Genomic DNA, 72,089 nt, shown 5'->3' on the forward strand with positions numbered 1-72,089 from the left:
ATACATTGCAACTTGTTATGGGATATGTGTGTTTGCGTCCGTGAATTGTGATTGTCCTATATTTTGCTCAAAAGTTAAGTCTATCATATGTCTTTGTTGATAAAAGATAGAATGAACTTTTGACAACAAAAGTTAAGCATATTTTGTCATTATGCAAATATTGATGAAGATAGGATGATTTTTTGATCGCAAAGATTAAGTCTATTATATGTCTTTATGCAAATATTGATAAAAAAAAATAGAATAAATCTTTGAATATTCCGCAATATTGGTCTTTCCCTGATCCACTTCTATGTAAAAGTACTGTGTGGCTCCGTAAGTTCTCTTATGTTGAGCATTTCCGATTAAATTAATCATGGGTTCTCTTGTGGTTAATTTAATTGAGTATTTTGGATACAAATTCATGTTTCATGTGATTTGTTAATGTCCAAAGAAATCCTTCTTTTCTTGTGAAATTAAGGTCGCTCTTGTTGTTCTTTCGGTAGTGACATTTTATGGGGGAGAGTTCTTAATTGAACTTGTGATTAATTGCCAAATCTTTGTGGGGAGTGCGGCTGTGAAATATTGTAGGAGTTTTCTTGTATCTTTATAAACTCCTTCATGAATACACTAGTTTTGACTATGTGAAATCATCGAAACAAAGTTGACATGTTCTCTTTTGGTCATGAAGTATCTATGGAAATTTCATTAGGATCCCACTAGTTTTCCTACCTTTGCCAAATTTTATTAACAAAAATGGGGGAGAATTAATGTGTAGCTCACACTACAAATACATATGGTTTACGGATCATTATGTAAGGGGAAGTGATTTTCATGTGAGATGAAATATGGACTAAGGGGGGTGATACATATCACCATAGTATCGTTGTCAAAGTTGTGACAAAATTGGACTTTGATGCTATGTAATGATACTATGACACTGTATAACAATGATTGAGAGCAACTGTTTTCTCATTGTGATAGCTACGGATCTTCAACAACTATGATGCTGAGTTGAACACATTCGGAATCACTAGAGTACTTGGAAGTGACAAAGATTTCGATTAATGTTGAAGAACCAAGGAAATCAAGCATTTGGATAAAAAGCTACAAAGTTTATTTTTTTTTTGTAATCCATAAGTACTGATAGTTTTGTCACTAAAATTTATAAAACGGGGAGATTGTTAGAGCACTGCTCGGTCGAACTCACAAGCGTTGCTATCTCAAGCTTGTTTGTCAAGTTTAGTTTTCAAAACTATAAGTCTTGATTTCTAGTCTACTTATAGCTAAGTCTCGGATTAGGATAGTAAGTGTAGTTGAGTATTAGACTTCACGGCGTTCATCGATTGAAGATGAAGAACTACTAAGGGGAGCTTGTGGAACTTCATCAACAAAAATTATGTGTAGACTTGAACTCATCTATCACTCAAAATTCTATCTACTCTATCTCTTATTTGAGACAAAAGTCGCATAACTATATAGACTTTATTTATACACATTTGATATTTCAATCTGAGTTCAACTCGCTTACATATTTCTCGAAATATGTGTTGGTAAGCTTTCGCTTTAATCAAGTTCATCTTATATTCTTGGCGAAAGTCAAAAGATGATCATGTGAAAATCGCTTGGTAACATCTTACATGATTTGTGTGAGACAGACATATGATGTAGACTCGGAACGTTTTGTATTGATCATTCAATCACTTGAAAATTGTTTTGAAGCTAATAGTTTGTGTGAGACAGCTACTGTCGTCTTCTAAGAATGTTTCAATGATTGCAATGGGAGTTTAAAACGATTAACCATGATTGGATTTAAACACAGTATGCGTACTTGCATATGTGTAGTCCAAGACCGGCAATCTAGTATGCATACCCGTATGCATACTGGTTGGTCAGGTAAAGTCCTGGAGCTAGAGTATGCGTACCTATACGCGTACTGGCGAAGTCAGTTGAAGTCCGGGTACTATAGTATGCGTACATGTACACGTACAGAATCAACTGAAGTTTGGAAGTGTACAAAAGTATGCTTACCCGTTTTCATACTGGCGAACACAGTCCAAGTCCGGCTACTTAGGTATGTGTACCCTTTTGCATACTTGAGTGGGTTATATTCTAAAATCGGTTTGTTCATGAACTAATACATTTATATAATAAGGAATGCAATCTTTTGCAAACCGTGGCTGCCATCTTCATGAATTGATTCGAGTAAATCAAAATCGATATTGCTTCAATTGTGTCTTGTATACTTCTAGGAGAATATAAACAATTGAATAACTCTAGAACTAGTTTCATTTGAGTCATTTGAACTAGTTATGGTTAAGATGGATATGGTTGATATGAAAGTGTTCATGTGGCTAACTTCGGTTAACTATTGTTGAGCCAATAAAGGTGTACATGTTTAGGTACGGTTACTCATATCTAAATGAAGTCACTTTTTATTTGTGTGTAACAAGTTAAGTTCGATCTAACGGTTGAAAGATATTAGCGAGTCTAATCAGGTTTTCATCTAACGGTGAATATTGAATGCTTTGTTACCAAGGTAGCTTTAATTACAAACCCTAATATGAAGACTATATAAGGGAGAACTCTAGCAACTGGGAAACATAATCCCCACACGACTTGAAGACTTCATTGGGATTCTGAAGCCATACCCAACTATTTTCTCTGTAGTTGCGTGTTCTTATCTTGTTGTTTTCTATCGTGATTGAGTATTATCTTCTCTAAGATTTGTTCGAGATTTAATCTCCGATAGGCAAGATAACAAGTAGTCAGAAACATCTTCCTCTCATCGTTTGTGATTCCACAATACCTTGTTTCACTACTATACGATTAACATTATGGTGAGGTGATTGATATTTCTAGGCTGTTCTTCGGGAATATAAGTCTGATATGTTCATGTTCACCTTGATTTATCAAAAGATGGAACAAAATTCATAGGTATATCTATGGGAGACAGATTTATCTATTCAATAGACTTTTATGTGTGCGACAGATTGGTTTATCAAGTCTTCGACTTCGGGTCGTACCAACTCTTAATTGTGGGTGAGATCAGCTAAGGGAATCAAGTGCGTAGAGTCCTGATAGGATTCAGTGACGTAAGGAGTCCAACTATACCTTGATCAGTGTGATATTGGTTAGGTCTCAACTACCTTCCAGACCAAAGTTAACTTGGAGTAGCCTAGTGTCTGTAGCGGCTTTATACAGTGTGGTGTTCAAATCTGGACTAGGTCCTGGGTTTTTTATGCATTTGCAGTTCCTCGTTAACAAAACTTCTGGTGTTTGTGTTATTCCTTTTCCGCATTATATTTGTTTATATAATTGAAATATCACAGGTTGTGCATAAGTTCAATCAGTTGTGAATCCAACCACTGGTTGTTGATTAAATTGATTGACACTTGGATATTTGGTTTTTGATACCGTCTAAGTTATTTCTTATATTCAATCGGGGTCGCAAATTCCTATTTATTTGATTGCGGATTGAATTGAGAAATAGAGATATAACTCTTTGATATATTTTTCTTAAGATTGAGTCTGACTGTCTAGTAGATTCTCTTGAAAGTATATTGGAGTTAGTCCATACAGATTGCTAAGCGAAATATTGGGTGTGGTTGTTGGACCCCCGTTTTTTCAATTTCCTTTTCTTTGCTTTTGCATAAATAATACGGTATAATTGTTATATTTCCATTATTTTGTGTGGATTGTTATGTTTCAGTTATTTCAGGTTAAGAAAACTTATGTCAATTCTAATTTTTGTTTTTACTTAATGAAAAATGGATCAGTTGTTTTAGTCCTTTTGATTCCTGATAAGTAAAACTGAGTTAACTATGATCTTAGTTTAAACTTGTCAAATTTAGGATTTGGGTACTCAAGTATAGTCGATTCTTTGATGAGAAAAACTAGATAAGTAACCTAGTTCTTGTCTTGTCGAAAAGGAGGTATAGTTATTTTAAGAATAATTAGAACCTGATGAGAGAAATTAAGTTAACTCTGATCTCTTTTGAGTCTTACCGAATAAAGCGATTGTACATAAATAATCGGTTCGGTTTTGTAGCTAAATTTTATTAGTTAACTAATTGTACTAAGGGAAAATTGCATCGAGAAATTGTTTCGTTGATGACAAACTAAAACAAGATTACTTAGGTAGTTTCGGTTTTAGTATTGGTTATCTAAAATGGTATGTGAAACCTTCCTGCTTAACTCTTATAGGTTGTACAAGTTCTTATGAGTAAGATCCTTTCGGTTTGCTCTTACGTTTAATCGTTTATTTTTCATTTTTGTGACAAATAGAGGGAGAAATACATGGAGTAAACAAGTGATTTATACTCATTAGGAAAGGACATATGCGCTTAAAACATTATATCTAATGAAAGAGTAAAGCATAAACTAAGGGGGAGAAACATATCATCATGTTGTGTAATATTTCATACTAAAAAAGAGGAATAACAAATATGTTTGGATCGAATATATACCTAGCTTTCGTTTGGGGGGAGTAAAGCTTTTTTTATTCAAATGTCAACAATGACATTGATTTTTTGAATATGCGCATATATTGTGCTGTTGAAACTTTGAATCAAGCGTATGAAGAATGAGTTGTTTGTAATTCGTTTATCTCCATATGTATTAGTGTTTTGTCACTAAAATTAACAAACGGGGAGATTTTTTAAGCATTGCTCGGTTGAACCCACCAAGCGTTAGTAATGTCAAGGTTGGTTGTCATATTTTAGTATCAAAACTCAATTAGAGTGGCTTGATTAAAATTACTAGATTCAACTTCGTTTAGGTTAGACTAGAAAGTATAGGAATATTTATACATACAAGTGTTACTCTGAAGACCTGAAGAACGTGAAGATGTATCGACACAATCAAGACATCATCATTCCACTTGAGGTTAGTGATACTGACTTGACTTGTTCCCATTCCTATCGTTACTTTTATGTCGTTTAAGATTGATAACATAACATGCGGGGTTATATTTAATACTATAGTATTAGATTTGGTCATATTATTATGATTAAAGTGTCAAAGAAGAATACTTAATTACGAAGTATAACGTTTATTTTCTGAACTTCGTAAATGCGACACCGACATAATCTATGTAACTTGTTACTTGATCGTATATTGGATATAGGTGTGATTTCATCCTAGGAAACCATATTTCATTACACATGCTTAAAGGAAGTACATATACGAACTTGCTTCGTAATCGAAAAGAAACCATACGTGTTTTGGCCCGGTTCTCTATGAAGATCTATTGGATGACCAATTCGAACCTAATGTCGGAATTCGAGTAGAACCGATCTTAACTTATATTGAGAGTCAAGGTAAAACCGATCCCTACCTAGTTTGGGATACATGGTAGAACATATCCTAGCTTTTGTTGGGGTCTTAGTAGAACCGCTCCTTACCTATATTGGGAATCTTGGTAGAACCGATCCTAGCTATTGTTGGGAATCATAGTAGAACCGATCTCTACCTATATTGGAAGACTTGGTAGAACCGATCCCTACCTATGTTTGGAGTCATGGTAGAACCGGTCCCAAGAGCAAAACCTATTTTCAACATTCACATATTACTTTACAGTTTTGTATGAGTTTGGAATTAAGATTTGCTTAATAGGAAAGTTCTATATGTCGATTTAATATGAACATGTACATAATTCTTATCATTGATTGTTCAAAGATATTCCTTGATACTCAAGGTGATCCCAAACCGAGATATTGAGAATTTTTTAATTAAGATTTTCGAATTATATGGTTTTGATTTTCCAGTAATCAAAATATATCTCTTGAAAAGCTATATTAGCTAAGTGCTAAAAGAGATTTCAGAATTACATGTTGGATATTAGTTGGAAATATGAAAACCGAAATTAGGTAATTTATTGCATATCTTGAGAATCTTTTGGTTTTGGAATTTCTTTGTTGTCCAAACAACCTTGGTCTATAAATAGCTAAGTTTGATTTCTTGCAAACTATCCTAAGAGCCACGCAAACTTCATTCTTTTTGTTTCTGGTGGAGCCGACTATCCGGAGAGGAAAGTACCCTGATTAGGCGAAATCTCTTACGTCCGCTCGTTTAAAGACTTTTGTGGGATCAAGAAGCTCTACGAGTACCATTGGTGTGAAACTAGATAATCGCATTGTTATTTTAGTTTTCGATTATTGAGTTGATTGACTAACGGTTGTTGAAACTTTTATTGCACCTAGTTTGATTATTCTTGAGAGTCTTGTCTTCTGACATAAGGTAACTCAAACTAGATCAAAGTATTAACGGGATCTTCAGAACTGTTTTTAGATCTGAAGACAACTTGTGATCATCCATTATTAACAGACTCCGTTCTCTTTGTGATTGATCATAAGTGGAATCAAGTTTTATGTGCATGTACAATTGAAGATATGAAGACAAAAATATTTTCTGATTGGTTTCCGCATCTCATGATATTTTTGCACACATCTTAATCGGCTAGGATCTGACTAAGGTATAATTTATCTTTGGTAGATTTGATCAAACAGTCGTATAGATCGGAAACTATCATTAAGTGGTATTCTTCAGTATCCGAATATGATAGTTGTGAATCTAGATCTAATTATTTCATATCTTAATTGATCTTACCCGAAAAAGGAGTTTACTTGTTTAAACGGTAGAGCCTATGTCAAAACTCAACATATCTTTATTCTTAAAGATTGATAGAGGAGTTACCAAACAACTTTGTTTCTTTACTGTTTGGAATACGATCAAAAGGAGTTGAGTGCTTAAGACTTTACATCGATAAAGCAACTCAAGATAGTGATTTCTGTCTTGGGATTCAAGTGTGCTGGCCATACGGTTGTAGGCGCAGGGATACTAAGGGAACTATACAAAGTTGACTTTGTTCTTTATATAGCGGCTTAATTATGAGAGTACTCAAAACTGGACTAGGTCCCGTGGATTTTCTGCATTTGCGGTTTCCTTGTTAACAAAATCTTGCTATGTGATTTACTTTTACTCTCCGCAATTATAATTAAAAGTAAATACACTTGTACATTAATCCAAGACACTTGATTGTGATCATGTAATAATCGGTTTCATACCATAACTATTATCAAGTGAATACCTTGTTGTCGTTTTGTCTCGACTCTATCCATAGACGATCACACTTGGTATCAGAATTATAGGTTGAAATGAAAAGACTGTGGTATACTTGGGTACACTCGTTATTTCAATACCAAAAATTCATATCACCATGTTTCATCAACCGGGTTCGTGAACTGTTCCCAACTGAACTTGCGGTTTGCGAACTGGTTCGCCAACCTTCCCTTTATTTCTGTAATCAGATATCCATGGTTTGCAAACAGGTTTTCCAACTTATCCTGAGAAGAAATATCAGAAGTTCATGCATTTCTCTCTTATGATGTTTGAAACATTCCCAAATTATAAAATCACTTATATCGACGATTTTCAATTGATCCACAAGTTAATTCTCAAACAATAAATTATCTTGAACTAATATTGTCAAGTATTTTTGGATATCTATGTTAGAATCATATTTCGAGATTTTTAACAAGACAATCTTGACTCGAGATTTCTTCTTTGTAAATTTATTAGAAGTTATACGATATAGTTTCAACATATAGAATGGTAAGATAGTGAATAAAATAGAATGGTTTAGTCTTCACATACCTGATACAAGAGTTCTTCAAATGTCTTCGTCGATTTTCAGTCTTCGAGGTCTGATACTCAACTGCCAAATTATGACCTGGTCCGAGACTTAAGTTAGTAGACTAAAAATCAAGAAATAGTTTTGATCATCTAACATTGACAACAATATTGAGATAGCAAAACTTGTGGGTTCAACCAAGCATTTCTTTAACAATTACTCTTATTTTCTTTATTTGTTTCTATTAGGTGAATCATCTCAAAAAGAGTGCAAATAGCTACAAAAGAGCTAAGACGTGAAGCGGTCCAAGTATCTAAGTGTCTAAGGCCAAGAGAAGTAAAATAAGTGCGACAAAAAGGAGTAAAGAGTGTTAAACATCTCATAACAACCTAATGAAAAGGATATTGTTTATGGGTGAAAACTATTTCTGCCGGTTTTGGTAATGCGGATGAGAAATGAATCTAAACCCTAAACAAATGCACTGCACGGGAGTGCTTGTGATTCGAGAAATCAATCTGTACAACTCTGGCCTAAACCAAGAAATGGCCGTTCCAGACTTGCTTCGGTCACAAAGTAAAGGAGATGGGGTTGATCTTATGGAGGGAAGCGAAGAAGGTGTTGAGAATGTGGAGGTGTTGGTTGTTTATGACTTATATCAGAAAGCTTAACTGGCTTGCAGAATGTAAGCTATCAGTTCTGGTGTTTGGATACGATTGTATCAACACTTGGTTTCTGTCTTGTCTCGTGTTGTTTTGAAATAGGGAGGAGAACCTATTTATACAAGTCATTGAGCCTTACCCACGTCTCTCATGGGAAGTGGAGTGATGGAGTAGTGGAGTTGCGTGTGTTAGTGTCACACGATTAGTCTTGCCCACTTCTCCCATCATCATTAACCGTCCATGTATTCCTGACACATTCTTGTGATGGCGCGTTGTCTGCTGCACGCTGTAAACCGCCAGACCAATACCCCAGTATGTATCCCCCAGTTTGTGACATGATTAATTTCTCGAGTGTGTGGATCGTGGGACCCACAAAAGGTAGCATGTGATGCTAGATTAAATAACTAAGTTATTTAGGAAGTCGATATTTGTGAAATATCGTGTGTATTCTATCCAGGTAATGCATCGAATATAATCAGCATATGTGAAGCATCGCTGTTTTAAGGCTTAACGGAGTAAGTCACGATTAAGCGTCTTAAAATAGATGCATGTCTATCCATCTTCGAGTGATCGTTTGGAGGCTGTACAGGTAAGTACTGACTTGGCCGATCATTTTGTGCGGAAGAGTGGTGGACGGTGATTGTGGTGATGCCTCACTGGTCGCCTAATTCCTGTCTTAGGTTGTTCTTCCAAGCTGGTGAAGTTGGACGGACAAGATGGATTGCGACCCACATCTGCAACCGTTGGATTAGTATTTAGGAGGTGCTCAAACACCAACCTTTAGCTTGGTCGAATCCAAGCGTGGGATACATATTTGGCAGAGCCGATTGGGCATGAGTGTAGACGACATGCTGCGGTAGGCGCCTATACCTCACTGTCTCATGAAGGTGCAATCTAGGAATGGTTGAGATTGATTTGCGACAGAAATCTCATGCCGCAAAAGCCACGGATCATGCCTACTTCGGGCGCGTGTTTCAAGAAGACCAAGCCTGGTCGGTCTTGGCCGATCAGTCAGGCATGCAGAGGTGGGATGTTGTACACGTATGTACCTTATTGTCCCATAGAAACGTGATCTAAGCCACTCAATTTTTCCGGCGAAGTTGAGTGGTCGAGATTGGTTTGCAATTGGGAAGTGTGACCACACCTAGTTTGGGCGTGCAAATCGAGGAAACCAGTCATGGTATGCCTTGGCCGATCGGTTGTGGAAATAGATGGGCCCACAGTGATCGTGTAGATAACCACCGCACCTGCTTAGTCTATTCCTGGACCCTTCACTCGAGCAGGAGAAAATGGACGCTCGTGATCGATTTGCGACACAAGCCCTAATTAGGGTTTTTGGCCGACCGCGTGTTAGCTAGGTTGGCTAACCGAAAATGCGTGTTATATACCTCATATGGAGAGGCCGATTGTGTGGGACACTTATTAGGGCGGTGCTGAGTGCGGTGGTATGTGTCAGACCATCTCAGGGTTAATCTAAGTCATCCAACCATGCTGGTGCAGTTGGATGGTCGTGATCAATTTTAGGTGTTTAGTAGACTTTTCTGCGACCCTCAATTCTCCACGCTGACCCAACTTCGGACAATCGTATATTTCAATCTGGTCAGGTTAGGGAAGAGTTGGTCATGCAGGTAGGAAGAAGGTCCGCCGGGGTACAAGACAAGCTTTGCCTAACCGGTCATGGGATAATCTACACCGTCCAACCATGCTGGTGAAGTTGGACGGTCTTGATGAATTTGAGACTGTCGTAGGCGGTCTTGTGCGCACAAACTTTTCCAAGCTTCTCCACACCAGTCTGGATATCCATTCTCGACTGGCGTTTGGTGATTATTTTGTCAGGCGTGACTTTGCACCTTTGTGGCCGACTTGCGTGGTCGTGATTATTTCCAAGACTGTCGTAGACAGTGCAGATGCTCGATCGGGTTAGTATAACACTTCGAGAATTGCAGCCGGTACGGGTATTTCGTATGTGCTTCATTATTAACACTTGGAGATTCTTGTTGCTCTGCTGAGAGCAACACTCAGTCGTCATGCCGCACCAATAATGAAAGTGGAGCAGTACAGGAAATACAAGGTTGGTCATGTATTAATTGATAATGCTATAAGTTTACAGTGAGGAAGTATTCACCATTTTATTAGTGGCTTTATCCTTTGCAGGATGTTAGCGCATAATTTGGGTTCACAATTTTATCCTTGAATTAAAATCCACCATCAACATTAAGTCCCCTGCCTAGCACATAATGGTTACATTATTGTGGGGTAGCCATTAGATGGTGACATATACAAATAAAACTTATGAGACAAAGTTAGATGTTACCAGGAAAGACGATTCGTCCTATCCTTGGAGCATGTCACGTTCAAGAGGCGTCCAGGCGAGCGTTCCCCTAGCATGATGTCGGTCTTTCCTGCTTCGATCGACCTTGCTATGCCTGCTTCGGTCGAGAGCCTTCTTCGTGATTGCTCCGCTCGAGCGTGGGGCTGATGTGCCTGCTAAAAGGACTGTTGCGCCTGCTTCGCTCGATTGTGGGACTCATCATGCGCCTGCTTGCTCGAACGTGGGATTGTTATGCCTGCTTGCTCGAAAGTGGGACCCACCGCGTGCCTGCTTTGCTTGGGGCCGGCTGTGCGTGCTTCGACCAATCTGGGATGGTTGTGCCTGATCAAGCGGGACCAGCCGCATAGCGTCTTTGCTTTGGGTCGGTTGTGCCTGCTTCGACCAACTTGGGCTGGCTGTGGCTGATCAAGTGGGACCTGGCGCGTGCCGGCTTTGCTTGGGGACGGTTGTGCCTGCTTCGACCAAACACCAGACTTTCCCCTTGACCAACACCAGCCTTGCTGATTTGATGAACCCCGACCTTGCTGACGGACATCGCTGCTTCGATCGACACCGGCCTTGTTGTCTTTTTTCGTTCGGCCTTGTGACCTTGATCAACACCGGATTCGTGGACTTGACCAACACCGGCTTTGTTTGCTAACGTGGCTCAATACCAGCCTTGTTTGCTGACGTGGACCAGTACTAGCCTTGTGACCTTGATCATCCTTGACCAATATCGGCCTGACGTGACCCAATACCGTCCTACTTGCGTGACGTGATATCAGTCTTGCTTGCGTGACGGGATAATAACCTTGCGATCTCTACCAACACCGGCTTTGCGGACTTGACTAACACCGGCCTCGTTTGCTGACGTGGACCAATACCAGCCTTGTTTGCTTTTCCCATCCTGGTGTATTTTAACGTGAATGTATGTCCTGTCGTGCGTGAGTACACATCTCATGCGTTTTCATAAAAGTACTGACTCCCCCGCTTTTATTTTATTGTAGGATGAACAAAAGGGGTCATGCTAAGATGTCTTCTGGGGATAATGCTGATGCCAAGTCAGGGAGTGTTGACAGCTTCAAAGATATGCCGAACATAGATGATGAGTTGTTCACCGCGCCCTTTCAACTATCTGAAAATATCAGTTCCACAAGATAACCCTTCTCCTATCGACTTAAAGGTTTGTCATGCTCCGCAGGGCCCTTATGAAGGATGGATGAGACGTATGTTGAGCAATGAGTACATCAAAGATAACTTGACCAAAGCGCAGATGATTGATGTAGCTTGCATGTTGAAACGACTCGAGAGGATGTTAAAGTGGCTTCTGGTGCGAACGCTCATGGAGAGAGTGTTGAAGCAGGATTCTGAAGCGGACGTGGGTCCCGGAGAGAGCGTTGAGGCGGCTCTTGAATAGACCATTGAAGCATCTTCTGAAGCAAATGTGGAGGTGGCTCCTTTAGATAGCATTGAAGCAGGATTCTGAAGCGAACGTGGGTCCCGGAGAGAGCGTTGAGGCGGCTCTTAAATAGACCATTGAAGCAGCTTCCGCTGGAGGGAGCGTTGAAGTGGCTTCCTCTTCAGTTTGATTTACTTTTGTGAATTCCATGATTCTTGATTGACCATCTCTCTCGTGTTGAAGAAGTCCTTGACTGACGGTGAAGGAACTTCGTGCTAAGCCTCAGTACCCAAGCGTGGTTTACATGGTTCTATCTTGTATGCCCGATGGGTCTTTTGTACGTAATGGTCATTGGTATGGTGAAGCTATGGATGGTATTAATCGACAAGCAACAACAGTTCTTGGCAGCAACTGTGATCAGAAGAGACTGGCAGGGAGAGGCGTGGTGGCAACTTGTACGAACTTGGCACCCTCTTAAGTCCCAGGTGCAATCTCCTTTGGTAACATAACTACTTTTTCCACGGGAGAAAAATTCTGAAAGCGTCTCTCATTGATGTAGTTACCGTCGATCCAGATATGAAATATCTTGGACGTTGTTTCGTTATTGCGGCAGTCGTGCATGTGGTACTAGAGTTGAAGTTGGCAATTTTTGACGCGCAGGATGTTGTATCTCAGTGGCTTTCCTCTCGCTACTTCAGCGAAACTGGTTCTTTCTAGCAGGGCAAATGTTGTTGTAGATGAGTGTTCAACAGCTTCACGAAGTCCAGAGGATGACCAAAAGCGCAGATTCTCCAGCATAGCACGATAGACATGCACCATCGTTATCTTCTTGAGGCGGCTCTCTTGAGGTATCGGCTCCAGTGGAAGATTGCCGTCTTAGAGCGTTGATACGTTGCACCGGCATTCTTTAAACCAAATGGCAGTACAGTATAATAAAAATTTCCGAGAGGAGTTCTAAAAGCAATCTTACTTTCGTCATGCTCGTATATCCTTATCTGGTTGTAGCCGCTACATCCATCCATGGAAGAGAACATGCCGTGTCCGCTGGTTGCATCTGCTAACATGTCGATGTTAGGTAGAGGAGAATCGTTTTTGGGGCGGCATCTGTTCAAGTCTCTGAAATCCATGCAACACCTGATCTGTCCATTTTCCTCGTGTCTGAACTGCAACCGGCTTGGATCCGATATGACATGTAGATGATGGGTGACTAATCTAAATCTGGCATTTCTTCATACATCCAAGAAAATATGTCCTGGTATTCCTTGAGAATTTGCACAAGTATCGCGTGTTCCTCCGCAGACAAGGTCGAACTGATGGAGATAGGCCTAGGATATTCATCATCCCCGATGTTGACCACTTTGAGCTCATCAGTTGTGGAATTGGTATCGTCTTGCAGCTGTCGTGGAGCATCCGGTACTTCCTCTCGTGGCTCGTCGTTGTAGTAGGCTTCCGTACGACATTTCCTTGGCAAACCTTGGATGTCCTGAGAGTCTTGAGAGTAATCACATTCGAAGACGCTCCTGTGTCGATAAGGGGCCTCTTGAACTCTGAATCCTTGATGTGTGTGGTGACATGTAGAGCACGGTTGTGACCTTCCTCTGGTTGATTGCAGCAAAACGTCTTCGCCCGCTGATTCTTCGAGAGGTGTAAAAGTTCGGATAAACTTTCCTAGAGAAACTACTTCCTGATCCGGCCTCTGGTTCATAGTGAAACTATTGACTTGAGGAGGATCGTTGTGAGGATCAGTCCCCGGTGTAGGAGTCTCCATGACAGGACCGCTCATATCTGATGTTGCTTCTTTGATCAGGTTCATGTAGGCCCGCGCTGCTGAAGTACCTTCTCTGGGTGCGTTTAATGTGTTCCTTGTTGGCTCCAAAGGCTGTCGCGGTTCTTGTGGCAATCGATCAGTTAATGTTTTAAGAAAAGTGAGTACCTCTTTCTGAGTTGTAGCCATATCCGTTTGAGTCTTAGCAAGAACTTCCTGCCTCTCCATCAAGTCTGCGATGGTAATGGGAGATGGTCCTCCTCTCGTCCCTCTGGCTCCTCGTCCTGACGAAGGAGTGGAATCTGTTGCTATAGTGACCACCGGAGGCGTTACACTGGAGGAGATGTCGGGATTCGCGGCTGCTCTGGCTCTGGTGATGGGAGGCGTTACACTTACTGGAACATCTCTTGCTCCGCTGGCGTTGGTGGTAGAAGTGACGGCTCCAAGATATGTATTGACCACAGTAGCTCCACTGACAAGTACATCAATACCGAGAGTGTTATCCACACTAGCTCCATCAGAATTGATTGTTGATCCAGACCTGAGTTCTACCAGCTTGAAATGGATTGATGATTGAATTGGTCCTAAGATCTACCCTTTTAGAAATTGATAAAGTTGAATTGGATTTTGAAGAAATTGACTTTACGACCGAGAGAGTAACCTCTCACTGTGGTCGCCAATTGTTTATGGGTGAAAACTATTTCTGCCGGTTTTGGTAATGCGGATGAGAAATGAATCTAAACCCTAAACAAATGCATTGCACGGGAGTGCTTGTGATTCGAGAAATCAATCTGTACAACTCTCGCCTAAACCAAGAAATGGTCGTTCCAGACTTGCTTCGGTCACAAAGTGAAGGAGATAGGGTTGATCTTAGGGAGGGAAGCGAAGAAGGTTTTGAGAATGTGGAGGTGTTGGCTGTTTATGACTTATATCAGAAAGCTGAACTGGCTTGCAGAATGTAAGCTATCAATTCTGGTGTTTGGATACGATTGTATCAACACTTGGTTTCTGTCTTGTCTCATGTTGTTTTGAAATAAGAAGGATAACCTATTTATACAAGTCATTGAGCCTTACCCACGTCTCTCGTGGGAAGTGGAGAAAGTGGAGTGATGGAGTAGTGGAGTTGCGTGTGATAGTGTCACACGATTAGTTTTGCCCACTTCTCCCATCATCACTAACCGTCCATGTCTTCCTGACACATTCTTGTGATGGCGCGTTGTGCGCTGCACGCTGTAAACCGCCAGACCAATACCCCAGTATGTATCCCCCAGTTTGTGACATGATTAATGTCTCGAGTGTGTGGATCGTGGGACCCACAAAAGGTAGCATGTGATGCTAGATTAAATAACTAAGTTATTTAGGAAGTCGATATTTGTGAAATATCGTGTGTATTCTATGCAGGTAATGCATCGAATATAATCAGCATGTGTGAAGCATCGTTGTTTTAAGGCTTAACGGAGTAAGTCACGATTAAGCGTCTTAAAATAGATGCATGTCTAGACATCTTCGAGTGACCGTTTCGACGTTGTACAGGTAAGTCCTGATTTGGCGGATCACTTTGTGCGGAAGAGTGGTGGACGGTGATTGTGGTGATGCCTCACTGGTCGCCTAATTCATGTCTTAGGTTGTCCGTCCAACTTCACCAAGTTGGACGGACAAGATGGATTGCGACCGCTGGATTAGGGTTTAGGAGGTGCTCAAACACCAACCTTTAGCTTGGTCGAATCCAAGCGTGGGAGACATATTTGGCAGGGCCGATCGGGCATGTGTGTAGATGGCATGCTGGCGTAGGCGCCTATACCTCACTGTCTCATGAAGGTGCAATCTAGACCACTGAATTTTTCAGGCAAAGAGGAATGGCTGAGATTGATTTGCGACAGAAATCTCATGCTGCAAAGGCCGCGCATCATGCCTATTTCGTGCGCGTGTTTCGAGACGACCAAGCCTGGTCGGTCCTGGCCGATCAGTCAGGCGTGCAGACGGTGGGCTGGCATACACGTCTGTACCTTATTACCCATAGAAATGTGATCTAAGCCACTCAATTTGTCCGACGAAGTTGAGTGATCGAGATTGGTTTGCAATTGGGAAGTGTGACCACGCCTAGTTTGGGCGTGCGAATCGAGGCAATCAGTCATGGTATGCCTTGGTCGATCGGGTGTGGAGATAGATGGGCCCAGAGTGATCGTGTTGATACTCACCGGACCTGCTTAGTCTATTCCTGGACCCTTCATTCGAGCAGGAAAAAATGGACGCTTGTGATCGATTTGCGACACAAATCCTAGTTATGGTTTTAGCCGGCCGCGTGTAGCTGGTTTGGCTAACTGAAAATACGTGTTATATACCTCATATGGAGAGGCCGATTGTGTGGGGCACTTATTAGGCTGGTGTTGAGTTCGGTGGTATGTGTCCGACCATATCAGGGTTAATCTAAGTCATCCAACCATGCTGGTGAAGTTGGATGGTCGTGATCAATTTTAGGTTTTTAGTGGACTTTTCTGCGACCCTCAATTCTCCACGCTGACCCAACTTCGGACAATCGTATATTGCAATCTGGTCAGGTTAGGGAAGAGTCGGTCATGCAGGTAGGAAGAAGGTCCGCCGGTGTACAAGACAAGCTTTGCCTAACCGGTCATGGGATAACCTACGCCATCCAACCATGCTGGTGAAGTTGGACGGTCGTGATGAATTTGAGACTGTCGTAGGCGGTCTTGTGCGCACAAACTTTTCCAAGCTGCTCTACACCAGTCTGGATATCCATTCTGGGCTGGCGTTTGGTGATTATTTTGTCAGGCGTGACTTTGCACCTTTGTGGCCGACTTGCGTGGTCGTGATTATTTCCAAGACTGTCGTAGACAGTGCAGATGCTCGATCGGGTTAGTATAACACTTCGAGAATTGCAGCCGGTACGGGTATTTCGTATGTGCTTCATTATTAACGCTTGGAGATTCGTGTTTCTCTGCTGAGAGCAACACTCAGTCGTCATGCCGCACCAATAATGAGAGTGGAGCAGTACAGGAAATACAAGGCTGGTCATGCATTAATTGATAATGTTATAAGTTTACAGTGAGGAAGTATTCACCATTTATTAGTGGCTTTATCCTTTGCAGGATTTTAGCGCATAATTTGGGTTCACAATTTTAGCCCTGAACTAAAATCCACCATCAACATATATGAACCTCAAAAGCTAGTAGTTCCTTAACATATTTTGGAGAAAAAGAATAGACGAAGGCAACACATAAAGAATGAGATCATTCTGAGGTTGGATGAAGAAGTTATGGGGAAACCGGTATGGTGAAAATATAAGGAAGAAAACGACGACCTTAAATAAAATCATGACGACTCTTAGAGATTTTCGGGCAGAGAGGGGTCGATTTTGGTACTTAGAAAAATACCATGACGCGTCATGAGTGTTTCCGGACAGACAGTTTGACTAATTTTTGGCGTTTATAGTCGTTAGGGTCGTGGTAAAGGAATGCGACGACTGTAGCGGACGAAAAAGATACGTTTTAACGCGTTTTTTACTTCTAAAAGGAGGAGTCCCAATGGGATTTTAAGCCATGGATTTCGTAAAAACTATATAATAAGACTCCCAAGACATTAACAAGACACTTGTTACATTATTTTTGTAATCTTGGAGAGAAGAAACAACTTAAAGAAGTAAAATCTAGGATTTTGGAGCGGTTTTTATCAGTCGTAATGATTTCTTCACTAGTTTATTATATGTATATCATGGATGCTTCTACATGCATGAGTATGTAAAGCCATACTTGATTGAGGATGAATTTCAAGTTCTAGACTTGATTTAATTTAATATATGATTCTGATTTAATTTCTTCATATGATTATCGTTTGCTTCTACTATGATGAATGTTTATGATTGATTGTTCTAGGTTGTCCCATTATATCAGTTTCTTGATTGATTTATGTAATCAATCAACTAGTAAAGGGTTATGACATCCGTGTAATTGTTGAATAACCCCTACACAAGTAGAAAATGTGAGACCTTGCACAGGGATTATATGGATCAATCGCGTGTAGAAACAATATTAGAAGGTGGACCTTGCGCTAAGAGTCTGACTACTAGGATTCCAAGAACCAAAAAATTATATATCCAAAGGGAATATGACGTGCCTAAAATCATTCCAAACGCTGCTAATGTGGCTACTAAGGTATTCGACCAAGTTACACCTTGAGTGCGCTACTACTTGGTGGTTTGGACGAATAGAATTTGATATTCGAGCGCTTTGGTGTCCAGTAACCAAATGACTTTAGAGGATAACACTGCTCCAGCTGCTTTCCTACGGTTGATGATAATCTATGATTGATGACGAATTGTTAAATTTCGTAATTGCTTACAACTTAATCTTTTCAATTGCTTTATTTACTTTGTTTACAAATCTAAATAAAACTCCCTTTGTGGCCTTTTCAACAACTAAATCTCACAGCTCTTCGTGGGAATTTTTTTTGACTTTCATCATATTACTCCTCCTGTTTCAAAAAGACCGTCCTCTATTCCATTTACGTCTGTTTCAAAATTGTGTCCAGCTTTTGTTTATAGGCGTATTTTTTAAATAAACTCTCTATTATAGCCTTTAATTTTTTTTATATTCATAAATGCATATTAATGGGACCTAATCTACAATATTAAAGAAATTTGTACAATTAAGAAAACAAATATATCATTCATTCCTTTTAAAAGACAATATATTTGGCTCCAGAAATGAAATTCCCCTACAGAGTTTATACTCCATAAATTCGATATCTTTTAATTTTTCTTTTTTATTTCCTGTTTACAATCCTCTTAACAATTTTATGCAGTTTTTAATACTTGCATTTTTATTAACATAAAGTAGGTAAATAATTGAGGGTAGTCAAGTAAAGTATTATGGTCTCCTTAATATTTTGACAAAGTCAAAGCGGATTGTCTTTTTTAAACAGAGGGAGTACTTATTAATTGAGCAGAGTTAAGACCAGTAATTATTTGCACCCACGAAACGCATCACTGGGAGGAGGTTTAAATATGGTTGGTTGTTATCCTAGGTGAGATATTTGTAACCAAATGAAGTTAGAGTGCCGCCAGATGATCTTGTCTGAGGGACTGTGCAATGGTTGGTGGATATTTATGATTCATTGGGTTGCTTGGGGAAGGAGGTTATTTAGCTTATCTTTCCTCCAGCTATCAGAAATTGGGTTGATTAGGTCAACGATTGTTTGGATAGGATTGCATTATATTTTCAAATTGTGGTATCCGGTTGGGCTGGATAGGGGTTGATAAACCGTTTCCGATGCGATGTAAGGTGTGTTAATGGAGGGAAGATATGAGTGAAGCCACTTGCTTCCATTTAGGGCTAGAAGAGGAAGGTATGAGAGAGATGCCTCAGAAGATATGTTGTTGCTTGAAATATTTCTTGTTGTAGAGGCTACCCCAGATGGAGTCGGGGTGATCATGCATACATCAAATTCTTTTCATAAGCAACACTTAATTGTGTTTATTGCTTTTCCTTATGTCTAACCCTCAATCAGACTTTAGGTTAGTTTATTTATCCCATGCAAAAAGATACTGTTTTTAAACGGAAGAGTTATGTCCCAATTAGTTTTTGTTTGGTGATACGATCTATTTCTCTGCGTAAATGGATTGGGAATAGTAGTGTTTGCGTAAGATGATTGGAGGTAGATGAATGTCACCTCGTTCGCACTGCCAAACCATGTAATCCTTTCTCTTTGATAACATTCTTTGTTTTAGCAAGAAAAAAAATAACTTCCTGTTTCCTTTTCCTTTATGACATTAACATGAAGAGCCATTGGATAAAGCCCTTATATGTTGATTTGTAAGTTGTAATGCAATTTAGGTGAGAAAACAGGTCTTAGTTCAGTCGGTTCAAACTTAGGAAATTGCCTCCACTAGAAATGCTACAATAGCTAGGTGTTGAACTTCGGATTGAAGGACGAAACTTTTTGAGTCTAATATCATAAATTCTAGCGGTTAAGCAGTAACCATCCATAGCCGTCCTCCTCTACTAGTCGACATGAAAAAAGTAATACTCCTGTCCTTTGCATGCTAAGCAATAGATAGACAAATACGTACCCGATTACGTTTTGATTAACTGGCTAAGGTCTTGAGAAGTTGACACATATTTTTATTTTCCAGCTTGAATCAATATTATTATACTATAACTTCACCTACATTACATGTGCAGTACTTGCTGACTTTGAATGAAACAGACAACTTAACGTTATTACAGATGAGATACCAACTTAAAACATTCACGAGAGACTTCTGATTGCTTAGGAAACAAATCATTTTCGTACAATCGAATCATTTAAAGAAATGGGATGATGATCTTATCCCCCAAAGTCCAAATGGTTACGCAATTTAGTGCCATTCAAAAGTGAAAGCGAAAAAATGAAAAGAAAAAAATGAAAAGTTCAGTCTTTCAGTAAATTCTTTTCGACAGTAATGGAAAAATTCAAAGACTCCATTTTTGGCAATCTTCTTGTTTTGTCCAAAGGAATTTGCAAACTTGCAAAATCCGGTAAAAACTGTTGAATGTCCAGGCCCCAGTGTTGAAATGGTGCAGAGATGGCCTAGAAAAACTAGTCATTTCATAGTTAGCAGTAGCCAATAGGATTACACTCATTATTCCCACTTATAATTATCAGAGCACTTGAGCACCAAACTAAGTGCTCTTTCCTTTTTTTGGCTTTTGCTTTACAACATCTTAGGTAGGTAGTGATTCTCTTTATCAATAAGTTGCTTCAAAAACCAAAATCAAAACTAAGAAATTTATTAATTCTTACAGAGAACCAAACCACCGCCACCACCAGCACCACCACCATTAGCAACAATTTTAGCTGCATCACGAGGCATCAATTGGCCTTGAGCCATCAAAGATTTATAGAACTCAACAATAGCTTTCTCATCGTACTCTTTCCTAACAGGTTTCATAAAACCCGAATCACCATACCCACCATTACCCACATAAGAAAACCCAGAACTAAACACACTGGAATTTGCAAAACCCAACATCATATTCACATATGCATCTCTCAGTTTTTTCAGTATCTTCTTTGGTGAATTTCTCTTTAAGAATATTTTCAGCTTGGGTGTAATCTTAATGCCCCAAAATCTTCTTCTTCTCTTGTTCCCATTCTGAGGTTGTTGGTCTGATGTTGGTGTTGTTGTTGTTGATGATGATGATCCTAGAGTGACCAATTCAAGGCGTTTCTTTGATTTCAGACCTGATCCATCTAGTCTTTCATACCCTTTTCTTGATTTTCTCCAATACCCTTTAATCCCTTTGCTCATACCCATTGTAACTCCTTCCATGATGTTCTTCCTTGTTTGGGTTTTCTTTCTTAATAAAGAGAGAAATTAACAAAACTGATTTAGTATTTACTTTTCAGACAATGAAGAAATCTAGAAACTGAAATGAGGAGGAGTAATGGAGGTAAGGTCAATATAAAGGGGAGTGAGAGATGGGGGAGTGTGTTGTGGGATTAATGTAATGATGGCAGAGGCAGGCAGTACTGTAGTACATTGAGATAAGTGTTGACAAATTTAATATCACGTGTACATTGTTGGTAGATGACAACCCATCTCTAGAATGAAGGGATTTTGAGATTTGGACTTTCTCAGGGCGGATCAGACCTGATCTTCTTTGGGGTGGGTGTGGGGTGGCCTATTTTCTGTTCCAGGGACTGTTGCAAAGACTTCTGTTTATTGAGTTTGTTTCAGGGGAGTTTAGATGGAGCTGAATTATTAAGTGGAGTATGTGCATTTAATTAAGTGGCAAAAGCATATTGGTTCTTAAGTTAAGAATCGGAGATATGAGACTGAAACCCAAATAGACATGTCAATGTAGATATGGTTGATCATGGAGAGCATTATTAAAGAACGGTTTTTTTTTTTGGACCATGGTTATTTTGGAGGACCATGGTTTTATTTTGGGTAAACACATTAGAAGTAAATCTAAATCACCCTTTATCTAGATATTTATATTAATACTTAAATTACCCTCTTGATTAATTTTTTGGTAATGATTAGTTAGTGTTAGGTCGTGTTAATAATAGTTAGCATAGTGATTAGTAAAATAATTAAGCAGAATTATTGAGAGAGTAAAGTTGGAGAAGATGAAGAAGGAAAACATGAAAAAGAAAGGATTTTACCAACCACAATCGAAGGAAGAGTATTTGGGTACCCAGGTATGTTTCAAACTTAGATAATGTTGGTTGAATTGCTCCAAATTTTCAAAAAACTGTAAATTTTTAGGGTAGATTTGGGCTTGTTCGGTTACCTTATGTGAAGAACAGGTTACCGAACTCATCTGAAAGTGTAGTTCGGTTACCTTTTCCATATACGCAGGTTACCGAACTCGTTCTTTAATGGAGGTTTTTAGTTGTTCGGTTACCTTTTCCATACACGCAGGTTACCGAACTTTGTTTATAGGACTTACAGAGTAATGTTCGGTTGGTTCGCAAACTTTAACCCAACAACATATCTAACCGAACTCCACATGTATGCAATTAGTGAAGAGTTCGGTTTGTCAAGATTTTTTGCGAACAAACCGAACATAGTGGAACAAGTTCGGTTAAATTGAAACTCAACATAGTAGGCAAAATGACACAGTTCGGTTACATTGGAAAAAAAATTTCTTTTTGGAATATAAGTAGAGTTCGGTTACTAAATAGTTTTAGAAATTTTTGCGAACCAACCGAACAAGGTAGGTAAAGTTCAGTTATATCATAACTCAACATAGTAGGAAAAATAACACAGTTCGGTTACATTTTTTTTTTTTTTGTATTATGGGTAGAGTTCGGTTACTAACTAGTTTTATAATTTTTTGCGAACCAACCGAACTCGGAGTTCGGTTATGAAAAATTAAATTCGTGATAACCGAAGTGTTCTTCGTGTTCTTGGTTTCAGAATGTTCGGTTACAAAACTAGTTTTTTTAAGACTATTCCTAACCGAACATGCCACTTTAACATCCATTTAAACCATATTTTGATGATTTCTACTCAATTTTCCTATCCAAAAACGAATTAAAAAGATTGATGGGTTTTTCAATCGAACGAGAAACGTCAAGGAAAGAGAGAAGAAGAAGAGAATAAACTTTTTTTCAAAACTAAAAAATTTCGATTGCTCTTTTGATTTTGATTTGATTTTGATTTTGGTTAATAAATTCATTTAGATTAGATGTATATGATTAGATTTATATAGTTATTAAGTTAGTTTTAATTTAAATTAAAGTAAGGATAAATGAGTATTTACCTAATTTTGGGACACCCCTTATAAGTATAGGGAGGTTGGCCTAATAAGGCCATGGTCCCCCAAAAAAGTTATGGTCCTTGAAAAATCGTTCTTATTAAATACAACCATTTTGCTGGACCCGAAAGTTAGGTCCATGATACCCCTCGAAGTTTTGGGGTACAATGACACGGAGCGATATTGGACACTCAAAGTAAAACCAGCAGGAAAATCTTGCGAGATATAAGAGGAACTATTGAAATATTAGAATGGGTACAAAGAATACGGTTGGGATGGGACAAGGTACTTATTACAGATGGGGCAACAAACAACAAACTTTTTATACATAAAGAGCAGATAAAGACTTTGGTGCGTAGGACCGGCAAAACTATGGGTTTTCTATCTAGAATTCTTGAATGTACATTGAATCAAAAGAAAAAAGAACTAAAGACGGAAGGACTGAATGCCCAGGCAGAAATCGTTAGAACTTGAACCAGGAAATTCAAATCATACACTATCAATCAATAAGTGGGTGCTAGAAAACCAATCATTTTCGGAAGCTGCAGTATATGGCCATACCTATGATGCCCAGCTACTATTTGGAAATAAGAAATTGCAAATAGTACCTGCAAAAACAAAAAAAATGGTCAATTGATTCATTTTCCAGGAGACGAAGTGTATGAACGAAACTTAATATTTACATAAACTTGACTGCATTCAGAAATCTCACATTCGTCGTGCAGTAATCACAAATTCTTATAAAGAAAGACTAATTGAAAGAATAATTCAGGTATGTATCATCAAGGTTTGTACTCCTCCTACTGGCTCCATTAGTCAATTTTAGTCCTTGAGTATGGTAAGAAACAAAGAAGTCCTGCTATACGCACAAACTATTTTACAGGAAAAAGATTTTCTTGAAAGGCAAGACATTGGAAACGAAATGGTCCGTAGCTGGCTTTCTCTTCGACAAACGAGTTGAATCCATTGAACTCAAACCTGTCACTATGACTCTTTTGCCTCCAGTTGTAATAGTAGAAGGAACGAGCATCAGATGATCTTACGATGAATAGGTCTGTCCCTGGAATTGGTATCACACAATTGGGATCTTCTGGTTTCCAATCAAATTGTGGCATTAGGAAAGAATCTTCCATCCAGCAGTAGTCACTGCTGCTACACGAACCACTACTAGCACCCATCATATTCGCCTTTCCCTTGTCTCCATCATGCTTACGGTTCAGTTTACACATTTTCATAGAAGTGCTCTCATTTTTTATCCAACTGTTGAAATCGTATGACGTATTTTTCTAGCTAACAGAACTAGACGGCCATCTACTTCCATTAAACCATTACCAAAATTATAAGGAGGACGAATGTCATTGATGATAAGTCAGGGACGGAGATAACTCTAAACTTTTCAGTACCGACAATGAATTCAACAATCAACAGACCAACAGCATTGGGTTCAAACTCCTCATCCTCGGCCCCATGAAGCAGCCAATATCTTGAACCCTTGGCATAAACTGATCTGGCAGTCGACCCATTGTAACTTGAACCAGGAACTTCAAATCATATAGTACTATTAATCAGTAAGCGGGTGCTAGAAAACCCATAATTTTATGGAAGCTGCATCATATATGCTTCAAACCAGGACTTCAAATCATATAGTACTATTCTACAATAGGCTGACTAACGGGAGCTTAAAACTTAAAACACATACAGAGGCACAACTTGCTAGAACACCTCTCTATAGATGATTAACTTACCAACAAAGATATATTTACTTTAAGCATCACTTAGGCTTGGTTTTCTTCTTCACTTCAATGGCAGTTTTCATACTGTCGCTCTGCTCTGATTCGACCCCATCCTCTTGTGACTTGCGCTTTGCCTTCTTCCTCATATCAGTTGACATATCCTCCTCCGAACCATCCCCATTGATGGCTTTATTGGCTGCTAATTTGTCCTCCTCCATAGGCTTTACATCACCTTCAGACATCTTTTTCTCGTTGCTTTTCTTTGTTGAAGCTCAGTCTTCGATACCCATGTCAACTTCCGCTCTTTTTCCTGGCGCCTCTGATGTTTCCTTCGGATCACCCTCATCGTCAAATTCAAAAGCATGACCATATAAATTAGAATCTTTGGAAAGTCTATCATATTCATCCTGTGTCCTTTTTGATGATTTTATTATCTTCATCACTTTTTTGAATGATTTCATTATCTTCATCACTTTCCATTGACACCCAATCATCCAGATCTAAAATGAGACTCATGCTGCCAACGCCAAAGAGAAACGAAAACTAAAGCTGCAGTATATGCCCAGCTACTATTTGCAAATAAGAAACTGCAAACGTTATCTGCAAAAACAAAAAAAATGGTTAATTGATTCATTTTCCAGGACACAAAGTGTATGAATGAGACTTAAAATTTACATAAACTTGACTGCATTCAGAAATCATAAATTCTAATAAAGAAAGACTAATTGAAAGAATAATTTGGGCTATGTATCATCAAGGTTTGTACTCAACCTACTGACTCCCTTAGTCCATTTTAGTCCTTGGGTATGGTAAGAAACAAAAATAAAGTCCTGATATATGCCACAAACTATTTTACAGGAAAAAGATTTTCTTGAAAGGTAAGACATTGGAAACGAAATGGTCCATAGCTGGCTTTCTCTTTGATACCCACTGAACCCAAACTTGTCACTATAACTCTTTTGCCTCCAATTGTAATAATAGAAGGAGCGAGCATCAGAAGATCTAATGATGAAAAGGTCTGTCCCTAGAATTGGTACCACACAATTGGGATCTTCTGGTTTCCAATCAAATTGTGGCATTAGGAAAGAATCTTCCATCCAGCAGTAGTCACTGCTGCTACACGAACCACTACTAGCACCCATCATATTCGTCTTTCCCTTGTCTCCTTCATGGTTTTTGTTCAGTATACCCATCTTCATAGAAGTGCTCTTGTTCTTTATCCAACTATTGAAGTCCTATTCAGTGTGCCGTATCTTTCTAGCTAACAGTACTAGACGGCCATCTACTTCCATTAAACCATTACCAAAATCATAAGGGATGGAGATAACTCTAAACTTCTCAGTACCGACAATGAATTCAACAATCAACGGACCAACAGCATTGGGTTCAAACTCCTCATCCTCCGCCCCATGAAGCAGCCAATATATTGAACCGTTGGCATAAACTGATGTGGCAGTCGAAAGAGCAACGGGGGAGACTGGCGGGACAGCTTCGATGGTTCTCCATGAATTGTACCTTACGGTCAGAACCTCACAAAGCCAAACTTCTTTTGTATCATGTGGCCCGTTATATAACTGTCTAACCCAAATGGAAATCACTTTGTGCTCCTTGGTGGTAGGATCATATCCAAATTTCCAACTTAGATACATATTCCACAAGATCACCATGTTCATCTGTTACTTGTATTAGCTCACCCTCTTCTTCTTGTTGTTGTTTGATTGCTGATCTAATCCAAGATTTTGATTCCAAGGTGTTCTTGTCCTACCAATGTTAGTAGTTCCTCAAATAAACAATGTTCTCCATGCGTATACATTATCGAGGGCCTGATGAGTAGGGAGGCAGCACCAACACTAACTCTAATTGATTGTGCACGCATAAAGTGTAAATCAATGAAGCGCCAATTTTCTGAATCAAATTACATGTTTGCATACACTCTTGAACCTCATGAGTGATTTAACAGGGAGTCTACTCAATATCTTACAAACTAATAATTCATCATCAATATGAGAATTACTAATCCTGCTATGACTAATAAGAGAAGGACAATGAATAAGAGGAGGGAAACCCTTATTCATCATCATCAATTTAGATTGAGAAATAGACACATATATTCAACTCAAAGATATCTGTAACTGAATACTTCTAATAACTATTCTGGATGAAAATCAGGTGGATACTAACATAAATTAATGATCGAACTTACCTATTCGAGTTATGATCGGAAGGTTTGATCTTTAGAAACCCCAAAGTTGTTAATCCAAATCACCTGAATCCACACAAATGAAGAGGAGCAGAGATTTAACTTTGATTGTGATAATACCGAATTATCTCGTCGCTATATAATCAGTGATTCAGTGAGGACAAAAAATTTCAAATGTTGGCGAATGTTAGAGAGAGAAGAAGGAAACAGAGTTTCGCATCGTCGGGAAGGTATAAAAAGCCGATCAAAAAAAGCAGAGAGAATAATAACCTAGCTTAATTGGGGCCATAACTTCTAATTGGGGGTCATGCACTACGTGAAAAAGGTCACCCAATCCTAATTTGGGCCACCCCTTAAAAAAATATTTTCTAAATGACAAAACTGCCCTTATATGATTAGTATTAGGAATTAATTAGTTTGATTAGTGTGGTAAGTGTATTTAGATTAAAATCTGATTTTAGGAAAAAAATTGTGGAAAATGTGTTTTATGTGTTGAGAAGAAGAGGAGGAGCAGTTTTGAGAGGAAAACCTAGGATTTTTACAAATGAGTGATTCAAGTGGAGGGAATGAGATTGGTGAAGCTTCAAATAACAACAATGATTGTGTTGATAGTAAGATTGTCTCAACTAATGATATGGGTTGGATGTTTGATGAGGAGATATTGATAGAGGAAGGCATGAACAATGGTTGGAATGAAGATCCCATTGCTCAAGATGAAGGAACCAACACTCAAAATGAGGAACCCCAAGGCCAAAACAATCAGGTAAACTTCCTATACTCTTCAAATTGTCTGAATGGTGCTCCAAGTGGTCGATTGATGGCCACCATTGAAACATCCAGTGTTAGGGTCGTTATAGTCTGGTGTAGGATAAACTAACGACTCTCTGTAGTCGTCAGCCTTTTTGAGATTATTTTGACGACTTTCACCTGCAATTTTTACATGTTATGAAAAATCGTTAGCGTTGTTTGATGAACATTGACGACTCTTTCAGCTAGGTCACGCAGAGTCGTTAGTCTTTTTTCTTTTAATGTTGCCGACTCTAAAGCCAAAACTTCCTGTAAATAGAACAACAAGGGTCGTCATAAATTTAATTATATTTACTGACGACCCTATGAATTTTTTTTGTAGTCGTTAGGTTGGATAGTTATATATACTAACGACTCTTGGGCTGGAATATCATATTTTTTGATTTCATAGAATCATTTCATTGATTCGTAAAAGGCATACATCTTGCATAGCATTGCATTGAAGGAAATGAAATAAAATAGATAATAACAGTGCACTTAAACACTTAATCATATATGGCGTAGTTATACACAGTGCCTTCCAAGATAAAGTAGCAATCGTGGAGCTCAATCGTTGCGGAGAGGTTTCGAAGGAGGAGTTATCGTGATTTCAACCTTGTCTTTCGTTTTCTTGTCACTACATTCCAAACATGAAATTTTTTTTATAAGACATCAACTTTATCTCTATCAGTTAAAGAGTCGTCAAGGATATGCTCTAACAAACTAACGACTGTAATTTATAAGGTAACGACTCTTTGCAAAAATTGGACAGTGAGGATGATTTTGGTCCTTAAAGGATCGTTAAAGATTAAACTTGGGTCGTCAAACAAGTAACTGCCGACCCTATAAAAGAAACGACGACTCTAGGGATTATAGATTACTGACGATTCTAGTCTAGGGATTATATACTACTGACGACTCTATCGTTTTCTCCAACAGAAGGAAGTTCAAGTTCAACCAAGAGTCGTTACGCACTAATTTGGGATCGTCAAACTACAATCGTCATCTTCAACCTAATATTGCGACGACTCTATTCTAGGGCACAAAAGGTCGAAGTAGCAGAACAAGGGTCGTCATATTTACACTAACAGGTTAATGATTTTTCATAGAAAAACACATGCAATGTAAGAGTCGTTAGGGTATTATTTCTTCGATACTAACGACTCTCACTCTGTAACTTCTATTTTTCAGTTACCAATCTCGATTACACAATCAAAAAACAACCAAAACTTCGAATAGGAGGTGGGTTTAAGTTCACGTACCCTCTAATTGGAGCCATTCCCTTTTCGGTGGAGGTGGAGTCGTTAATGGTGGAGGTGGAGAAGAGAAAGGGAGGAGAGGAAGATGAAGATGAAAAGAGAAACTGTTTTTCTCTTTGATTAAATTAGGGTATATAGATTAGGGACCTTAATTAGGGTAGTTAATTAGTGAAGGGTAAAATAGTATATTCATATTGCGAATTTACACCCCTGAAAATTTTGGGGGGCAAACAAAATTCCATGGCCCCCAATTAGAAGTTATGTCCCCCAATTAAACTAGGAATAATAACGTCGCTTAATTGGTGTGTGTGGGGTGTGGCTGGACAAAAACGGGTCATCAAGCAGTACTTTTTCCCGGAGCTGCCTCTTCTCTCTCTTCCGGATCCTTATCTGACGAAAAGTCAAGAGAAAAAGTCAACTTCAATCAACTTAGTCAACCTTTAATTTCTGTTTTTTTTCGTCGTGTTTTTCTTTCATTGTACCCTGACTGATTTGTTCCCCTCTGCTTTTCCCGCTTTTGTTTTCCTTTTAGTAGATTCTTATTCATCCTTAACTCCTTATCCTTCTTCTAGTTAACCTTATTTTTCTTTGAAAAAAGATCCCTTCTTTGATGTAATCGAATCTCTCAATTAATAGGCTTTGAGTTCTGTTATCACACAAGCTTTCGTGTGATAAGATAAATGAACTCGCAGCTTATGGCCCTACGATCTGAATTCTCGAGATGTTAAGCATAAAATCAGGAATATAATATTTTTATATTCTCTTCTATATTTATTTTATCTAGACACCCATATAAACCTAGTCTATTTCTTATATAGCCCTTTTGTCCTTTGACCTAAATATTATATTACTTGATATTGTGAACCCTTAAAATCTGGTTTTCTCTTACTGCCTATTATACTAAAACAGAAGCTAAAGTAATATAAAAACCCTAGAACTTTAGGTGCGCGAGTCGTGTGACAACCAAAGTGATTCTTTTATGGAAGAAGTGTTTCCTTCTCATGTTAATGTTGATGACGTCTTGGACAAAAGGCATAATTCTTGTGACGTTTCGGAACATACAAGTAATTGCATTTTAGAACAGTGGTATTACAGTTTCAAAATCTTAGATAATGAAGGTATATGAAGATTCATCATTTGTGTTGTGTGTTTGTGGTATTATAAGTAATCAATTTTTATTCTATTTTTAAATTATGTAGGAGATGGATATACGAAATTAGTGAGGATGAAAATTTTGTAATGAAAGAAGAAAATCAATACAGTGATTTCGGCATGGAAGAACAACTTAGAACAAGAGAAAATATGAAGCAACATGTTAAGACTCCTGCAAGCTTAGATGACCATAGATTAAATGAATATCGTCCATATGTTGGAATGGAGTTCCAATCTCAAGATGATGCATATGATTTTTATAATTGTTATTCAGGAAAAGTGGGATTTAGTATTCGAAGGCATACTACAAGTTTATCGCGGACTAGTACGAACGAAAATAAGATAGTAATTGGACGTATATTTTGTTGTGCATGTCAAGGTCAGCGTGATGCTAGAGCTAAGCCTGTTGAACAACTAAAAAGAAAGCAAGCTGATACGAGAATAGGATGCAATGCGCATATGATTATAAGAAGAAAAAAACTGAAGATAAATGGGTTGTAACCCATGTTGTGGAAGATCACAACCATCACCTTGTATCTCCAGACAAAAGGCATCATCTGAAATCATTAAGAAAAATGAGTAAAGGTCACGAACAGATTATCGACAACCTTCGTCGAGCAAGGATAAAGACAAATCTTGCAATGAACTTCTTGGCAATATCATCCGGTGGAGTCCAAAATGTTGGGTTTACTACAAAAGACGCAAGAAATTATTTAATGGCATGCAAAAAGAACAATAGAGCTAAAAAATGAAGATGCACAAGCTGTACTCGACTATTTTCAGCGTCAACATGCAATTAATCCATCTTTCTTTTACTCTATTCAAGTTGATTCATAAGGAAAAATGGCCAAATTTTTTTGGGCGGACGCTAGATCACGGGTAGATTACTACCACTTTAGAGATATTGTCTGTTTTGATCCTACTTACTGCACTAATAGGTACGGTATGCCATTTGTTCCCATAGTAGGGGTGAATCAACATTATCAAACTACTTTGTTTGGTGGTACTCTGCTTCATTCCGAATCCGAAGAATCATTTGATTGGGTGATGAGAACGTGGATGAAATCAATGCATGGCAGGAAACCAAAGGTGATTCTTACATATCAAGAATCGGCTATAGGGGGCGCTATTCGAAATATCTTTCCAGGTACGCGTCATCGTTTTTGCTTGTGGCATATAAGTAGGCTCGCGAGTAAACATTTGTCTCATGCAATTAACAAGTACCCAGCATTTACTGCTGATTTTAATAAGTGTTTATATGGTAACGAAACAGTAGAAGAGTTTGAGTCTGGTTGGCGATTGATGCTTAATACATATAAGTTAACAGATAACAAGTGGCTATCAAACTTGTACAAGAAAAAGGGAAAATTGGCATCAGTGTATACTCGTGATGTATTTTGTGCGGATATGTACACAACCCAGCGCAGTGAAAGTATTAATGCATATTTTGACCATTTTATGAAACGGGACATGCCTCTTTGTGAGTTTATTATACAATATGAAATGGTTATCACTGCTAGACGTCAAGCTGAAATCGATGAGGATTACGAAACTAAGCACAGAAAACCGTTGTTGAGGCTCTTTGTGAATATTGAACAAGAGGCATCCTTAATTTACACAAAGGAAGTATTCTTCAAGTTCCAAGAACAATTAGCTCAAGGGTTGCACTACTGTCAAAACGAAATTTCTAAAAGTGGAACAAAGTCGACTTATCAGGTATGGCGATTTGGGCATGAGAAAAAGACTCGAACAATTATATATGAATCTAATGACAAAACTATACAGTGTAGTTGTTTTCTATATGAGTTCTCGGGCTACTTGTGTCGGCATATATTTAAGATTTTCTCGATTGTGGACATTCAAAGTATCCCGCCTCAATACATATTAAAAAGATGGACAGTAAATGCAAAGTCGGGATCCGTGATTTCTGATCAAGGAGAAGAATTTGTAGATAATCCGCGTGATACTGCTACATCCCATTACAGTAAGCTTTGCCAAGAAGCCATTAACATCGCAATTAAAGGTTCAGCATCCACTGAAATGTACAATGTCACCAAGGAAATTCTTGATAGAGCATCGAAAGAGGTCGACGAAGCTTTAAAAAATCTCCCAGATAAATCCATAGATGAAGCACAAAATGATTCAAGCCTGAAAGTTGGATGTGTCGAGAATACACCGATGCCCAGGAAAATCCCATACTTGATCCAACCATTGTTAGCACTAAAGGGCGAACCGGTAAGATGAAATCATTTCTCGACAAAAAAGACGAAAGAAGAAAAGCTAATGTTGGTGCAACTAAAAATTCTACCAGGTATATTATATTTGTTGTTTATTTATCTCCTACATTTTTATGGCATATACTTAATAATTGGACTTTTGTTTGTGCATGTAAAACTGTTAGTTCCAGCAAAAAATCAAAGTCTCAAACTGCAAAAACAGCAAAACCACCACATGGAAAAGGAAGTATGAATAGTTCTACTCTCGAGATCAATTAAAAAAAATTGTACTCTAAAATGTGTGACCAATTTTACTCATATTTTAACATAAATTTTTATTTCTTAATTAATTGTAGTATTCTTTTTTTTTTTTTGATAACTGCAGGACATGCTGTTCATCCTGTCAAAGTAAGCCGTACTAACCAGCAGATAGGTGCTCCACCAGTGAATGACCATATCGAGTATGTATTTTTATTTTATTTTGAAAATAAGTACGTGTCTATCATGTATATATATATATATGTATATTGATATTTCTCGACTACTTCTCTAGTAAATACATACTTTAGTAGTTATGCAATATTTTCAACAGTGATGATAGTGAAAATGAGGACAATACTACTGATTGTGAAGAGAGCTTGAGTGACCCACGTCAGGTGATTATACCCCTACATATCATTTATATAATTTTTTATTATATATAGTGCTTAATTAGGCATAATGTATGTATTGATTTCCGCATCCAGGATGATGAGCGACGACGACGACAACAAAAGAGCTACTTTGATCTAAACACTGATCCTTGTTGTTCTGAATAGGTATAAATCTTAATTTTAAATAGATCAAACTTCTCATATGATAGTATGTAAAATCACTTAAGCCGGTGGTCTATTTTTTGCATTTCTAAAATAATTGTTTTTATATTCACTTTAGCAGGCGGATAAATTTGGTGTCACAGAGAATGCTGTCGAAAAGATCTTTAAAAGATTAAGGAAACAACGTGGAGATTGGAAATATCAATTTTAGTTTTTTGAGTGAAGTGTTTTTTGAAATATGATATTGCCCAATCAAAATATTAAAGAGTTTCATGTGATACTGATTTTTTTTTTCAACTATGACTTGAGAACAGTTAAATAAATCAAATTGTATTCCTTGGATTTACTACAGATTTAGAGTGTCTCGTATTTTGCTTAACCACAATACCATTACTGCTATATACCCATACCTATGTATTGTCATATCATGCTTCAAAATAATAGAATTAAAAAATAAAAAAATAAAAATCATTTACGGATGTCAAATTTTGTCATATACGAATTTTTTTTTTTGGAAGCATCACATGACAAGGATTAGAGTTGATATGTCTGTCTCCTGATATAAAACGTTATTCAATAGCAGGGACTACAAAATAAATACTTATATACTACTAGGGATTTAATAAGAAATAGACTACATTTATATGGGTATGTCTATTAAAGCAAATATAGAATATAATAAAAAAGATATTATATTCCGGATCTTAAGATTGAGATCTCGAAAATTCACATCGAACGACCACAAGGTGCGAGTTCATTTTCCTTATCACGCGAAATCTTGCTATCTTGTATTACTCACCCTCTTTAGTTTCAATACTTTTCAATGCTTATCAAAGACATAATATCCTCTTACTTACACCTACCTGATGTTTGTACTTCAAATTCTTACCCACTCCTACTATAAATACTATTCTAGCCATTGTTTTTCTTTTATCCTTAAAAATCATCTTTCTGCAACATTATTTCAACTTTCTTCTGATGTCTGACAATATTCATAACATCTCTCAACATACGGAGGATATTTCTTTAGGAAATTATCCTTCTATAGATAGGGTTGTTACTCACTCCACCATTGCTTAATCTCAAGGCATCAAGGATTGGAAAATATGTTTAGCTGGTAAACTTTTTGCTCCTGGTATCATGTTGTGGTAGACTGCATAAAAAGATGCTAGGCTTATTTAGCCTCAATTGAAACGTGATAATAAATGGCAACTAATGGTTAGAGCTCTTGATCCTAATATCTTTTCAATTAGATTTTGTACAACCGAGGATAAAGATGAAATTTTATTTGGAGGTGCTTGGAATTCCGATGGTTACGTAATCGTTCTTAGAGATGGGCACCCTTCTTTTCCTTATCAGCATCTGAACTTTGACACTTCACCTTTCTAGCTGTAATACAAAATCTCCTACCTGAATTCACCTATCCAAAAAAATTAAAGCTTTTTGGTGATATTGTTGAAGAAATTATTATAGTGGAACGGGATGGAGTTCATCCTACTACTTCGAAAAAATTCAGAGTTATGATTATAATGCGAGTTTCTACTCCTATGTTGAAAGGTATTTATGCTGCTAATGCTGCAGCTGTGTCTCGCTGGGTGGGATTATTTTTTGTGAAGCAGTCATACAAACTCTGTCCAGAATGTCGAGTTCCAGATAATGATTATGACTTGTGCGGTGACGGAAAGACCAGACATATCATCATGGAAAGTACCATTAGAAATTTAGGTCCTACTGTTGAACAAGTCGTTCTTCCTGTTAGAAATCCAGAGGAGCTTGCTAATTTGTATATCCAGCATGGTCATCAGAGAAAATCCAATATTAGAGAACATGTTTCCTATGAGTCTGGCCCACATGATGGTATGTTTTTATCTTATTTTACGGCTACTGATTCTCAATCAAACTCTTGTATTGCGCCTGTTGACAGAGCTTTACCTCATCCTAATTCGACTATGGTTAATACAAGTGTTTCTTCTAGCAGTCGTACTTTTGTTCGTCGTAAAAGAGTCTGATCAAGCTTCTTCTAGTCAGCCTCGGATTGTTGTTACTCAGAATTCGACAGCTCTTCTTCTTGTTAATCATGATAACCAAGATATTGAAACTCGTGATGAGCCATTTGAGAGTAAAGTTGATCCAACTACTAGAGACATTGCTGCTACGAATCAGTTTCTGAATCGTAACATCAGTAATGCTGGACAACTTAATCAAGCTTCTTGTTTTTGTCTGTTTGCTTTTTATCCTCTTTTTTGTCTGTTTTTGTCCATTGTCTTTAATCATGAAAATTCTCTCTTAGAATTGTCAAGGTTTTGGAAATCCTTCTACTAGGGACTATTTGCAGTTCTGCATTAGCAAACGAAACCCAGATATTTTCTTTATTTCGGAAACCAAAAACCTGAATTATAGTAGCCATTTCTATATTTAACAATTCAGTTGGTCTGTCTGGTGGCATTTTAATTGCATGAAAACAAGGAATTGATCTTAACATTATGCATACTACTAGACACACTATCCATGCATTAGTGCATACGCATACTCATCATTCAGACATTCTATTAAGTTGTATATAGGGTTCTCATGATCTTATTGAAAGTAAAGAACTGAAATGATGAGGGCACCCAAATACACCACGTTTTTCGTTTCAACCTACGAGTATGATACCAAGTGTTTATGGATAAATTCGAGATAATACAACAACTAGGTATTCACTTGATAATAGTTACAGTTCAAAACCGACTGACTATTGGATCAATATCAAGTGATTAGGATTAATGTACAAGTGTATTTACTTTTGATTATAATATAACAATTATAATTGGGAAAATAAAAGTAAATGACACAACAAGATTTTGTTAACGAGGAAACAACAAATGCAGAAAAACTCCGGGACTTAGTCCAGTTTTGAATACTCTCATAATTAAGCCGCTACACAAAGTACAAAGCCAACTTTGTATAGTTGAGACCAAATAATCTATCCCTAGTTACTTAGTTTCCTCAGTATCCCTGTGTCTATGACCATTTGGTCACGCACATGAATCCCAAGAAAGAAATCATTATCTTGAGTTGCTTTACAGATGTAAAGTCTTAAGCACTCAACTCCTTTTGATCGTTTTCCAAACAGTAAAGGAACAAAGCTGTTTGGTAACTATTCCAATAATCTTTTAGAAAAAGATTTGTTGAGTTTGTGACAAAGACTCTTCTGTTTAAAATAGTAAACTCATTTATCGGTAAGATCAATCCATATCAGTAACTTAGATTCGGATTCACATCTATCAGATTCAGATATTGAAGAATACCACCAAACGATAGTTGATAGGTGTTGTAAAACACCTACTTTTATATCTAGTAGTTATGCTTTCTTTGCTAAGTTTTCTTGTAAATTATGTATCTTACATTTGCTTTTGAGTTTATTAGGTGTAATGGAGTCATTATGAGCAAAACAAGGAGGAAACGACGTAAAGGCCAAAAAGGTTGATTTTACAGGCGAGTCATACTTGGAGCAGACTAGGTTGCACAAGTAGGAGGTGAAGAATGAACTGTTAGTTTCTCATAACTGACAGGCCAAATTATTTGAGGTTGGCCCTTATCTATCTTACAAGGGTGGAAATATCCACTAGCCTACACAACCCCAAATCGAGAGTTCTCTTTCTCTTAGTCAATCATTGTTATTACACTGCCCTGAAGTTTAGAAGGAGAAAAAGCAGCGGTTGCTGCTGTTGTTACTCCAAAATAGATAGAAAGAAATCAAAGAGTAGAAACTCAGAGAATTCGAAGGGGTCTTGAGCTGAGCAGGTAATGAATATTAAAGTGCAGTCGATTCAGGAAATGGTGATGTTTAATGAAGAAGAAATCAAGGAAGAACTGCAGCCATTAAAAGAAGAAATTGGAGGTTGCTGATGTAAAATCAAGAGATTCATCTGCTGGTGAAAGCTTACACAGGTGACGATTCAAGATTTCAGTTTAGGGTTTGTGTTGGAATCTGTTTAGATGGAAGAAATGTTGAAGATGTCGACTGATTTCAAAGGGGTTTGATGGAGAATCTGTTGTTGTTGGAGTTTAAGGAAGAAATTCAAGCCTGTTCAGAGATGAGAGTGGGGATCGATTAGGGTTCGATGGAAGAATTCGTGGAGATTCGGATGAAGTAACTAGAGTAATGGGTTTGTGATGTTTTCTGGATTCTTATTTACAGTTAGGGTTTTGATTAAAGAGAAGAACCAGAAGAATTCAGATCGAGGATGAGTCCTGGTGTGATTTAGAAGAGGGGTCTGTGGTGTTGAGAAGGTTTAAAAACATGGGTTTGTCTTTGATTCCTAGATGGCAGCAGATAGACTAGAATTTGTGATGATTTGGTCAAGAATTATGTCAAAGATGTGTTGATGATGGAGTTGGATTTTAAGCAGAGAAATTGTTCGAGAATGCAGCTGAGGATGTGATGCTGCTGTTGTGGTGTTGGTTGAATTACAGGGAAGAAGGAGCTATATGTGAGTTGGAGATGAATCTGAGATGTGCCAGGAGTTGTGAAGCAATTGATCTGGTGGTCTGATTGCAGAAACCAAGAACTGAAGGTTTGTTGAGTGAATGACTGTGTGAAACTGAGCTGCGGGTGTTGGCTGTTATGGTGGTTATGAAGTATAATGTGCTGAGTATTACAGAGTGCAGTAGTGTTGTTGCAGTTTTGTCGGTACTCATGGATTTATGATGAGCTGAAATTCAAATGGCAGTTGTTGTTGTTGGATGAGTTTTGCAGCTGCAATTGCAACTGAGACAAGAAGAAAGTGCAGTGGTTGCAGGTGATGGCAGGTTGCAAGAAGGTGCAGGTTATGGAGGAATGGCTCAATTTTTGTGCTGTTATGAAGATTAGTGGGCTGAAATTACAGGGAATGACATTGAAGATGGCTGCAATTGAGTGATAAGCATGTGGAGCTGAAGTGGAAGTGGATTAGACTGTGTTTGATGCTGAGGTTGTATGTGAAGTTGCAGTCTAGAACTGAATTCAGAGAGTAGATGGAAAGTGCTGGTGGTTTGGCTGAAGGGTTGTATGAACTGAAGTCGAGCTGATGCTGCTAGTTGTGTATATGAATGTGTAGGATTATTGCATTGGCAGAATGAAGTTGTTGTTGTTGCAAGCAATTACAGGTGCAGCGGTAATATAATGGTGGTTGGCTTTGTGTCGAGGTATTGGAGTTGTTGTGCTGCAACAGAGTTGAAGCTGAAGCAAGACTAGACTGAGAAGATGCAGTTGCAGGTTAAGATGTCAGTGTGCTAGGTATGTGTGGATGAACTGACGTTACTACAATGGCAGTGGTATTTGAGACTTTTTGAGCTTGTAGTTGTTTTAGAGCTTGAGATGTTAAGCAGATACAAGGAACAGGAGTTGCGGCAGGTGCTGGCTAGGAATAATGAGCTTAATGGGTTCTGATGGATGCAACATCAGTTTTGGTGTTGAAAGAAAGCTGAGATTGATCAAGATATTTCAGGATGTCTGTTGGTGAGATAGTGCAGATGCAGCTATATGTTAGAGTTGTGATGCAGTTGCAGTTGCAGGATGAACAGTCATAGTGGATGGATTTGCACTGGTGAAGCACAATGATGGTGAACCACAACTTCAAGCCCGTGCAATGGTTCAGGCCAAGGCTAGTTAGACCCTGACTCATTCAACTCAGCTTCTAACTAATCCCCTGACTCATCTGAGTTGATTGACTCAGAGTTGACTCAGTTGACTTCCCGAGTTAGCCTGTTTGACCGGTGATCGGGTGGACTTTGCCGGTCACATGTGACACTTTTTCCGGTCACTTTTCCGAACAACTTCCGACACATGTACCAGTTTTCCGGTGACCTCTTTTGGGACATATTTTCACCTGGGTACTCCTCACATATGGGCTTGGTGGATATCTTGTTATTGGACTTTGGAGATTGGACTTAATCTTTTGAAGACTTGACCTAAGAAGAGCTACAAAAAGAAAAGTTTTCTACAACTTTGGGGATCACGTATTTTTCTACTTGGAGTTTTGGAGGAGAGCGGCGATTCTACTTGAGTTTGCTTTCGTATATTTTTCATTTCTTTATTTTATGAAAATGATTATGATGAACTCCATTATTATAAGTAACTAAACATTATTATTGGTTATGGGATAAAGTGGATTTCACAAATGATATTTGATTCAATGAATTAGTTTTGTCTCAACTTGATTGTTTATGATTCATGGTTTATATTGTTATATGATTTGATTGTTTGTTTGGTTGAGTCCGGAATCAATCCGATTTGCATTCATTTCTAAAGCTATATTAGGGTTTTCAATACGAAAAATTTGTTTATCCCTGATTCTAAGTAGCATAATTGTGGGTAGTGCTTGTAGTAATATATCGTACTAACCACAAATGAATCATAACCTTGGTTAAATCGAATTAGTGTTTTTACGCGTTTGATTGCCTTGATTAGTCTTATTCCATAAAACTTAAAGTTTTTAGGGAGTTAAACTTAATTGTGCTTTTACACTTTAGGTTGATTTCTAGGAAGAATTCACATATGCATCTTTTAATGTGGTTGTGATGAAATCAGGGAATTAGCGGGATAGACTTGCGATCAAGATATCCTAGGACTTTTAGTAAATGAGAGATTAAATTTTCAATTCTAGTCATTGATGAAAATACATGTTTGTGAATGATACTATCCCGTGACCAATATCTTCTCTTTATTGATTATTCAAATTATTTTATTTGCTTTGCTCTATTTTATTGCTTAGATAAAACAAAAATCCCCCCTTGGTTACTAAGAAACTGAAATTTTATAACAACAAAAGCCTCTCTGTGGGAACGAACTCCTTTTTACCACATACTTCATTTAAATTTAGTTGAGTAAGAAAGTGAAATTATTTTTGACGCATACGACAACGATCAAATTTTGGCGCCCCGGCAGCGGTTGTTATTTTGTTTTGGTTTCTTATTTTTATTTTGTTTTAATTTCGTTTTGAGAATTGTGTTTCAGGTACCTTACTAAAATACAAACCGGAAGAAGCAACGGGTGATGCAAATCGTACACTCAAGGAGCTAGCTTCTCAGAATTTGGACCAACAACAATGGTGTATTGAAGCAACTTCCACTTTTGATATCAAGCCAGGGTTGATCAGTCAAATACCAAAGTTCCATGTATGTGCATGGGAAGATCCGAACAAACATCTTATGGAGTTTCAATGGTTGATGACAAACATGATACCTAATGGGGCTAATGGAGAGGAAGGAATGTTGCGTGCTTTCCCTTTCTCTTTACTCGATGCAGCTAAAGATTGGTTATATTGCTTACCACATGGTAGTGTTACAACATGGAATGGATTGAAGAAACTCTTCCTAGAGAGATATTGCATCAAGGGCTACTCAAATTCGCAAGGAGATTTGTGGGATGAAACAAAGTGTGGGGGAATCGTTGTATGAATGTTGGGAACGATACAAGAGATTGGTAGCAAGCTGCCCTCATCACCAATTTAGTGGCGCAATGATTATCCAATATTTTTATGAAGGTCTCCAAGCAAGTGATAGGAATCATATTGACGCTGCAAGTGGTGGTGCACTTATGAACAAGACGGTGAGACAAGCTAGAGAGTTGATTGAGAGTGTGGCAACAAATTCTCAACAATTTTCAAGTCGTGGATCAGAACCACCAACCAAGGGAGTTAATCAAGTTGACGATATTATTGAATTACGTCAACAAATGAGAAACATGATGGCAATGATGCAACAAATTGTAGCAGTGGTTGTAAAACCATCACGCCCAGCTTCTGAGAACGTAGAACATGTCAATGCTATTTTCTCAACTCAGCCGTATGGTATTTACTCCAACACTTACGAGCAAGTTGCAAGTGCAAGTTCTATTTACAACCGTCCGAGTGAGTTCCAACAACAAGTGCACCAACCGCAACAAGCCCAAAATTCAGAATTGGCAAAGATGGCTACTTTGGTGGAGGCTCTAATGTCCGTGGTACAACAAAATCAACAACTAGCGAACTTGAATCAGCAGAAAACGGATAATACAATTAAGGAGTTGCAATCACAAGTTGGTCAACCACAACAACAACCTCAAAATCAAGTGTCCAATATGGAAGAGTTGCTGAAATCTTTTATGCAAAGAAAGAAGGGTGCGGTCAAGGACTTGCAAACACAAGTTGGTTCAATGGCCGAGGAGATTAATCAGTTGCATGCACAAAATGGTGAGAAACTTCCTTCCCAACCTCTTAAACCAGTAGAGGGTGCCAATGCTATTACGTTGAGAAGTGGTACACAACTTATACAACCTAAAATTATTGATTCGGGTAAAGAAGAAACCCCAAAGGAACCAGTTTCGGAGGAAAAGGATGTTGATTTCCCCCAAACTTCCGAGGTACATAAATCTAAGCTTAAAACTCTTATGTCTACTTATGTTCCCCCTTTACCTTTTCCTGGAAGGTTTGCTAAATCTAATAGGAAGGTGGAACAATAAAGGGATATTTGGGATGTTTTTAAGAAGGTCCAAGTGAATATACCACTCATTGAAGTAATTAGGCAATCTCCTCTCTATGCAAAGTGTGTAAAGGAATTGTGCACTGACAAACACAAGATAACGGGTAATGAGGTAATGAGTGTGGGGGAGAATGCTTCGGCGTATCTTCGAAAGAAACTCCCACCTAAATTGAAAGATCCCGGTAGTTTCACAATTGCATGCACAATTGGTAAAACGAGGTTTACAAAAGCTATGTTAGAATTAGGAGCTTCCATTAATGTTATGCCTACTTCTATTTATGATGCTTTAAACCTTGGTCCTCTTAAGAAAACCGGCATAGTTATTCAACTTGCCGATAGATCTAATGTTTACTCGAAAGGGATTGTTGAGGATGTTTTGATACAGGTAAAAGGACTAATATTTCCAGTGGAATTCTACGTTTTAGACATGAGTGATGTGAATACATCCTCGTCTACACCTTTATTGTTGGGTAGACCATTTTTTAGTACTGCTAGAACGAAGATCGATGTCCACAATGACACCTTGACTATGGAGTTTGATGAAGAAGTCATTCACTTCAACATCTTTGAGGCGAGGAAACACCCAAGTAACATTCAATCAGATTTCCATAACGTGTTGGAAGCCGGCTAAGGCGTAGCAAACAAGGAAATAGTCGGGCTGACGACTTTAAACCAAGCGCTAAATGGGAGGCAACCCATCAGATGAGTATTTCTTGTCTTATCTTTATTTTCTTGTCTTGTTTTAGCTTTTTCTTGTCTTGCATTTACTTTTTATGATTTCTTGTCATATTTCATGTAGTATTTCCCACCTTGACTTTCGTTGGACGATTCAATTTACATTGAGGACAATGTAAAGTTTAAGTGTGGGGGAGTGGTTAAGCATTTGCATTGTAAATTTATCATTTCTTTTCAACTTTTGTGTAAAATAGTAAATAAAAAATCCAACTTGTAGTTAGTTTAGAGTCACATAGTATACATGTCGCTAAGATTACATCGAGATTCTCATAAGAGTGACTGAACTTAGAGATGACAGAGAACATGATCGGGTTTCTTACTTGTATGAGAGTTAAAGTTGGATTTAACAATCCCAATGGCAAATGAGGTGCAGACTGAATTCGGTAATAAAGTTGTGGTCCCTTATAGTGGAGACTACCCATGTTACATCATGAGAGGCATCGACCTTCAATTCTTTGTACCTGTCTAAATTTGTGCTTTTAGAGTGTGTGTCACCGTACGTAAACTCCGGGTAGAATGGTGAGCTACCCAACCTCCTACCAATAGAAGCACTACTTTGGTCTCTTGAGTGCTATTTTATCAATCATGATGGTGACATCGAATTGCTAACTTACATACCACTTGTAATCTTGTTCGCAGTTAGCACCATCCACTTTATCTCTCTCTACACAACCAGGTCCATAGAAACACCATCATCATCAACAAGAGAAGCATCACAAATTCAAAGGAAAACTGAAAAGTTCAAGGTATACAAACAACGATACAGAAATGAGCAGATTTCAAATTCAAGTAAAGCAACAAGACAAGGAGCATAATTTTTACAAGTAGAAGACTATTGTGCAAGAGTGAAGATTATCAAGATGAGAATTCAAGAAGTTTATGATATCGAGACATACAAGTTGTGAAGAATTGAGCGGTAAAGTACTTACACCACGGCCTTTGTACTTGCATTTTTATTTTATTATTTTTATTTTGTTAGTTTATATTTTATTTTCTCTTGTCTCAAATAAAAAATAAAAAAAAAATAAGAGAAAAGTTCATTAGGTTCATCATTAGTTTTAATATTTTGTTTGTTTTCATTTTATATTTACTTTATTTATTTTGCATCTTAAAAAAGAAGAAAAGAAAAAAATATTCATTGCATCATATTTTGGTTTGTTTAGTTCGTTTTTGGTTTTATACTCATTCAATAAAGCCAATGGAAGAAGAAATATTTATAATGGAGTTTCAAGCAACAAGAAATTAGAGGAAAGAATCACATTGTCAAGATTCTACGAAGTTCAAGATTTTATCATCAAGAGTTGAAGACCGAAGATGAAGACAATGATTGAAGACCGAAGACGTTTCTATGGATGCTGTGAGAGTGGTGCTAGCTGCACGTCGAACGGATAACGAGGTAAGTAAGCATATTCCCACCTTCGTTAAGTGGTTGATTTCCTTTCTTAGAGATCGTCAGAAAAAAAGGTTTTCAAAATGAATAAAAGATGTGGGTTTTCAAAACAATTCGGAGGGTTTTTGCCTTCCTACCATTCAAGGTGTCGCAGGATTCTCTCTTTATTCCTACCTGGACACATGTGTGACCCATAAAAAAGTTGTTTATTATTGAGAGCAGTATCATAAAATCCTTTCTTGTGAGGCAGAGTCGAGACTTTCGATCATTCCGAACCCGAATTTCTTTCGATAAGGGATGGTTATTTCTCTCTCAACTCGTAAGGATGAGATTGTGTTCATATATCTGTCTAACTTCTTATGACTAGTGTGAAGAATCTTTTTGTCTTCTTAGTGCGTTGGATGCTATCATTACGGAGAACTAGTAAGTTGGAAAAGTAGGTTTTGTGGTTGCATCTATCCTTTAGAATAAGTTTTGTTTGATTTGCTCGAGGACTAGCAAAGTCTAAGTGTGGGGGAATTTGATAGGTGTTGTAAAACACCTACTTTTATATCTAGTATTTATGCTTTCTTTGCTAAGTTTTCTTGTAAATTATGTATCTTATGCTTGCTTTTGAGTTTATTAGGTGTAATGGAGTCATTGTGAGCAAAAGAAGGAGGAAACGCCCATTTGGAAGGTAAAGGCCAAAATGGTTGATTCACAGGCGAGTCATACTTGGAGCAGACTAGGTTGCACAAGGAGGAGGTGAAGAATGAACTGTTAGTTTCTCATAACTGACAGGCCAAATTATTTGAGGTTGGCCCTTATCTATCTTACAAGGGTGGAAATATCCACTAGCCTACACAACCCCAAATCGAGAGTTCTCTTTCTCTTAGTCAATCATTGTTATTACACTGCCCTGAAGTTTAGAAGGAGAAAAAGCAGCGGTTGCTGCTGTTGTTACTCCAAAATAGATAGAAAGAAATCAAAGAGTAGAAACTCAGAGAATTCGAAGGGGTCTTGAGCTGAGCAGGTAATGAATATTAAAGTGCAGTCGATTCAGGAAATGGTGATGTTTAATGAAGAAGAAATCAAGGAAGAACTGCAGCCATTAAAAGAAGAAATTGGAGGTTGCTGATGTAAAATCAAGAGATTCATCTGCTGGTGAAAGCTTACACAGGTGACGATTCAAGATTTCAGTTTAGGGTTTGTGTTGGAATCTGTTTAGATGGAAGAAATGTTGAAGATGTCGACTGATTTCAAAGGGGTTTGATGGAGAATCTGTTGTTGTTGGAGTTTAAGGAAGAAATTCAAGCCTGTTCAGAGATGAGAGTGGGGATCGATTAGGGTTCGATGGAAGAATTCGTGGAGATTCGGATGAAGTAACTAGAGTAATGGGTTTGTGATGTTTTCTGGATTCTTATTTACAGTTAGGGTTTTGATTAAAGAGAAGAACCAGAAGAATTCAGATCGAGGATGAGTCCTGGTGTGATTTAGAAGAGGGGTCTGTGGTGTTGAGAAGGTTTAAAAACATGGGTTTGTCTTTGATTCCTAGATGGCAGCAGATAGACTAGAATTTGTGATGATTTGGTCAAGAATTATGTCAAAGATGTGTTGATGATGGAGTTGGATTTTAAGCAGAGAAATTGTTCGAGAATGCAGCTGAGGATGTGATGCTGCTGTTGTGGTGTTGGTTGAATTACAGGGAAGAAGGAGCTATATGTGAGTTGGAGATGAATCTGAGATGTGCCAGGAGTTGTGAAGCAATTGATCTGGTGGTCTGATTGCAGAAACCAAGAACTGAAGGTTTGTTGAGTGAATGACTGTGTGAAACTGAGCTGCGGGTGTTGGCTGTTATGGTGGTTATGAAGTATAATGTGCTGAGTATCACAGAGTGCAGTAGTGTTGTTGCAGTTTTGTCGGTACTTATGGATTTATGATGAGCTGCAATTCAAATGGCAGTTGTTGCTGTTGGATGAGTTTTGCAGCTGCAATTGCAACTGAGACAAGAAGAAAGTGCAGTGGTTGCAGGTGATGGCAGGTTGCAAGAAGGTGCAGGTTATGGAGGAAAGGCTCAATTTATGTGCTGTTATGAAGATTAGTGGGCTGAAATAACAGGGAATGACATTGAAGATGGCTGCAATTGAGTGATAAGCATGTGGAGCTGAAATGGAAGTGGATTAGACTGTGTTTGATGCTGAGGTTGTATGTGAAGTTGCAGTCTAGAACTAAATTCAGAGAGTAGATGGAAAGTGCTGGTGGTTTGGCTGAAGGGTTGTATGAACTGAAGTCGAGCTGATGCTGCTAGTTGTGTAGATGAATGTGTAGGATTCTTGCATTGGCAGAATGAAGTTGTTGTTGTCGAAAGCAATTGCAGGTGCAGCGGTAATATAATGGTGGTTGGCTTTGTGTCGAGGTATTGGAGTTGTTGTGCTGCAACAGAGTTGAAGCTGAAGCAAGACTAGACTGAGAAGATGCAGTTGCAGGTGAGATGTCAGTGTGCTGGGTATGTGTGGATGAACTGACGTTACTACAATGGCAGTGGCATTGAGACTTGTTGAGCTTGTAGCTGTTTTAGAGCCTGAAATGTTGAGCAGATACAAGGAACAGGAGTTGCGGCAGGTGCTGGCTAGGAATAATGAGCTTAATGGGTTCTGATGGCTGCAACAGCAGTGTTGGTGCTGAAAGAAAGCTGAGATTGGGCAAGATATTGCAGGATGTCTATTGGTGAGCTAGTGCAGATGCAGCTATATGTTAGAGTTGTGATGCAGTTGCAGTTGCAGTTGCAGGATGAACAGTCATAGTGGATGGACTGGTGAAGCACAATGATGGTGCAGCACAACTTCAAGCCTGTGCAATGGTTCAGGCCAAGGCTAGTTAGACCCTGACTCATTCAACTCAGCTTCTGACTAATCCCCTGACTAAGCTGAGTTGACTGACTCAGAGTTGACTCAGTTGACTTTCCGAGTTACCCTGTTTGACCGGTAACCGGGTGGACTTTGCCGGTCACATGTGACACTTTTCCGGTAACATTTCCGGACAACTTCCGGCACATGTACCAGTTTTACTGCGACCTCTTTTGGGACATATTTTCACTTGGAGACTCTTCACATATGGGCTTGGTGGATATCTTGTTATTGGACTTTGGAGATTGGACTTAATCTTCCGAAGACTTGACCTAAGAAGAGCTATAAAAAGAAAAATTTTCTACAACTTTGGGGATCACGTATTTTTCTACTTGGAGTTTTGGAGGAGAGCGGCGATTCTACTAGGGTTTGCTTTCGTATATTTTTCATTTCTTTATTTTATGAAAATGTTATGATGAACTCCATTACTATGAGTAACTAAACATTATTATTGGTTATGGGATAAAGTGGATTTCACAAATGATATTTGATTCAATGAATTAGTTTTGTCTCAACTTTATTGTTTATGATTCATGGTTTATATTGTTATATGATTTGATTGTTTGTTTGGTTGAGTCTGGAATCAATCCGATTTGCATTCATTTCTAAAGTTATATTAGGGTTTTCAATACGAAAAAGTTGTTTATTCCTGATTCTAAGTAGCATATTTGTGGGTAGTGCTTGTAGTGATATATCGTACTAGTCACAAATGAATCATAACCTTGGTTAAATCGAATTAGTGCTTTTACACGTTTGATTGCCTTGATTAGTCTTATTCCATAAAACTTAAAGTTTTTAGGGAGTTAAACTTAATTGTGCTTTTACACTTTAGGTTGCTTTGTAGTTCACATATGCATCTTTTAATGTGGTTGTGATGAAATCAGGGAATTAGCGGGATAGACTTGCGATCAAGATATCCTAGGACTTTTGGTAAATGAGAGATTAAATTTCCAATTCTAGTCATTGATGAAAATACATGTTTGTGAATGATACTATCTCGTGACCAATATCTTCTCTTTATTGATTATTCAAATTATTTTATTTGCTTTGCTCTATTTTATTGCTTAGATAAAACAAAAATCCCCCCTTGGTTACTAAGAAACTGAAATTTTATAACAACAAAAGCCTCTCTGTGGGAACGAACTCCTTCTTACCACATACTTCATTTAAATTTAGTTGAGTAAGAACGTGAAATTATTTTTGACGCATACGACATCGATCAATAGTTGCTGATCTAAATGACTGTATGATCAGATAAATCTAATCTAAGTCGGATCTCAGCCGATCAAGATATGTAAACAAATCGCGAGATACGAAAACTAATAAGAAAAATCTTCTTGTTCTTCAAATCTTCAATTGCCTTCTTATGTACCTGCACAACACAAACTTGAATCCACTTATGATCGATCACGCACAGAACTGAGTTTGTTGAGAATGGATGATCATAAGTTTTCTTTAGATCTAACAACAATTCTAAAGATCCTACCAATACTTTGATTTAGTGTACGTAACCATTATGTCAGAAGAGAAGGCTCTCAAGAATAATTAAACTAAATGCAATCAAAGTTTCAACAACAGTTAGTCAATTAAATCAATAATCGAAAACTAAAATAAGAACTAGTTTCCCACCAACGGCACTCATAGAGCTTCTTGATCCCACGGAAGTCTTTAAAAGAGTGGTCGTAAAAGATTTCGCCTAATTATGGTACTTTCCTCTTCGGATAGACGGCTCCACCAGAAACAACACGAATGAAGTTTGCCTGGCTCTCAGGATAGTTTTCTCAAAATGCAAACTCAACTCTTTATAGACCAAGGTTGTTTGGACATGTAACATCCCCACTTCGAATTCTAGGTCGGCCGCCCTAAAACTCAAAGTGTGGCATACTTATGGACCGCTTTACACACTTAAACCGTCAAGCCAACAAATGAGGATCGGGCTATTGTATGGAACACATTAATAACAATCCAATTGTAAATGAAATTTCATTACCAAAACTGATAAAAATTGTAAAACTTAATAAATCTTTAGAACAAAACTAATCTTCAACACGCAGGTCAGTCTCCAAAATAAACACTAAGAATATATTTAAAAGAAATAAGAACCTGGTCTTAAATAAATTATTTAGCTAATTAAACACCTTAAAATAATGATGAAGTAGCTTTCCGGAAAGAAAACGCAATCTACAAGTTAGGTTGCTCCACGGTCACGGTCTCCTGAAAAATGTAAGTTGGATCAGACCCCAACTAAAAATAGGTTTTCACACCATTATAGTCATTATAAGCGATTTAACAACGCCTAAATAGTTCGTCGGAATTATCTCGAAGTAAAAATAATTTTATGAAATCAAAGTATTTATACTATAACATAAAGAGTAAAGTGAACTAACGGGAAATAAGTCTGACAGGGATAACAACCAATTTAGTGATAAAAAATACTTACAAAACTTACCCATCCCCTGACCCTATGATACTTACCGACTACTCCCTCTCTAATTACTTAGTCTCCGCTCGTCGACCAAAAAATAAATAAGGGGAATCATCCCTTGTTTAGTCCACCCAGTTTTCCTACTGTGCGTCGTAGAACAAGGTGTTGTCGAACCCATTTAAAGATAATAGATCCATATCTTTTAGGAGACTCTTCGGTCATCACCGTAATAATGTATGGATATCGATCTAACTATAAAAACTATAAGAGTTATAAAACCACAAAGTTCATTTCAAGGATGACTCTAATACTAATATCAACTTTTGAAAATCGTAATTAGAAACAAGCAACACATAATTTAGTACAAAACGAAATTAACAATCCACGGTCTCTTAAATTGTGCTTACGTGATGAAACAAGACCCTACATCCCTCCCAAGGATTTATGTTACCGGGGCTCTGATACCACTTTGTAACATCTCCACTTCGAATTCTAGGTCAACCGCCCTAAAACTCAAAGTGTGGCATACTCATGGACCACTTTACACACTTAAACCGTCAAGCCAACAAATGGATATCGGGGTATTGTATGGAGCACATTAATAACAATTCAATTGTAAATGAAATTTCATTACCAAAACTGATAAAAATTGTAAAACTTAATAAATCTTTAAAACAAAACTAATCCTCGACACGCAGGTCGGTCTCCAAAATAAACACTAAAAATATATTTAAAAGAAATAAGAGTCTGGTCTTAAATAAATAAATAAATCATTTAGCTAATTAAACACCTTAAAATAATGATGAAGTAGTTTTTCGGAAAGAAAACGCAATCTACAAGTTAGGTTGCTCCACGGTCACAGTCTCCTGAAAAATGTAAGTTGGGTCAGACCCCAACTAAAAATAGGTTTTCACACCCTTATAGCCATTATAGACGATTTAACAACGCCTAAATAGTTCGTAGGCATTATCTAGAAGTAAAAATAATTTTATGAAATCAAAGTATTTATACTATAACATAAAGAATAAAATGAACTAACGGGAAATAAGTCTGGAAGGGATAACAACCAATTTAGTGATAAAAAATACTTATAAAACTTACCCATCCCCTGACCCTATGATATTTACTAACTGCTCCCTCTCTAATTACTTAGTCTCCGCTCGCCGACAAAAAAATAAATAAGGGCAATCACCCCTTGCTTAGTCCACTTAGTTTTCCTACCGTGCGTCGGAGAACAAGGTGTTGTCGAACCCATTTAAAGAATATAGATCCATATGTTTTAGGAGACTCTTCGGTTATCACCGTAATAATGTATGGGTATCGATCCAACTACGGGCGATATAAACAAAAAGAACCACACCAATATAATCAATCCCACTAAATGATGATAACACGACTGGCCACACTATAACTAGTACTCACCAACTAGCACAACTGACATCCTTTTGGATATCGAAAACACTGTGACAACTAAACATTTCACGACCATGAAATGAGTATAGAACTTTTCATACACAACACCTAGGTACGAGAATCAAATCTACTGACACATCAAACAAACAACGCACGAGTAGTTATTTCGAGACCATATCCTGTAGTGAAGTTCCATAATGATTCTAAACTTCTAATAATACTTTAGATACATCCATGGATAACAGACAGATCAATTAACTAGGTCTCCACATTTTGGATAGTGCACGTCAGTAATCTAGCGGATTAAATCTTTTGGTTTGGTCAAATTAACCAATTGCAAGAGTGGGATCGCAATACCTCTTGTACATAAATATTAATAAGGATCTCAAAATCTCATTCCAAACAGTCAACGAAGCTTATCACTGGGATACAACTTATCACGGGAATTATAGGCATTACCATGGTTATGTAAAGGATAGTCCTAGAAGGTGGGGTAATCACCTAAAACATGGGTACTAATACACGGATTATCTACTGGTTAGATCAAAACTCCATGCATAACTATCTGCATCACGTTGTAGTCGCACAGTCCTTACTCAAACTCTTATACAATCTTTCTCATAAAAAGACTACTATGGTTCTTTTTTTCTATTTTTCTTTTTTAATTTATTTTTTTGGTTTACACCGATTCCATAGAACTTCTCTAAACACATTAAACCGAACACAAAAAGCATAAGAGATAGAAAACCTACCTGATATCACAGCAAGAAAAACTCCCCAAATCGTACTAATCTTTCGCCTCAAATAATCTTCTTCCGATTTTCTTTCGCAACATCTAGGTTTCAGAGAGAAGGAGGTCTTAATGCGGCCGTCTTGAGAGAAGAGAAAAGATATTAAAACCCTAGTCTACGACATATACTAAATATCCATTTCCTTTTAGTCAAAACTTGCCAAAAAAATTAGTGAGATTTCCAAAACGGTCGAGATTCTCTTTACAAAAAAATCTCACGATATTACTGCTGGTGAGATAATTATGGAAACCCAAAACCAAGGGTATTACTAAATAACATGCATTTTTAGGATAAGGGGATTTTACAGGACAACAAGGAAAACCTAAAATATTCTCAAGATATGCAGTAAGTACCTAATTTCAGTTTTCCTATTTCCAACTGATATCCAGCCTGTAATTCCAAAGTTCCTCATTAGAAAATATTTAATATTAGTTTAGCACTTAACTAATATAACTTTCCAAGAGATATGTTTCGATTTGCTAGAAAATCAAAAGCATATAATCGAAAATCTCAACTAAAAGATTCTCAATATTTCGAATTGGGATCACATTGAGCATCAAGGAATATCTTTGAAGCAAAATCGCTTTGATTCACTCGAATAAATTCATGAACATTATAGCCACGGTTTGCAAAGAATGCATTCCCTAAAATGTATTAGTTCATGAGCCAACCAATTTTAGAACTTTAACCACTCAAGTATGCAAACGGGTACGCATACTTAAGTAGTCGGTCTGAGTTTGGGTTCGCCAGTATGCAAACGGGTACGCATACTTAGTACACTTCCAAATCCCGGCATAAATTCCCAGACCCATACCTAACGCAAGTACGCGTACCCGTATGTGTACTTGGTACACGGAATTTCACAACTTCAAGTACGCATACGGGTATGCATACTTTAGTTCCGGTCATGGATCACATACATGCAAGAATGCACAATATGTTTATAATCCAATGATGGTTAAGTATTCTAAACTCTTATTTCAATCATTGAAGCTTTCTTAGAGGATAACAATAGCCGTTTTCACACACTATTAACATCAAAGCAATTTTCAAGTTATTGAAATAATTATAACGAAACATTCCAAGTCTACAACAAATGATTGTATCACACAAACCATGTAAGATGTTACTCGGCGATTTTCACATGATCAAGATGAACTTGATTGAAGTGAAAGCTTATCAACACATATTCCGAGAAATATGTAAGCGAGTTAAACTTAGCTCGAAATCTCAAATGTGTATAATAGAAAACTATATCGTAACACGACTTATGTCTTAATATAGGAGATAGAGTAGAAATAGACTTTCGAAGTCATAGATGAGTTTCATTCTCCACATACCTTTTATTGATGAAGTTCCACAAGCTCGTCTTAGTAGTTCTTCGTCTTCAATTGATGAACATCGTGAAGTCTATGCTCAACTACACAATCTATCCTAGTCCGAGACATCTATAAGTAGACTAGAAATCAAGACTTGTAGTTTTGATCACTAAGATTGACAAACAAGCTTGAGATAGCAACGCTTGCGAGTTCAACCGAGCAGTGCTCTAACATTTATGATTGATTGATTTAGATGGCTAACTAAACTGATCCCTTGATTGATCTATTGTTAGTAACGGGTTAGGATATCCATAATTGCTGAATAACTCTTACACTAGTAGAAAATGTGAGACCTTGCAGAGGGATTATGTGTAGCAGTCGTGTGTAGAAACAATACTATAAAGTGGAACTTGCGCTAACAGTCACACTGCTGGGTTTAACCTAAATTCATGCATTTGACCAGATTACACTTAGAGTGCGCTACTATAGGTGGTTTAGATGAATGGAATCTGGTATTTGAGCGCTTCAGTATCCAGTGACATAAAGAATTTTTGGGATAACATTGCGCTAGCTTCTATTCTACGGTTGGTGATAATCTATGATTTATGACGAATAAATGAATCTATTACTTCGTTGATTGTATAGTAACGAAGAAGGATTCCTCGATCATATCTCTCATCCTTGATTACATCTTTATTAGTTGTTTTGTTACTTACTTTGATTTATAATCTATAAACAAAACCCTCAATTTGTGACATTTGACAAATGAAAACTCTGTGCTTCTCGTGGGACCGGTTCATGCTTCAATTATATTAACTAGTTAATTGTGTGGAAATAAGTGACTTAATTTTTTGCACTAACGACACATATAAACAAACTTCTTATTAAGTCTAGTGATGTTTCAAATTCCAAAGAATATGATTTTCTAAGAACTCTAAACTAATCTCAAAAGAAAAACACAAGTATTAATGAAAATCTCAAGGTTTGCAATTTCATTACTGAGTTTGTATAATTGGTAATACTAATGATTTTAAATTAAAAAAAACTATTGATTAAGTTTTGTGAATTTATAATCTTGTAAAACACAAAATATAAGGCAAATAAAGTTTTTGAGTTTGCGAACCTATTGTAGAGAACTTCTCTGAGAACTTTTATGTTTTGGGTTTGAGAACCTATTAAGGTGAGTTCGCGGACATATGAATAAAAACTTCTCCTGGGCTATATTTTCATTTGAGTTTGCGAACCTAACCTAGTACAAGAGACTTTTAAAGACTCTAGATCATTTGACTTCGCAAACCTAACAAAGATTTATGCTCATGTAGTCTTTTTGTATTTGAGTTCATGAACCTATTTCCTCGAGTTCGTGAACCTACAAAAGCAAAGTTCCGTGAGACAAATCATTAGTGGAATCAAGTGCAGGGCATTGTTATCGAAGATTACGAAGATTGGCGAATTTGAAGACTTGAAGTTATATTGTATTTATGATATTGATGTGATTATATGCTTGACTTGATTGACTTGGACAAACAAGTAGCTTATCTCCGATAAACATAAACCTTGTGACATCAACAAGTTGCATGTTTTACAAACTTAACTTGTAGAATCAATATTGGTTATTTTGATAATGTGATCTTGATCAAGGAGTATCGTATTTGGTAAATCATTTGATTACATCTCTAAAGAGAAGATCCTTGACTCTGAATTAATCACGCAATATCTTTGATATTTCTGATTGGAATTAAGTGGTTAGCAAGCATGTGGATCGTTGTTGTTTTAAGATGTCCTAAAGGAATTAGGTTGCAGAAGTCTTTAGAGAGGTAACAACTTTTTATAGTGGATTCTATTAGGTGATTCATATGCGTATGAAAGATTGGTTGTAGGCGCATGGATACTAAGGATATTGAGTATCTGGGGGTATATTCGATTTCAATTACACGAGGTTGCAAGTAGGCATTTGTGTAACGTCTTAATTATGAGTATATTCAAAACTAAACTAGGTCTTCAGATTTTTTTGCCAAACAGTTTTCCTTGTTAATTTTTTTTTGTGTGTCGTGCCATTACTTTACTTTCCTCATTATAGTTGTTATATTATAATTAAAGTAATTGCACTAGTACGTTAACAACATCTTCGACCAATCTTTTAGTATGTTCCATGTTCAGAATCTAGATTCTATCAAAGATCACCTTGTTGAAGTAATCTTTAGTCGTTGTAACATACATTGCTACCAGTCTACATCCCCAATCACTGAGCCACATCTTTTTGTTGATTATTGGTTATATATCATACATATACTATCTAAATCTTAAAATCATCTATTCTATCTTATCTATGTATACACACTATAATAAAAAGAAGCCCCTTTTGAGGATGGTGACCTCTCCTTGTCACCAAAATTCTCTCAATACTGAAATATCACGTCGAAACTCGATAAGATATATTTATTATCTTAATGTAATCAATAAGTGCATGATATACATGAGTTATGAAAATATGTTTCATGTATTAACAGCACAATTAACGTAATATAAAACGTTTTTTCTCGTTAAGGATTATTGTAGACAAATCAAATAATATCATACTAAGTTAATAATAATAAAAATTTAGATTATTTAACTAACTAGAAAAGAAAGTTAAAGAAAAACTTCATTAGATGGGTTTTGCAAAGACGATTTGATGAGAATCATTAACGCACACGAGAAAGTTTGCCATCATTAAGACAACCTGATTTATAAACTGGAGAGAAAAGATGGAAGGAACATTGGTATCTCAGTGTGTGGAGATGCATGTCATGCACTGAAAATGGTGAGTCAATTAAAAGATTATGTAAGTTAAACTTGAAAGTATATATTGTATGAATCTGATTCTCACATTTTTTATAATGCTTTGCAGATAAAAGTCGTCGATGATTTGCGCATAGAAGGCTATGCTAGGGAGTTAATTCAAACTTAAAGGAGGAGACTGGTTAATCGAAGAATTCACTTCTTCCTAGGTAGATATGATGAGGATAGGGTGCTTTCTTATACTCCTGTCGCGGTACTCATGGAGATATTGGTTTGGTAGCAGGCCTATAATAATTGGCAATCTATAAGGATTAAAGAAAAATTTATCTACAAGTGAAAAAATAAGTAACTTTTCTGTGTGGGTTGTTGTTTCCTGTTAGTTTATACTTTGTACTTAATATTATAATTATTTTCAAATATACTTGAAAATGGTTGAAAGTCTAAGTTTGTAGTATTTTTTATTAATATTTTTTTCTTATGTGTTACTCTTTCACACTTTTTATCCCTTCAGGTTCAATACTGATATGTCAGTCGCCCCACCAGTGGATCTAGCTGGAATGCAGTATCTGATGTAACCGTACATTTCCCCCGCACATGGATGGGTTTACGGGGTATATATATTTTTCGCGTTTTCATGTGCATTTATTCTATATTTTTCCCATTCATTTACCTTTTTATGATTTCTTAAAATAAATTGCAGTAATGCTAATCAGATCTCGTAAGAAAATAGTCACATGGAATATAGATTTCAAAAGTTTACGGAGGAAGTTCAGAAGGATGGAAGTTTACTGAGTTCCTTGGGTGAGAGTCATCAGTATGTATCAGGTACGCATATTTTCTTCTTCTTTTTTTCCTTTCAAATTATTTCAATACAAGTATATTGATGTAGGGTGAGAGGGGATGCAAGATAAAATATGGTAATTAGAGATTTTGGCATATTTGGTTGGGTGTAATTTAAAATAAACTTCTCTACAAGAATTCTTTTGGATAATTAAAGGTTGTTTTTGATTTTTGTCTCCTTGTAAATTTATGTTTTTATAATGGTTTTAAGAAAAAACTTCCTCCAACCCACAAAAATAAGGAGAAAAGAGACGGTAATTTTTAAGTTTTATTTTATGTACCTAAAAAAGGTAACTTTGGAAAGGACGGAGTGAGGGACTCTAAACAAACTCAACTAAATTAGTTTCAAATCTTTATTTACCATAAATCATCTTGCAGCACGGGGAACTCCGCCAGTGTTTATAACATTGTCGGTCCCAAGCCTGGATAAAGGAGGAGGGCCCTAAGCACATAGAAAAAAAGGTTAACGACAGTGGTCACCTTTTATTTACATTTAGAGGAAGGTTGTATCATTTTATGTGCATTGATTAATGGGTTTTATTTATAAGATAGTATAAGAAAAAAACTCTTGCAGTTGAACTTGAACATGACTACTTAGAAAAAAAGGTAGAGAATTCATACCTGGAAGTTTCTTTTGCTAAGATAATGAATGTGTATACTTTCACATATATTTTTCTTCCGAGGCAGTGATGCCAGGTCGCCTGATTATTTTTTTATGTGGATCTTGGTTTGGTTTTTTTTATTTTGTTGGCGCCATCCGTCAATACCCACGTGTCGGAGTTCGCTCCTATAATGGCTGGTTCGAGATAAGATAAGATAAAATGGAATCGAACTATCGATTCGAAGATCCTCTTGTTACCAGGAGTTCTTTGTTTTTTGTTCTTGGAACGCGTAGTTGTGTTTTTATTGCATCTAGTATTTTGGTGCATCTTTCTATAACCATAAGTTAAGCAAATTGAATGAAGCACCTAGAGTCAGTTGCAGAAAAGGTTTTGTGAATTAAGTTGTGGTAAGAGGTGTTTGAATTTTTTGATTTTTCAATAGTTCTCTATTTATACTAGAGGAGTTGTTCACTTGGTTCAGAAGAACTAATTTCTGTTTGTTATCATGCACGACGCGGTTCCTAACTGTGAAGTTTACCGAGTAGTCATGTTGATAGTGTTCCTCATATGTTGAGCATGTTATTTTTGATTAAAAAATGGAATTATTCGTTTTTGATAAGTCTATTGCTTGTTAGTTGTTTTCCTTCCCAATAAATCCAAAAAAGAGAAATCTTTGTCCTTTGTTGCAGAATTTAGGGTCCATGGGGAGATAACAGTTATTCTTTATAGTGGTAGATAGCTGACTCCACTTAAAGGAACAAACTAGCCTAATCATTCTCATCTCTGATTGTTAACCTAAAGGGACACTTGTTGGACAACATGCATGGTACCTACTTTCAGTGTTTCTCAGTCATCTTTTATCCGAGGATCTTTCACTTATGTTTAATAAATCTATCTAACTTGGCTGGCTTGGAGATCTCTCATTCAGAATTCTTGGAAATAAGGTTAGTTTTTTACAGTTCACCGATGATATCTCAGACTTTTTTAATGCATAATTTTCTCAAATTTGAAATACATTTTGATGTGATTTGAGTTCGCGCCAGGTCTTCGTACTAAATTCACTAAGAGTTTGATGCTTGGGATTGGTAAAATTCATGGTCTAGACAACCTCGCCCCTAATAACAGATGTGTTTGAGATTTTCCAAGCAAGTATCCATGTCTTCCTTTATAGGATAAGATCATCCATATTGTAACATGGGATAAGAATCTCAATATTACAAGTGTTGGTTGTGTAGTGGAAGAAAGGATTTTATCTACAGGTGCAAATGTTACATTTATTCAAATTGCACTTACGATAACTATATAATTGTCTTTTGCCTTTACATGGGTTGTTAAATCATTCATTAGGTAAGTGGAAACTTTCTTTGGGGTAACTGGAATTTGGGAAGACTGATGGTTAGATGCGAGGTCTCTTTACTTTAAGTCTTGTAATCTCTAGAGAGTTGATGTTAGAGCATTGCTCGGTCGAACTCGCATGGATTGCTATCTAAAGCATGTTTGTCAATGTTAGTGATCAAAACTATAAGTCTTGATTTCTAGTCTACTATAGCTAAATCTCGGACTAGGATAGAAAGCGTAGTTGAGCTCAAGGACTTCATAGCGATTCATCATACAAGTAGAAGAACTACTCAAGGAACCTGTGGAACTTCTCTACAAAAAGGTATGTGAATACTTGAACTTATCTGTCACTCAAAAGTCTATCTACTCTATCTCCTACTTCTTGAGACAAAAAGTCGTATGTTATATAAAGACTTAGATTATACACATTTGGTATTTCGAGCCGAGTATACTTCGCCTATCTATATCTCGAAATATGTGTTGGTAAGATTTTCACTTCGACCAAGTCTATCTTTACCTAGTGACGAAAGTCATGATATGTTTCAATCACTTTGAAAATTGCTTTGACGAGAAATGGTGTAACAACTATATAACGTCCTCTAAGAATGTTTCAATGATTGGAATGAGAGTTTAGATTACATAACCAATGATGGACATAAGCATTGTTGTGGAAAGACATTTATGTATAAGTCATATTCCTTGAACCAAAGTTTGTGAACTTTGTTGATCAAGAGAAACCGGAAGAATGGCTTGTTTCCAAGTACGCGAACTCAGTCCGCGAATTGCTGAACTTCTCATCCCGAGAAATTCTGCTGGAGTTGACAAACTAGTTGCGTGAGTACCAGTCTGCGAACCTAGTCTGCGAACCGGCGGAAGGTCTCTTGCCGAGATTTTCTGCTGGAGTTTGTAAACTCTGTGCGGTATCTTAAGTCCGCGAACCTATTCTGCGAACTTGAGGAGGTTATATATCTGAAGATGATTTCTGAACTTAAACTTAAAAAGACTAAGGAATGTAGTTTGCAAAACGTGGCTATAAAAGTTCATGAACCGATTCAAGTGAATCAAATCATCTTTGCTTCAATTGTGTCTTGTGTAGTTACATAAGATTTCCTTGCAATTGAACAACTCTCTAACTAGTTCATTTGAGTCATTTGAACTAGTTATGGTGAAGAAGAACATGGTTGATGTGAAATGCTCATATGGCTAACCTTTTGGTTAACTATTGTTGAACCAACAATGTACACATTTCGGTACGGTTAACAAACCTAGAAGCGTGCAGTTCATTTGTGTATAACAATCTAAGTCAGGTTTTCATCTAACGGTGAATATTGATTGCTTTGTTACCAAGGCAAAACCCTGATTTGAAAGACTATATAAATGAGACATCTAGTATTGTGCAAACTAATCCACACACCTTACGTGTGATACTAGTTTGCGTACTAGAGTCGATTCTCCTTTAACCTTGGTTTTCTTCTTCTAAAACCAAGTTAACGACTTAAAGACTTCATTGGGATTGTGAAGCCAGACTGATACTACTTTTATCGTAGTTGTGTGATCTGATCTTGCATCTTCTATCGTACGAGTACAATCAGATTGATTGGATTGAGATTTTATATATCCTATAGGCAAGATATAAAAAGTAATCACAAACATCTTCGTCTCATTGTTTGTGATTCCACAACATCTTGTTTCTCTACCGTACGATTAAGATTGTTGTGAGGTGATTGATAAATCTAGGCTGTTCTTCGGGAATATAAGACTGGATTATCAATTGATCCTTTGATAGACTTGTCTGTGTGAGACAGATTTATTTATTGTCAAAGCCTGCGATTTTGGGTCGTAGCAACTATTAGTTGTGGGTGAGATCAGCTAAGGGAATCAAGTGCGCAGTATCCTGCTGGGATCAGAGGCGTAGGGATTACAACTGTACCTTGGATCAGTGGGAGACTGATTGGGGTTCAACTACAGTCCATTCCGAAGTTAGCTTGGAGTAGGCTAGTGTCTGTAGCGGCTTAATACAGTGTGTGTTCAATCTGGACTAGGTCCCGGGGTTTTTCTGCATTTGCGGTTTCCTCGTTAACAAAATTTCTGGTGTCTGTGTTATTTCAATTTACGCATTATATTGTTTTATCTTTATAATTGAAATAATACAGGTTGTGTGTTAGATCAATCAATTGGAGAATCCGACCTAACGGTTGTTGATTGATATTGATTGATACTTGGATATTGGTCTTTGGTACCATCCAAGTTATTCCTTGTATTTGATTAGTACTCGCAGTTTTTGTTCGAGGAAATCAAATCAAGAGAGAGATATCAACTCGTTGATATACTTTTAATTGATTGAGTCTTGTTGATTCTCTTAAAAGTGTATTCGAGTTTGTCCATACAGATTGCTAAGCTAAATATTGGGTGGTGTTATTAGACCCCCGCTTTTTCAATTGGTATCAGAGCAGGCAAACACGTTTAAGACCTAACAAGTCTGTGTTTGTAGCGATCTGGCTCTATGGACAAAGGTGCTATCTCTATTAACGTACCACCAGTCTTCGATGGCTCTAATTACTTATGGTGGAAAATTGTTATGCGAGCTTTTTTTTCAAGCGCGTGATTTTCAATCATGGGTATATGTTGTTAATGGCTATGATGCTCCCGTTGTGGCAGTTGGAGATGTAAACGTTCCCAAGAATATTGGTGATATAATCCTGCCGAGATACTTGCTGCAAAGCAAAATTCCGACGGTTTAAATACCATCATACATGGCATTACCCCAAATCTGCAGCACCATGTGTCAAATTTCACTAGGTCTAAAGATGCTTGGGATATCTTAGAAACCTTATTCGAAGGAAACTCCAGTGAAAAGGAAGCTAGGCTTCAAAACCTTAATTCGGATTGGGAGAACCTTCGTATGGAAGATGAGGATACAATTGATGAGTTAAGGGAAATATTGGGTGGTGTTGTTAGACCCCCGCTTTTTCAGTTGAGAACTGCAGGAGTGATTCTTATACATTATTTTTCTATTCATGTACTTCAACAAGCTTCTAAGCTTTTATAGGGGCCTGCGTGATTCAGTGATGGTTGAGCGTATCCAACTGTTCAGTATGACTGAAAATGCAACTCCATAAAATGATATAAATGATAAAATTACATGGATCAGTGGATGTTTATAGTTTCTTCATCTAATGCTAATTTCTACCCAAAGGAAAGAACATGGTATAGACAATTATAAGATGACATTGCATTCCTCATTATCTTAAATTGCAACACCATCATCTGATCAGATGTTCGTCAAAGTATTTTGACATCCGTTCTAAACAAGTTGGTCAACCGATCCAAAAGTTGGTTTGTTCTTGTGGAAGGCAACTTCTCGAAGGGTGCCACCTAGGATAATCTTACAGTACAAAAAACTTCTTTGCTTATTAATCTGTGATACTTGGGACGAGTTGAGAAGAGAGAGAGAGTCCAAAAATCGGGTGACGAGTCCGATTTTTTTCACAAAATTGGTTTAAAAGACCAAAATCAACGATTCCTGGGTGAAAAAATTGTAAAATTTGGTAATGTTTAAATGGACGAGAATGTAAAAATAGTCAGGATGTAAACAGTATCATCCTACGCATTTTCAAATACTTTTTCTTATTTTTAATTTACATCAGGATGCATCCAGTTTCATCCTCGCTCTTTTTAAAGTTTAAGCTCGGATGAATCCAGTTTCATTCTTGCTATTGTTTTGGTGTCCATTTCACCCATACTAATTTTTACTCGTCCATTAGAACCATGTTTTAAAAATATTTGGACAAATGACCCATTTTCCGAATTTTTTTTCTTCTCGAATCTGGAATTTTGAGCTTCTTCTTCATTGTTTCAGATGCTAGCTTCGTTGATTCTCTTGTTTCTTTCAAGTTCTTAATGATTGGTAGTCATTAAATCAGGTGGTTAATATGGATCTTTGTCCTGAAACCACTTTATTTTTTATGAAAATAATTTTGAACAGTTAGGTTTTAGTGATGGATTTAAAAAAAAATACTATATATTATTTTGCCTGATGATCTTTTTGAAGAGGGATTAGAACCATGAAGTTTTTCTTTGATAGGAAGACTAGATCTACAGAAGATCGAGTTTGTTGATGTTGCTATAATTTTGCGACATCAATGGAAGTTAACAGGTGAATGTAAACTAATTCCTTTGGGAAAGGTTTTTTTCACAACTCAATTAAAAAGTACAACAAATCTGGGTTATGGGAGGGACCTAATCAAATTTTACAAATCAGGAATTGAGTTTCAAATTTTCGTTCTGCAAACGAAACAAGTTCGAAAGCATTAGAATGGGTTCGTCTTTCCGGTTTAGGTTTGAAATTTTGGAAGGGAAATGTTGTTTAAGATTTGTAAGGAGATTGGTACTCCTACAAAATTGATGATGCTACTTTAAAATTGAAGTTGGATATTATGTAAATTGTTAGTAGAAGTGGATTTTGCTCAACCAATCCCTAGTAAAGTATGGATTGCTACAAAATTTGGTGGTTTCTATCAAGATGTTTTGGTTCCTAGTTGTCATAAGTTTTGTGCTACATGTCGAATAGTAGGACATCTAGTTATTGGATGTCGTGTGGGAAAAAAATAATGGATAATAGCTCGGGAAAAAAAAACTCATAATCAGCAGCAGAGTAAAGGAAAAGGTGAGAGTGGAGAATAATCTAAATCTCATACTATTATTCCTTTTTGATATATATGAGAGATCAGAAATATGAGGTGAAGATTCAATTGTTAATTGTATTCATGAGGGAGCACAATATAAGTTTGTTGCTGAATATATAGTGTTAGAAACTGGAAGATTCAGTCCTTTCGATCTTAAAGAGGGTGAAATTGGTAATGAAAATCTCAAATCAGTAATATTGGAAATGCCTAAAGTTTTGAAGATCGTTGACGAGAACAATTTAATTAACAGTAATGTCAAATTTGTAGATAGAGTTTCTGGTAAGGTAACAACAAAAGTTATTCCAGTTTCTTTATTGTCCAAGATTGTTGAAAAAGAGATAGTTACTACTTCAACTAGCTCCTCTGTTTCTAAAAGTCAATAACATGCAAGGTGAGTAAGCAAGCTCCAACTATCGTCAAATACAATTTCAAGAAAAATCCAGGGAAATGAAGTACCAAAAACCTCTCATCCAAATAATGAAGATATTATTTTGAAATATTAGAGGCCTAAGAAGACCCAGGGCTCAAAATAAGTTATGGTCTATAGTTTATCAATTTAGTCCTCCTTTGGTATGGATAGCTGATCCAAAAGTTTTTTGAAGTGCTTCTGCAATAAGTTGAATTTTTCAGGTATGCAAAGTATGATGGTTCACAATTCAGTTGCAAATAATAAGTGCAACATTTGGTTATTTTGGAATAAAAGCATTGCAACTCCAACTGTGGTGTCAATGTCAAGTCAAATGATAACAATTAGTATTTGTGATCTTTAGTTTCAGGAGTACATGCTCATGTTAAAAAATGTGCAGAGAACGAATTGATCAGTGACTTAAAGAAACCATGGATTGTATTGGGTGATTTTAATGCAGTGATTTCTGAAGAAGAAAAAGTTGGTGGTAGACCTCCTAACAGAACAACAATATAGGATTTTACAAGTTGCTTAAATAATTGTGAGCTAATTCAAGCTCCTAAAACTGGCTTACAACATTGATGGTCAAATTGTCAACGTGGAAATAGTATAATCCTATGTAATTTTGATAGAATTGTCTTTAATCAACAATGGTTGCAATTCTATGGGGATTGAGGTTATAAAGTTGGATTGAGAGTTGCATCAGATCATGCTCCTCTATTAGGGAGTGTGCTAGCATTCCTAATCCCAAAAATGTGCCTCCAAAGTTTAAAAAGATGTGGATATCATATCATAATTTTCTACAGATCGAAAAGGATTGTTGGTCAAATGCGGTGGTTGGAGATCCTACTTTTATTATTATGAGATTATTGAAAAGCATTGAATGTTTGGAATTGGAATGTTTTTGGCAATGTCAAAGTTAAGATCAAGGATGCGGAAGAAAAGTTAGAAATGCAATGTTATCTCTGACACCATGCCTTTTGATGAAGAGGCACCAAATACTCTTATGGAAGATCAAAATGAATATGCTAGTATAGAAGTTCAAGAAAATACTCTAATGAGACAAAACTCAAGAGTAAAATGGGTGAAAAAAGAATCAGCAAATACTAGATTTTTTCGTGCAAATTTGAAAATTAGAAATGTAAGAAACTTAACAAGTGAACTTGAAGATAGAAATCATGTGCAAAATGTGAAAAAAGACTCTATAGCGAAATGGGAATAAGTGACTACGATAAAAGAAAATGTCGATAACAATGGGACTGGGATGGGAAGACATTCTCTAGATGAATGTCTAAAATTACAAGTTCACCACTACCACTTCACCTAGAGGATGAACGATCCCTCGGCCATTTTCTCATGGGTTTGGTTCACGCAGGCCTCATTCACGGTAGACATCAAGCATTTCACCCCAATGGACTTGGTGCACGCAGGCCCATCCAGTGGTCATAAGAAATCTACATGAATTGCATTCCCTGCGTGTAGGGGTGTGTAACGGACGGACGGTTGCGGATTAGGGGTCACCCGTAACCGAACAGTCAAAGTTGCGGATTTGCAAAATTGAACCGTGACCGGGCCAATCACCCGCGGATTTAACATTTGCGGATCCGCGAATTGTACGGGCCGGTTGCGGATTAACCGCGGATTTGACCTAGTTTTGATTGTACTTGTTGGGCCTAAATTCAGTTAGTGTCTTAACTTAGTTTTGATTGTATTCAGTTAGTTAACTTAGTTTTGATTCTATTTGTTGGGCCTAAATTCAGTTAGTGTTTTAAGGACTTTACTTCTTTCTCTTTGGGCCTAAATTCATTTAGTTAACTAAGTGATCAAAGAACTTTACTTCTTTCTCTTTGGGCCTAGGTTCATACTCAGGTAAGAAAACTTTGCTTCTTTCCACGATTACGGTAATCCGCGGTTTTCAAATGACAACCGCAACCGCATTCGCACCGCATGCGGATTTGAGAATCCCACCCGTGTCCGGCCCATACGTCTTGCGGTTTGGGTGAAATCCGCAACTTTACGGACGGATACGGGTTAAATCCGCAGTTCCGGTTTTTATGCTCACCCCTACCTGCGTACATCTTAGTAAGGTTCTAACTTGTTTTTGTCAGAGAAATGAAATCAATGTATGCCATCCTTCGACTACAACCTAAAAAAAGAATCCATATTCAAGCCAAAAAAAGTCTATTCTTCAATGTCTGCTGACAAAAGAATACAGTTGGGAAGAAGTTTATATTCTGCAATCTCACCCCATTAGCAAAATGGACATCTGTTGGTAAGTACTGTAACTTTAAACTAAAGAGAGTTTAAGTACCTTGACCAAACAGCCTCATTAAACTCGTGTTGGTCACTATTCCCGGATGGAACAAGCAAATATAGAAACTAAACATGAGTTTTGCTGGTTTCGCTAGCTGGAAACTGTTTTTCCACATTACTAAATGTGGGAGGCGCTAAATTTTATTGCTTTAAGGCGGCAAGTACTGCTTAGCAGGGACTAGGGGGACAGACCTATTCGCATTATTTTCTTTTGCTCTAAATGCGTATCAATTTAATCGCATGTTCAGTAATTACTCTCTATGAGACAAAAGACGAAGTTAAGGAGTACGAAGTTGGTACCATTATGGTGCATAATTGAAAACGCATGTTCAGTAATAGGAAATAGACTTGAGGTTGAGGACATGTTTAGGACACTTGTAGACTAAGAGCAAGTCTTATGGTGCAATCCATCCATCTTCCACGCCACCTCAGCACTTGGAACTGTGGATGGAAGCGCAAGTGTAATGGTAGAATAGTAGAAACGCAATTAAGAATGGAGCTAAAAAACGCAATTAAGAATGAAGCTTTTTTTTCAGCCGTTAGATTTCAACAACTCATTTTAAATCTACGGATAAAAGAAAAACGCAATTCTTAATGGCGTTTTTTTAGCGCCAATCTTATTTGCGTTTAGCGCTATTCTTATTGGCGTTTAGATGGATTCCACGAACCCTTCCACCAAACCATGAAACCCTCCTTGGATTTTGTGAAAATCCCCAACTTGGAAGCCACTAGACTTGACATTCCATGGTTTTTCCACACTTGGAATAGGTTAGATTCCACCATAAGATTTGCTCTAACAGACGAGGGCATTAGCTTTACAGCAATGCAATTAAGGACAGTACTGTGGTTAAGCCATTTATACAACCAATTTTACAGTCGAATATCCCATCAATTCTCGAATGTTTAAGGGCTATACTCCAAATTCCATAAATGTATATGCTACTATTCCATAAATGTCTGTGGTGCCGGAAGCAGGATCAAGACTCCTGTGACATCAAATCTCCTAATTGCAACGTCACCACAGAACCACCACCATTACTAAATCCTAGCCCCATTGCCAACATCCCACTGATCTGGGATGACTTCCATTCTGATATTATGCCCAGTTTAACCACCAAAAGGAGTACGATTTGGTGCATATAATTAGCGATGCATAGTTGGGTTGAAGTGAACTGAGCAATAAAATTTATACCGTGTATACATGTGGACAAAATTACATAGATGGGTAACAGGAAGTGCTAAAGATTTCATGAGATTGATTTTCTTCCATTTACACTGTTAACTCCTCTTTTATGTCTACAATCCAACTAACAAATCCGGTTAATCTCTCTCTGGGGCATACCCCGTTTCTGTCCCTGCACTCAAATTACCAGCATATGACCATCTCTTTTCAATATTGGTTGAGACCAATTTGTCAAGCTTCCCATCCTCTGACCAACTAGAGGACAATTCTTTGTTAGGGTTTCATTTGCCTTTGGTGGGCTTCCGCTGACTGGTGTGGAAGAACAAAAGGTTGGTGTTGCAAAAGGAGATGCAAATGGAGAATGTTGTACTGAGAAAGGACTAGGTGAGATTCTCTTTTGCAGGGGAAAACTACCTAAACCTCCTCTGCCAAAAAGAGAGACTGACTCTGCTGCCACACATTTCTTCATTGCATCATCTACGTAGAGCACGTCATCAATTCTTGCCATTATGTTGAAGGCCAAGCTTTCCATCACCCTTGAGTAGCTCTCGAGTATAGATTGTCCAACATCCTGTAACAAAGAAAGAGCCAACTTTACATTAATATTTGTCAAAGCTTGTAAGCATTCTCAGAATAGAAGAAAAAGAAAGGGCCAAATTGAATTGATACCACAGCATGGTGTAAGTGGAACAATCTGTGCTGGTTCCATACTTCATTTGAAGTATTTAATCCATTCGAGGTATTACACCAAACAGCTTACAATTCAAGCACCCTATGTATAAAGTGCCTACACTAATGAATCAATGGAAGCGTTTGGTCTATCTCATCATCGCAAACTTTTTAAGAGGCCGAAAATCAACATGCATCAGCTAATACAGTGTATGCACATGTAAACCACAGCTGCACGTGGATCTCACAAGACAATATGGGTTTTCCCCAGAATATGACCTTTTCTTGCCGAAAGAATGTGGTCTATCAATACAAGGTTGTGATAGTAATCTCAGTAGCTGTGTTCTGTAATTTATATGGCCAATGAGATTATTATAGAATAATCTCATTTGCTGAAAGACTGGCATATGGATAGTTATTGCTACTTGAACATATATATAGAAAAGTCAAACCAATACCTTGTTGTATTGAATCTTGTTCATGTCCAGCACAGTCTGTGGCAGTCCAGGATACCGAAGTCGCAGGCTCTGCAAGAGGGTTTCTGCCCTATGTGCTAGAAGTTGACTTCTTGAGCTGTCACCAACAAGCCCCTTGACCTTTCCACCCCACGAAGATCGCCCATTCTTTGCATGATTTGTAAGTTTTTTCCCGCTTCTCTGCCTCCAAACAAGTACAGCAGCTTCAATGCTATTCGCTATTTCAAGTGTTTGGTGTTCTGATGACAAGTCCAAGCAATTAAGAAGACATTCTGGCGAGAACTGCTCCGCTGTTATGTAGCGATATATGATTTCACCCAAACAAGATTTTCCATTCTGCAGCATTCACAGAAAATAAGCTTAGTGAACCAGCTGAGCTCTTTTGAAATATGTCCAGTAGAGAATTATGGACCAGTAGAAAAGAAAAAACTTGCAAAAAAAGCACCAGTTTTTGCACTATTGAATCCTGCAAAGACTCTAATTGAACACCAGTGGCTTGAGAAGAATGACAACTTGCTAACACAAACAGGTATGCTATGGGCAGGAAAGGAGAAACACGATTCAATTATTTAATTTTAATCTATCATCCCTCCAGATGGTCCTAAATTTCAACAAGCAACAATTTACTAACCATGCTTGTCGAATTCACAATATCATATAAAAATTCTTTGTCAACATGGAGAATAAAACACAATTGCTCAGTAAAAGCACAAAAGAAACAGACCTTTGGCAGTGTCTCCAAGTATACACTTGGGATTTCCATTTCGCAAAGCACGGAGCTATTAATCGCTAAAGCAGCCTTAAGAATCTGATTTGTGCAGTCCCTACATTGCTGCAATCTCTTTCTTGCATCGTCTGATAATCCTTCATGTGGCACCTTAGGGCAAGGGAGCCACCACTTCTCTTCCTGTCTAATTGAATGCCTTCCATTAGAAGAAGACAACGGATATGCATCACCACCACCACCACCACCACCATCCCCCTCGGCAACAATCACCCCACGCTCAACATACCAAAACTCAGTTTCTCGGAAACTCTCAAGCATACTAAGCAACATAGCATCAAGCTTCTTTAGTGCCGGAAGATTTACATATAGATCAGACCTTGGTCTCGCTTTCATCACCTCAAATGTACCACCTCCAGGAAAATCTTGTACAGAAGGAATTAACTCCACAATAGAATCACTAACACTTAATAACCACTCCATTTCTCTACACCACATTGACTTCTTCTGTGGTGCCAATGGTTCCAACCTCCATAGTTCCCCAAATACAGTAGCTGCAATTTTACAATCCCTCCAAATTATTAATTCCAAAAAACACCCAAATCAAATTGACAAAAAAAGAAAAAGAAGAAAACCTAATTAAAATTGAACTAACCTGATAGATTAGTAATGGCATTTGATATTGCAAGAGCTGTACAAACTCCTTTTCCTCCACCTGACATATCTTCTCCAAGTAGTAGCTTTGCAAATCTTTCCTTCATCATTTCCACTTCTGCATCAAATTCACACCAGAATCAATTAGATCTTCCCCAAAATAAATTGTCAATAAAATAAAATGGGAAAAAAAATTGAAACAAAATACTAACCAGATAAATCAGCTATACGTTTTTCAGGTTTTTCATCTTCCCAAACAACAATATCTTTACCAATTACAGGCAACATTAATGAAGAAGCAGAAGGGAAAATAGAATTTCCAAGACTACTCATAACACGAGATGATGTAAGTGGAGATGAAGATAAAGAACTTGAAGCACCACCATTAGCTCCTCCAGCTTCAGTTCCATCATACCGTCTACAGGAATAACTACTTGAACTTTCTGATTCACTTACATCTGCACTTAGACTATAACTACCACCGTATCTTTCACTTTGTTGATCATAACCTTCTTCATCTGATGATATACTTCCCATTATTTATTAAACCTCCCCAAAAAAAATGGAACAAAATGATGATTTCACGAGATCTGAACTGAACCCACCATTACTACTTCTTCAGAGATCCAAGAATGATAGCAGCAGAGTGAGAGACTTGGTTTGGTTTGGTCTTTCTAGAGAAAGAGGAAGTAAATGTGATAATGATAAATGGTAATGATGATGATGATGGAGTATGAAGTTGTTTGTTGATAAAAGTAATGCTAAATAAAAAAAGTTGGAGCAGCAGCAGCAACATCAAAGCATTACGCTCTTCTGGGGGGTTGAAGTCTACTACTGAGAATACTGATGCCGCAAAAGTAAAACATGAGTCGACAATTTTTGTGAATGTGAATCTACTGCGTTTTCGTGAAACAAACGATTCCTATAACATTAGACAGTCGGATCGGACACTACTGTCCTTTCCTTTTCTTTATTGGTGTTAAATGCTAACTCTTTTTCCTCGCCCTTTCAATCCAATCTCATCCACTCTTACGTGGCGTTTTTTCTTGCTGATTCATCTCATCCACTCTTACGTGCCATTTCTGTTGCTGATTCATCGAGTCTAACTAAGTAACTAGCTTTAGGAGGATTAAGGAGCGACATTTTAATATTTTTGTTTGATTGATTAAGTAATTATCAGAGTCATATCATATCGTGTTAAAATCTACTAAAAAATGAGATTAAAATCATGTTCATAATACGTTGAATGGTTACAACTAATTCAGCTGGGCGTGGTTTTTGTGTCGTGTATATATGGACAGTAACTATTTGCATTTGAAAAATTACCTATGATTTGAAGTGACTTGTCATCCATGATTGATTTAAATGGATATATATATACACGCTTAAATGCACATGTCTTCTCAATCTCCTTTGTGCGCAAGAAGATAAGAACCCATCGTAGAGAAGTATGGTTCTCCTTTCCAAATGCTTGAGTTGAAATATCCTGCCTCCATTCCCAAGAATTCCCATGTTGGAACATAGACTCTATAGACCATGTCATACCCATGTTTGCTGATAATGCATCGGACGTGGCCAGTGAGTCATAGAGGGAATCCAAGCCCGGAACCCTCTCCAAACGGTGGGTAGTCGTGGATCGTGGTTGATCAATTGCGTGTGGACAAGACATAACCTGCCAATTTCTTTAGATTTTTATTCTTTTCGATAATAGCGGAGAGAGAAACATAGAAATAACGATGAAAAACGAATATCAAAATAGACCAATTTAACCTCACAGAGTGTAGCCTTTTTGGTCGTTGCCTTACTCAACTGTATTTGCTCGTTGACTGTATTACGTAAAACCGGTACACAGTACAAAGTCTTCGGTCTCTTTAATGGTCTTAGATTTTCAAAAAGAAAAACAACAGTACTCGCCATGCGGCACGTTCCTAACGATGGAGATTTTCTTACGTGAAGATATCACGCGAGAATATGTGTGTAGTGTGTGCCATCTATTCTCAACCAGTTACTATTTGTCTTTCTGCTTTACAAAATCTTTGCTACTGTCCAAACGTCCAGGCTAAAAAGTGAGATTTTCCTTGCGTCGAGAGATTGCACAAAAAAATTTGACCAGTCTAGCATATAAACACAGATGCGAGTCATATTGATCAACATCTTACCAGAAAAAGAAAAGATGTTACATAACATCTCCTTTCTGAAGAATCTAACAACAATGATTAATATGTGTAATTTGCTCTTTTCTCAGTTCTATGTTAGCATTTCATTGGCTTAGCTAGCTCGATAGACGGGAAGCCAAGCAATTTGCATGGTCCTGTTGCTGCTTTGTGTTGTTGGCTTGTTGCTGCAACCATTTTTGAGCCCTAGACTCTAAATAGAGCTAGCCTACCTATATGTTTCTCCTTTGACTTGACAAGTTTTCTTTTTTGGTGTAAGTTGTTGACAAGTTGGGTTGCCATCTCTCCTTGAAACCAGGCTCTCTTGTCTTGTCGTATAGTTTTTCTTTACCAATAAAGTTAATCTTGACTATCTTTTTTCTTTTTTACTAGAAGAAAAATGAAAAAAGCGGATATATGTTTTTTACTAGTAGTGTCTTTTGACATCTTGGTGATAAAATTTTGATTTTCCATTGTTGGGATGGGATGGGATGGGATGAGATGATGAAAAAAATTGAACTTGAAAGACTTGGGAGGACCACAAAGAAATGGAAACTTGAGCTACCAACCACCCCAACTTTTTGGCCACACCAAAAACACCAAAAGGAACTTACCTGTAAATATAACTCTGGATAATAGACACCAAAAGAACA

At 37.4% G+C, this 72,089-nt stretch overlaps 2 protein-coding genes, 2 long non-coding RNA genes and 1 pseudogene across 6 annotated transcripts; 2 read left to right on the top strand and 3 right to left on the bottom strand.

Annotated features, from left to right (window-relative positions):
* Window positions 1-19,904: 19,904 nt before the first annotated feature.
* LOC113291770 lies at window positions 19,905-21,222 on the bottom strand. The gene has a single exon (XM_026541267.1). It carries the CDS (start codon window positions 21,071-21,073, stop codon window positions 20,534-20,536), a length of 540 nt encoding a protein of 179 aa, XP_026397052.1. The 5' UTR covers window positions 21,074-21,222; the 3' UTR covers window positions 19,905-20,533.
* A 1,995-nt stretch (window positions 21,223-23,217) lies between these two features.
* Window positions 23,218-27,179, bottom strand: LOC113291776. Of its 3 annotated transcripts, none has more exons than XR_003331650.1 (3): window positions 26,946-27,179; window positions 24,755-25,342; window positions 23,218-23,617 (listed from the first exon to the last, which is right to left on the bottom strand). It is a non-coding gene; the product is annotated as an uncharacterized LOC113291776 (long non-coding RNA). The 3 variants fall into 3 exon arrangements; XR_003331649.1 differs by having other exon boundaries at window positions 23,722-25,342; XR_003331648.1 differs by lacking the exon at window positions 23,218-23,617 and having other exon boundaries at window positions 23,668-25,342.
* Window positions 27,180-30,982: 3,803 nt separating this feature from the next.
* LOC113342887 (protein FAR1-RELATED SEQUENCE 5-like) lies at window positions 30,983-32,383 on the top strand. Its single transcript, XM_026587291.1, has one exon. The coding sequence runs from the start codon at window positions 30,983-30,985 to the stop codon at window positions 32,381-32,383; it is 1,401 nt and encodes a 466-aa protein (XP_026443076.1).
* Window positions 32,384-36,835: 4,452 nt separating this feature from the next.
* LOC113291783 lies at window positions 36,836-47,125 on the top strand. The gene is made up of 3 exons (XR_003331651.1): window positions 36,836-38,756; window positions 45,811-45,816; window positions 46,580-47,125. It is a non-coding gene; the product is annotated as an uncharacterized LOC113291783 (long non-coding RNA).
* Window positions 47,126-66,739: 19,614 nt separating this feature from the next.
* LOC113291787 lies at window positions 66,740-70,213 on the bottom strand (annotated as a pseudogene).
* Between the last annotated feature and the right edge of the window lie 1,876 nt (window positions 70,214-72,089).

This window comes from Papaver somniferum, chromosome 1 (genome assembly GCF_003573695.1).
Source record: "Papaver somniferum cultivar HN1 chromosome 1, ASM357369v1, whole genome shotgun sequence".
NCBI classification, from domain to species: Eukaryota; Viridiplantae; Streptophyta; class Magnoliopsida; order Ranunculales; family Papaveraceae; genus Papaver; species Papaver somniferum.

Bases quoted from the DNA above. Each gene is read 5' to 3' on its own strand.
- LOC113342887 (XM_026587291.1), top strand. From the start codon at position 30,983: ATGGCCAAATTTTTTTGGGCGGACGCTAGATCACGGGTAGATTACTAC.
- LOC113291770 (XM_026541267.1), bottom strand. From the start codon at position 21,073: ATGGAAGGAGTTACAATGGGTATGAGCAAAGGGATTAAAGGGTATTGG.